At 41.2% G+C, this 55,828-nt stretch overlaps 5 protein-coding genes across 10 annotated transcripts; 4 read left to right on the forward strand and 1 right to left on the reverse strand.

Moving 5' to 3' along the window:
• Window positions 1-5,711: 5,711 nt before the first annotated feature.
• Window positions 5,712-15,467, forward strand: RB195_005262 (uncharacterized protein; the record flags this gene model as incomplete). 3 transcript variants are annotated; one of them, XM_064177647.1, is made up of 8 exons in its annotated part: window positions 5,712-5,780; window positions 6,821-6,852; window positions 7,264-7,306; window positions 9,382-9,915; window positions 10,955-11,001; window positions 11,051-11,123; window positions 11,181-11,256; window positions 15,409-15,467. In XM_064177647.1, 8 exons carry the CDS (start codon window positions 5,712-5,714, stop codon window positions 15,465-15,467), a joined length of 933 nt encoding a protein of 310 aa, XP_064034769.1. The 3 variants fall into 3 exon arrangements, with proteins under 3 accessions (XP_064034769.1, XP_064034770.1, XP_064034771.1); XM_064177646.1 differs by lacking the exons at window positions 5,712-5,780; window positions 6,821-6,852; window positions 7,264-7,306; window positions 9,382-9,915; window positions 10,955-11,001 and adding an exon at window positions 10,638-10,699 and having other exon boundaries at window positions 11,045-11,123; XM_064177645.1 differs by lacking the exons at window positions 5,712-5,780; window positions 6,821-6,852; window positions 7,264-7,306; ... (2 more) ...; window positions 11,181-11,256; window positions 15,409-15,467 and having other exon boundaries at window positions 9,382-9,927.
• Window positions 15,468-16,274: 807 nt separating this feature from the next.
• On the forward strand, window positions 16,275-21,059 carry RB195_005263 (uncharacterized protein; the record flags this gene model as incomplete). Of its 2 annotated transcripts, XM_064177648.1 has the most annotated exons (7): window positions 16,275-16,403; window positions 16,486-16,566; window positions 16,635-16,716; window positions 17,161-17,270; window positions 18,071-18,182; window positions 20,192-20,360; window positions 20,453-21,059. In XM_064177648.1, 7 exons carry the CDS (start codon window positions 16,275-16,277, stop codon window positions 21,057-21,059), a joined length of 1,290 nt encoding a protein of 429 aa, XP_064034772.1. The 2 variants fall into 2 exon arrangements, with proteins under 2 accessions (XP_064034772.1, XP_013302461.2); XM_013447007.2 differs by lacking the exons at window positions 18,071-18,182; window positions 20,192-20,360; window positions 20,453-21,059 and having other exon boundaries at window positions 17,161-17,330.
• On the forward strand, window positions 20,607-21,059 carry RB195_005264 (uncharacterized protein; the record flags this gene model as incomplete). Its single annotated transcript, XM_064177654.1, has 1 exon — window positions 20,607-21,059. The coding sequence occupies one exon, from the start codon at window positions 20,607-20,609 to the stop codon at window positions 21,057-21,059; it is 453 nt and encodes a 150-aa protein (XP_064034773.1).
• A 3,157-nt stretch (window positions 21,060-24,216) lies between these two features.
• On the reverse strand, window positions 24,217-55,070 carry RB195_005265 (uncharacterized protein; the record flags this gene model as incomplete). 3 transcript variants are annotated; one of them, XM_064177655.1, is made up of 15 exons in its annotated part: window positions 24,217-24,406; window positions 25,461-25,531; window positions 25,593-25,688; window positions 25,754-25,877; window positions 25,986-26,061; window positions 26,120-26,183; window positions 26,245-26,343; window positions 27,858-28,027; window positions 28,082-28,220; window positions 28,285-28,355; window positions 31,467-31,607; window positions 31,683-31,803; window positions 31,886-31,977; window positions 36,676-36,727; window positions 45,798-45,842. In XM_064177655.1, 15 exons carry the CDS (start codon window positions 45,840-45,842, stop codon window positions 24,217-24,219), a joined length of 1,551 nt encoding a protein of 516 aa, XP_064034775.1. The 3 variants fall into 3 exon arrangements, with proteins under 3 accessions (XP_064034775.1, XP_064034774.1, XP_064034776.1); XM_064177657.1 differs by lacking the exons at window positions 36,676-36,727; window positions 45,798-45,842 and adding an exon at window positions 55,061-55,070; XM_064177656.1 differs by lacking the exon at window positions 45,798-45,842 and having other exon boundaries at window positions 36,676-36,685.
• RB195_005266 (uncharacterized protein) lies at window positions 50,133-52,985 on the forward strand (the record flags this gene model as incomplete). The annotated part of the gene is made up of 2 exons (XM_064177658.1): window positions 50,133-50,264; window positions 52,854-52,985. The coding sequence occupies 2 exons, from the start codon at window positions 50,133-50,135 to the stop codon at window positions 52,983-52,985; spliced, it is 264 nt and encodes an 87-aa protein (XP_064034777.1).
• Window positions 55,071-55,828: the final 758 nt, after the last annotated feature.

Below are 55,828 nucleotides of genomic sequence, written 5' to 3' on the forward strand. Positions count from 1 at the left end.
TTTTCAGCGGCACTCTCGCTTCTTCCACATTTCTCTATGGCAACCTACTTCCTCGGTTATACTGTGAAAATACAGCCGTGGACAACTTTGAGTGAAAGGCACGGTACAGGGGAAGAAAAAGGTAGCATTGAAAACACTGCAGCAGGAAGTTGTGTCTGGGGAAGCATGAACTTTACTCCAGAATTTCCTATGGCCATAGTCAATTATGGATAGTTTAGAACCAATTTTCTATTCCTTCGCCTGTGAACATCAAAAGCTGAAACTCCAAAATATTCAAAATGCCTGCAGCAGAATGAAGCAAATTCAAATTGATTTTCCAACGCAATCTGCTGTAGAAAATATACTGCGAAAACGTTCCCAGAAATTTGGTGAGTATAAAATGGCCGAGACGATATCTACGTAGCTCTTTTACACTGCGAGAACTGGTCCCCTTCAAAACTTTTCCCTTGGAAAAATATTGAGCTTCCTAGTCGAAATGTTCCATTGTCCATGCGAGGAAAAACACGAAGAAAATTAGATAATCGGCAGCAGACAGCAATCACGTCCAAGCAGCTAAACACATCAGCTTTGGATTATCTAGAAAAGAAGTGATAACCGGTTCTTGTACTATGAAATCATCAAAAAAAAATCCTGCATTTTTCCGATATATTAGTAGAAACCTTTAAGAGATGTAAAAATAAGAGATTTCGAAAAGATCAGTTTCAAAAGTTTCGAAATCGTTTAGCCATAAAACAGAGCTCTAAGTTGAAAGAAAAGAAGATGAAAATTTTCAAGTTCCTCTCTTCCGTCTTCTCCCTACTTGAAGGAATCCTTCAATTCAATACATAAAACCTGCTTTATCCGCAGAAAGGAAAATCCCCGACATCCTCGTTATGATCCAACAATGTCGATGTTCAGCACCGAACTACGTTCTTTGCAGAGAAAATTGCCGCTAAATTGCCAGCTCAAGGTCAACACTACCATATCTGGTTGTCACCGATCTTGTCTATTAATCATCTATTGATCTTCAGGGATAAAAGCTGATAGTGGTGTAGTTATTTACAACGGATTATTTTAAGCATTCGATGTCATAAGTCCAGGATACTATGAGTAATGCGGTAGTCTCACCATATTCTCTAGTATCATGTAAATGAAGAATACGCTTTCAAAACACCTGAATCAAAGCTCAAGACCCCAAATCGCTTGGAAACGACAGCTGGACACGCGTAAACCAACTCGTCGATCGCAATCTCTGACTTTAAATCTCCCAAAACGAGCAGCTCTTCAGCTGGCGAATAGTGCTGTAAAGTGGCAGAAAATTCGAAAAATCATTTGGACACTTGTCGTAGTCATCGAGAAGGAGGACACAAACATTTGCGAAGCGGATCCAGGGCGACAAACAAACACAGCCCTTCATACACAAAACACCATATTGCCACATATTACTACCTCTCAAAACGCCCGTCATAGTAGACGCAGATACACAGTTCCTGGAAAGAGTGAAATGCATGTGTTGTCCTCCTGGAAAACTCCTTTTGTTGGGAAATTGCATACAGGTGGAGTAAACTGTCATAAAGGACTTTAGATAAACGAAAATAAAACCTCGCTAACAACAATAGGAAGCCAGAAGTTGGAACACATTTCAGCTAACTGATCTCAGTGTGGAGTCAGAGAGCCGCGATAAAACGTCCATATGCAAAACATTCGAGCACGGATCCAGTAAAGAAAAGACTGATGTTAAAACGTATGGCTAGGAGATGGAAAATAATCCTTGCAAATCAAATAAAAAGTTGTAACCAGTATAGAAATACAGCTTTCATTAACAACTATTTTTTATCCAAGTTTATTCCTAATCATTTGATATGATAGACTATATCACCCATTTTATTTCCTTGCGTTGCACGCAGTTACAATCACAATTCATAAACCATTTTTGTCAGGAATAACCTCTTGCATCTGAAATTCGCCGCATGCGTGAAGCTTTCTAGTTTTTGGAACAATTCCACCTACTGCAAACCCACATAAGTTATTAAAGTTCCTTGACAGAAAAATCACACAAATATTTTTGAATTAGTAAAAAGAAAACTGATTTACGAAGGTTGAAAAAGAAAACAGAAGTCAAAACTAGCGAAATGCTTGGAAACTCAGGAGAACAAAATCCAAAACGTTATGCACGAATGCCGAAACTTATCATTGAATCAACATGAATTCAAAAATATCCGTTTAGTGTCTGCCCATCTTCTCATCTCTCCTTGGGTACGTTAGAGCCTACATACCACGAAATTGACGAAGTTGGAGTCTTTCCATGAAAAGATAGCGTTAGCAGTGTAGACGATGAGAATAAACTCAAGCAATGCAGGCTCACGGTTAGAGTCTGCGAGAGAGCGAACAATCAGTGGGCTGCTGACGCTGTCTCTTCCGTTAGTTGCAGGATGCGTGCGCTCGTCTACGTGACACGTTGGTAGGTGCCTCGTAGGGAAATCCGATCGCCAAGGCCGTAACCCGCGCTTTCTTTGAGTATAGAGATCTCAACATTGTCAACCTATGTTATGCCGCTTTTAAACAAATGTGGAATTCAAGTATCATATTAATTTTATTTCTCTGGCGAGACCTTATAATCAGGGCAGAGTTGATAGTGAGGTATGTTGTCGCAAATGTTCTTGTTTTACATACTGTATCCGAAAGTACATGTCCTTTTCTTCAGCTAACTCTGGACAGGGCCGTTCCTCACATTCTTATCTAGACGTCTCTGAAAATACAATCGACTCCAAAATCTCCGATATCTGGTACATTTTAACAGTTGAACTAGCGTGTGCAGTTGCTAATATTGAAATGCCTCGGTATCGATTGAAAACGATTGCAGCTCTGGCTCTACCCAGCTATGCTAGATTAAAATTTGCTTGATTCGATTGTACTCACACTATTTCCTCTCCAACGCTTATTCGTCCCTCATTAGCACTTAAGCTTCCCATTCCTGGAATGGCTCTACTGCGCTGTTTAGTAGGCCGCCATATGTTTTTTCTTACTATAACGAATAAAGTGCACGGCGTTAACCAATTCCTATGGGGATGCGCCTACGCGTTCGAAATCAACTCAGACTTCGTTTGAGGTTTATGAACGCGCGTGCAGCCTAAAATAATTGCGGTAGCTAGCCGATGTGTCAAGTCAGTGGTTTTTATCCTCCCAGACAAGTCTGGCATCAATTTATCGACCCCAGAGGGGTGAAAAGCTTGTTGTGCACTAGTGCGGATTCGAACCTCCGATCAATTGTAGCCACAGTGGAACCCCTTACTGACTGCGCTACACCGCCCCTCCTTGTATATTAAAAAAAAGTGGGACTAAAAAAAGCCGTTTCATGCTAAATTTACCCAATGTTTCAGAAATCTAAAAAAACGCATCTACAGTAAAGTTCTGCATCTCCTTTTCCTCGAATATGCAACTTATCACGTGATGGAGTTCAAGAGCAATCGACAACCCGTATGCATTTGTGTGAGTAAGACATCTCCTTCCGTCTGAGTTATATTGGTTGCATTGCGGACGTTAAGCGTTGACGGAGTTGAACACGTTTTTGGGCGTAATAAGTTGCATAGTTTGTTCAACGAAATCACAAGGGTATACAGACACACTTTTTTTTGATTTTGTGAGAGAAATTGAACGTGATCCCTACCATAATCGTGAAATACACTTCCCGTATTTCCGGGCACAGAGATCCTCAAGACCAACTGCAAGTGTTTCAACCGACAACTTCATCCCTGATACGAGGAAGAACAAATACCTCTTATCAGTACGGTTTCAGACAGACAAAGCAGATCTGTCTAAAGCGGTACTGTCCACAGGTGCAGTCATAAGTTCCATATCTGTAGTCTTACTGCTTCCCCCTTGAGGTCAGTAGACTGGCAGCATCCCGAATGAAGCACAAAAAGCACCGATGGAATACCTCGAGCTATCTCAAGACTCATCCAACCTTCACTTATGGATGACAGTCTGTGTTGGATCATCACTCAAAAGCGGGATAAGATCCGTAAGGAGATTCATCCCATTATTCCACCTGCTGATAGTTCCCCGTAAACCTATTCTAATTTGTTCTGAACTTCTAATTGCCTTACAACAACTTATATTTTAAAGGTTTGTGTCTTATTACTGCTTTTTCTCATGGGTAGAAAGAAATAAGTTAACCAATCTTTCGCCGCAAATCAGAAGTTAACCACTCTTTCATCGCAAATCAGTACACATCCTTTGATTTCAGCGCAGGATACTTTTGCTAATGTTAGGATGTATATGAATGAACGCAACAAACCTTAATACGAGAAAACCATCAGTGAGTAATCAGGTATAGACGTCCGTTCGGAATTGAATACAGGATGTACAAATTCAATCAACCGTTGTAGGATAATATATGTTTCAGCCTTTGTCTAAACCTAGCCAACTTCTGAAAAGTTCAGACCCTAAAGTCAACGAAAAACACAGTGGATGAGGAGACTTAGAAGATGGATGCTAGATGATCTAAGAACTCCAACTCAGCTGACAATAGTGCTGGAGTTGAGGTGCGGAAATGGCCGCCGCGAGTGTGTTCACTTGCACGCACATCACACACATCGATCTTTTCCTTTGAATAAAACGACATGATAAACATTCGCAACGGACAAACGAAACCTCGACCATCGTTGGCGATTCATAGGTCGTAAACCTGCGGAGAACTGCAGAAAACGAACTGTTGGGACTTCCGCAAAATGGAAAAAAAAACTCGAGAAATGCAGCGGAATTCATACCGAAGAGCTCATTAGTGCAAGAGTTCAGGAGGTGCGGTACAAAACAATCGGCAATCTTCCTGCCTAGGAGAAAAAAGACATAGAGAACTGCAACATGAACGGGGACAATGCTTAGGTACGGATATAACAACTTGTACAAATGATGTCGATTGCTTTGTTGCAATCCGTAACCACAGAAAAAAGGGACGGAACAGCTCATAAAATCATGCTGTACTTGCGTTATTGATCATAACATGGCTAGTTTTCACCGCTAATAGACGTTAATCATACAGACATTATCATTTTAGGGTTAACAGCTGTGAAATGAGACACAACTAATCACGCTGGATTGTATGCGATTTAGTCATAGTCCATTTATTCCTTGCAACATATGAACTGAGGTCGAATACGAGAAACAAGGTCACAATTAGAAGAAAATTCACTTGAACGAGAGTCAGCTTCATTATTACAAAATTATATGCCTAATCAAACACTTAAAGAACTGGAATAGGACGAATTTGGACGGTGTGAATAGTCCTAGTGTAAACTGTATTGGGATTGTAGTGGAAATTCTGAAGATTGAGATCTTTCCCCTAGTTGATAGGTTAAAGGCATCACCCCACGAATCTAAGGTGGTGCAGATTTCAGGTGGAGTATTCGTATACGGAGACGGATGGGAGACTACGGAGAGGGAGGTGATTCCGTCCATTTCTTCCTAATTGCCATAAAAAACGGCCCGGAAGAAGCGGCGCCGCACAAGACTGGCGCGCTCCAATCGAACCTCTCGTACAAAATAGTGCGCCAAAACGAATGAAGCCGTATCTTCCGAGCCGTTTTTTACGGCAATTAGGAAGAAATGAACGGAATCACCCCCCTCTGCGTAGTCTCCCATCCCGTATACGAATACTCCACCTGAAATCTGCACCACCTCAGATTCGTGAGGTGATGCCTTTAAGGATGTAGCCTTCAGGATTGTCTCCGAAGATGTCAAGCCTCCTTCAAACCTATGTATCGAAGACATCAATTTGTCGAAAGAGAGAACTCCTCGCACAGGTGCGTGCAATGAAATTCACTTTACATGATTTGTGGTGTAAAGAATTAAGATCCGTGAGGTGGATGTTGTGTTCTTGTTGCCATTCTTGAAAATTGCGAAAATTCAAAACCCTGTTTGAGACTCAAGAGGTCTCAACACCAAAGATTCTACTGTTGTTGGTTTTTAGAAAAGTTGCTTTTAGAAGAAAAAATTCCCTACTGTACTAGGGAAGGGTGAAAGCAGTAAAATAATAAGAAGTTGTACGGAGAGATGTTCAATAAGAAGACACAAGATTTATGGAAACTGAAAACTTGAGTGACCAGAGTGAGATCGAAGTATTTGTATCACATTTTCCATCCCACAAAAAAAAAAGAAAAAAAAAACTAAATATAACGCTGTTCGCTTGACTTCTACAGCTGACAGGCGACTGGCATTTATGGTGCTGCTCAGCGGAAGTGTAAACGGTGGATTTTTATCAGCATATAATAGCCGTTTACCCTCCTTAGCAACACAGTTCCCTAGAGTGCGTCAAAAGCAAAACGCAGAAGGCAAAAAAGACAAAAAGGAAAAAAGCACAAGAAGGAAGAGAAGTAGCAGCCAGAAATAAGAGGGACTGCGATCAGCAGGTGGACATTAGCAAGAAGAATTATTAGAGGTAAATAAGCAAAGATCTCCTTAGAAATAGTGCAAATCTTCACAATGACTATCAATAAACACCATCAACAAAAAGTTCGCCCGAACATTTACGAATCCCTTGCACCTTTCTGGTCCTGCAAATCTTAGTAAGAGTAGCTATTAAATACCCAGACATAAAACAAGCAAAATGAGGGTTAAAGCAAGTCAATTACCTACAAGAGAAGCGATCACGACAAGCAGATGAATTTACGGAGAATTATATTTTTCAAACTCCTGAGACTAGCCGCGCGCCAGTGCCCGGGCGCAGGAAGTTCGCAACGGCGCGCGCTTATTGGACGCAGGATTCGCGTCACTCATTTCTCCATCGAATCGTTATCTAGGAATCTGTTAACAATAAACGTTGCCCTTTTTGAAAGTTAGTCAGCTCCTGGTTGCCGAACACAGGTTTTCTTTAAGGTGGGTTGACGCTGTTCTCTCTAGTTTTTCCATTATTTCAGGTTTTAATTAATTTCGAATGTGTTCCAACGGCATGTTGTTTTTGGCACGATTTCTGGTGATTTTTGACTTTTTACTTCTACCATATACGTGACCTTGTTTATGCTTGCTAAAGTACATGAAGTAGTTTGTCTGCCAAACAATTCTGCTCTGTTCGGGGTTTGAAAGCTAGACTGAAAAGAAGATTGCTGATGTTTTTTTAGTTGGGAATATTGGATTCTATTCACTTTTTTTCTAACAATGTTAGCAAAATTATATTTAATCCACTCCCAATTTGAAAGTAACAAGGATTTTGCTAGCATCGGCTTGGCTTTCTTTCGATTGACCCTGCAATCTTTGAAATCTACTCCATTTTCTAAGTGTGCTTTTAAGATTTCGCTTGGCACCGGAGCTACTTGGAAATCGTGGACAAGAGGTAAGTCTTGTACGTACTTTTTGCAAATGTTTTTGTTGTTGTTTGCATGCTAGTTCGTACTTTTTAACTACTTTTTGAGATTTATCTCCACCTTACCTACGTCTTAGCATTAGGGCTAAGCTGTTCTTTGATTAAGTTTACTCGTGAACATACTACGTAGCTCACTCTTAACTCAAAATATCAATCTGAGAGTACACCCACATGATTGTCTTGCTCCTATGTTAAATATGAGGGCGCTATCCATGTCCATTTATTGAAGTGATGGAATTCCTGACGGACCTGTGCAAAGAAATCAAGTGTATTTTTTCATTACTAAGTTGTTCTTTGTTATCAGAAAATGCTTACCGACTCTACTCGTTTTCTTTTCTATTAGTTTATCAACGACGCTTTCCCTCCCACTAACTTTCACTTCTTCCATCAAATTTCTCAACCAATTGTTGAGTTCATCAATTGAACATTCTCTCGGTTCTCTATTCCAACGATGAGGCGGGGATGTGTTGGCGTGGGTAAACTTCTTCCGCTCTAGAATTGTCTTATTTTTTTTTATCACGATTACTCACTTCTAAAGGCTAGGTAAGAAAGTTTTTTTCAAAGGTGGTATTGAAATAGACTTACTTGTAAGTTAATGCTAATAACAAATGTATAGGACGTTTTGCTTTGGTTAGCTATGTCAACCATTCGTGTTGCTTTCTTGAACCTCATTTCCAAGTGTAAGTTTGTATCCACGTGATTTTGGACAGAATTGGACGAGAACCTAGGAGAAGAAACTAGTGTTGCTGTGTCTAAATGTTTTCATGTGAGATCCTGACTAGAGAATCGTCGAACATCACAGCTATTCCGGTCGAACATCTGTCAATGAGAATCATTTATCACAACTCATTTATGGAGGGCGAGGAATACTCGATTCTAACGACGAAAGACTAGTTTGATGGAGTAGTTGTGGTTAAATCGTGAAACTGCCACATCTACTAGCAGCGAAAAGCCTTTGTTTGTAAAGGTGTGAACATACTTCAAAAGAGTGGCGTAATTTTCGACACACGGAATTTAACGTGATCCATCAGAAAAGTTCCTTTGAGTGACTTCTTAAAGAAAATGTTCTGTATTTTAGTGGATAAATTAAGACAATTTTCTTAAAAGAAATCTCGAGACGTGACCTGTCTTTTTTGTGGAAAGCAAACAGAAAATATATTATTCTCACACCACTGATATGTAGAAATTCTGATGGAAGAGGCATTAAAGAGCTGAAGAAGGCAATCAATACAAAGAAGAAACATTACGCGGGTGGGTAGTCGCATGTGAAGAAATTGGTAATTGCTAGAACGGTTTCCCGAGGAAGGATGGGGTCACAACTGTCACATTACAGAATTAATCATGAATTCGAGTGATAAGAATGTTAGATACTGGAATGATTATTATAAAACGAAGAACACAGGTCTGTTACAGATAGGAGCAGAACCGCGCACAGCCAAAACTTGGAGGTAGATTTATGCCTCTTTTTTTCTGGCAGAGAGAGGAAACAAAGTACTGTGAAAATAAGGTTGTACATTGAAGTACTGAGGCAGAGGAATGATCGTAGCAATAGCAGATTACTACATTTCGTTTGTAGCTCAAGAGTGATCTTGTGAATCGGCACACATGTATGGATGGTTGTTGTAGTGGGCGAGAATTACTCCTCGGACTGTTTTTCTTCTATGATTGCATCTAAACACTCACAGTGTTTTTCTAGCTCAGAAGATGCACGTACTGCCCGTGACCACCATTATTCTCCCGTGTAAAGACGTTTTGAGACCCTTGAGATCTGTTGACGTCAAATTAGTCTAAACGCAAAAAATAAATAAATAACGAAGACTAGCCACTGGCCTACTTTTATGGCTACTTGCCAGAGTAATTTAAAGTTCTAGAGAAGACAAATTTAGACTATATGAAATATCTATTTTATTCATAGTTTTGGGTTCAAAGACAGCGTTTTTCTCTGGATTGATTATCTGAAACCTTGCCTTTCAGAAACTATTCGTTTCTTTAGCCTTTTTAAAACTAATTAGCCCCCTTTTTCACATTTCTGGTTCTCATTTCAGATGACCGATGCTATGGCCTTAAAGACGCAACTGCTCAACAACTTGTCGAAATTTCTCGTCCCACCGACTACTGTGAATGCTGTGGATGTCCTCCGTGATGTGTTCAATCTCTCCACACATTGTCGCGTGTTTCACAAAAATCCCAAATCGTTGTTCGCGTCCGAGGAGCAAGAGAGATTTCGTCACGATCTTTTAAAGGCTTTGCCTCAATTCAACATAAGCTTAGTAGAACACCTTACCCTTCTGGGTCTGGAAAGTGCGACGACATTTCGAAGGACTAGGTCTGGATTGCAGTTCCTCAAGGATGACTTCATAGTTGGAGATAAGGATCTAGAGCGGGAATTCGATGTGCTTATGGATAGCGGAAGTGTGACGCGGATCGAACTGAATTTGGAGGATTGGAAGGACGACAGGGCTGAGTGGGACACAGGCGCGGACCCCGAGGATCTGAGGGGAGTCCCGGACAGCCATGATTGGTGGACCGAGGCCGAGAGGGGCGATTCATGGGGAAGATTTGGAATGCCGGCGGAGCACGTAAGCAGTTGAGCGCTACTCAAGAGCGATTACATATTATTTTGCTCGCTTGTTGCTCTGCTCATTAATGAACATTCCTGAGTTTTGCAATCGCTAGATTCTTCAATAGTACTACTAACTGAGATCATTTTTTTATCCGGGAAACCTAGATTTTATTGACTTTTATGAACTGTTTCCAGCTTTAACTGGTATTTACAGCGCAAAGATAAGTTGTCAACGTAACCTTGTACTTCTTTTGCCTTCTACAGTTGAAAAGAACTGTTTTATTGTCAATAAATTGTGGTGAAATTTCGTTTCTCCTCACATGAAAACCAGGTCGGACTCAACAGCACATAGAAACCTTTTCAAAAATTAATTCCTCTCTTTTGGTTTTTTATTCCGAAGATCACTGAAGAGATGGCTTATTGGATGTGATTTCAGGATTTGATTTCCAACGAAAATGTGGGATGATCACCCTTTTTTCTTTTTTGAGAGACTTTGAGATTCTTTTTTCCTGCTGAAATATTCCATTTCATAGAAAACTCTTCTCGTCTGCTCCATCATAGCTAAGAAGAAGTCTCTTAGGTAGCATTTATAAATGGAAAAAAGTCGAGGTAGGTGGTAGGGATGAGAACGTCCGAAATAAAAAAGAAAATTTTGTACGATACAGCCAAAAATTGGCTGTTCCGAATGTTCACAACTCATGTTAGCAGCGCGGACTTCAAGTTTCTTCTGTGTTTTGAATGCATATTGATAGTCCAGTTATAGACAAATATTGGAAAGTCTGGAATAGTATCGTACGCAAGTAAGAACTGGTAGCAAGTGGTGCTTAAGGTTACATTAAGTAATTTATTACTGTTCGATACCAGCTTGCTGTCGCTTATTAGGAACAGACTGCGGCTCCTAGAAGTGGTGCCATATGTCAAACTAAGATGATGTGAGGTAACTAGCTGCTAGTGAAAGTTCCGCTTCTTCAAGGCTACAGCGTAAGTTTTTACTATTTTGCCGTGTCTTGAAGGTGGTGGGCTGCGTTGCATGTGGGTTGGTTTCTTTTTTAAAGGGATCAACACTTTTTGAGATTTTGAAGCTGGCGAAATTTCTGTTCTCGTAAGTTTCTGAGGGTCCTTTTGAATTTGTGGGTAGAATTCAGGTGTAGGTGTTTTCCACAAGAGTCTAACAATTGGCTCACGAGAACGATCTTACGACTTGATAGCCGCTTCCTGAACGAAGTAAGTGATGACAGCCGTTCTACCTGTGAAGCGCTCAAAATCCTTTTTTTTTTTCAGAGTGAGTTGAAGAAATTTAGGATGACCATAGAAAAGGCCCTGAATGAACATTCCCTGATCCACGAACAAGAGAAAGGTAAGCTTTTGATTTCGCAAGAGAAGATCGAAGGATGAAATAGGAAAGAAGTTGAAGGAAGGTTTTACTCTGAAGCTTTTACCGATTATAGTAGTTTTGTACGAGATTTTAAGCTCTGAAAATTGATTGGGTGACCTCATCAAAGCAAGTATTGCTAGATCTGTTTTTAAAGAGCAATGTTTTACGCACCTGTGGCTTCTTCGCTTTCATCTTGTTGTTCTGAATCCTTGGTCCTACATGAGTTATCCAACACCGTCATCGAGTAGACATTATGAAGTGTACTACAGCAGACGGACGATAAATTAGAGAATCAGCCCGATCGTCCACCAACTGCCGAAGAATCCTCGAGCGTGCAGTAGAGCTCTACATCTGTCGCCTCTGATTCCATTTTACGACTAGCCGGTCGCGACGAACTTGTCCTCGTTGAGCTTTTTCAACTAGGTAAAACAGATCGGTCGGTATGAGCGAAGCGTGGAGGTAGTCTGATCTTGGCTTATCGAACGAGTGTTACTGATCCTGAGAGGCTGATGACGTCAGCAACCAGGTCGGGGAAGTCCATCCGGAGAAGTGTTGTCTTAGCTGGAGCGGGTGGAGAATGCCTTGAAATTGGCACACACATACACACGCACCCGAGGTGATGTCGATCAATAGACTGGCGCTTTGCTTTGCGGTGGAATTACAGGGGACACACACATTGACGGTTGCAGACCTTTTCCGCCGTCACTTATATGGATAGCCCGCATTGAGCGCCTCATCTGACTGTTACAAATCCGGGAAAATTCTGAGTTTCCTATTACTTCATTTGGTATGATGTATCTCATTCGAAAGGTCCTGAGTCCCTCATTCGCGCTGTTCGACTCATTTCTTATATGGGAGCAGAAGCAACAAGTCCTGCTAGATTGCTACATATTTCTTAACTGTCGATCAGTCAAAAGTGACCTACAGAGGTGCTTACCGAGACGTCCTAACCCATAACCGCCCGAACGTCTACACTCTCTTACCTCAGACGATCTGTCTGACATCCATATTAAGTACATTCCGTCCAACATCCACTTCCAAGCAACCTTCAAGGAAGGCAGTGCTCACACAGCCGTTGATGACGAGCCTATATGTGTTTGTGTATGTATACCGACGAGAACTTGCGCAGGATGTCTGCGCATCCACCACACCCGTTCTCTCTATTTGCGTCGACTCAACTAACGACACTCCATGTTTCGGTGTGGTTTTTCATGTTCTCTCCGCACGAACGTCTCCACCTACACCTCAACTAGCCCCGCTCGAAGTAGCATTTCTGGAATGCGGTGATGGTGATCGATTTTTGGTATACGATGAATGTCAGCCTGTTCGGTCATGGTCAACTTGAACTGCAGTGCAAATCACTGCAAAAGGGGTTAACAGTAACGAGGGTTTCGATTTGGTGATTTTGACTAAGGGACTCCACTATGTCATATGAATTCAACCTGAAAATTGTTTCTTTTGTCTGGGTAAGCAAATAACGAAGAGACACGGGTAACATGTAGTTAAAGGGGAAGGCGCACTCAGTGGGGCCGTTACTTCTGAAAGTAAATAACTGAACCAGTCGGGGCACTAAGGAGATCCATGACGTGTAAGCTAATGTTACTATGAGAAAAAAGTAAGATAGAGTGTCCAGTAATTAGGGCACTACTGAGCCCCCTCCTCCCCGCAACATCACTTTCACTGAGACCTCCGTATTGGTTAGTGGAATTAAATGAAGTTGTGGTGGATTTTTTTTTCTAAGACAATTTCATCAGACTCCTTAACAGAGCAACTTCAATCATTTGTTTTTTGTCTTCCAATATGGAAGTATGACTAGTGCTGGTTGGTCGAGAACAGATTTGGAATTGCTGAATAGTCGGGCTGAATTCCTTGTGGCTGAAGCTTCCTAACCACCTTATTCTGTATGTGATTAACCTACAAAAATCTGATCGATAATTTATTTGGGTGAGAGGATCTTCTGAAACTTTTTTCCAGAACCGCAACAGTAACACAGCACATTAAGTGGAATATCTCTATCATTGATAGGAATGATGGGGTATGGTAAAGGATTCTCTAGGCTAAGTTAAGAGAAAAATAGATATTTTATCATATTATAATTCTTCCCTATCAGAGAACGTGATTACAGACCGGTCTTTTGTAATTGATCAACATACACTAGAACTGTTTGAGCACTTTCTAGCTGTAGCTGTACGATCAATCTCAGCAGAACATAAAAGTTTGTGGTTATGAGGCCACAAATGAGGTTAGATACAATATTCCAAATTTTTGGTTACACAACCATAATTTATGTGCAAATACTCCGGTGTTAGATAACGCAGACGGTTTTTTCTAAATTATAGAAGTTTGTAATTAAGTAAAATGAAAGCTTACTTGAAAGTCCATTAAAAAATTCTGTCGAAATTGCACTCAGGGGCCTTTCCATTTTCTTTAAGACTCAAGATCATTTAACAACTGAAGCTACCGGTATTAATGTAAGCTGATAGAGCTTTGAGAATTTCCAATCCCCTACTAAAAGTAAAAATGCTCCTGTTGTTTTCTGCGCTTTAGTATTATGTCCTTTGGATGGTATGCATTACAGAACATGTGGAGATAAGCAAACTGCATGTACTTCGTATATCTCACTGATTTTTTTTTGTGTATGTAGTGCAGAGCGTTAAGGTTCGCACCATTGATCGATGCTCGTCAAGTTTTCGTGGAATCTCCTTTTTCATTGCTGTGTGATGCAAGGAAGCTTGTGTGCGCGTTTGCGCAAATATAATGTGTCCTTTATGTTTTCGTTAAGAAAAGCGGGATTGAATTGAGTGAGAAAATAGCAGTAATAAAGGATAGCTATAGGCTTCTGTATGTGATTGCTTAATATGAGGGATCTACTGCGACTTGAATAGCTACTGGAATTCTTGGTAATTTTATTTAGTCAAAAACTGTACATCTTAAGTGACACCAGCTAAATCTGCTGTGGATGATTTTCGAGGGTTCTTGTTTACGGAGGGAATAGTGTGGTTTGCTTTTGTACATTGTTCCATCGTTGTAATAAAACTTCACTGAAGTCTTTCATGGCGACTTCTCAACAGTTATTTTTCATGATCTTCTAATTTTTTAAAAGTTTTTTAATGGGTTTATTGTTATATATTTATTCTTTCTTTGTTCAAATATGGCTAGCAAAACTCGGTTGGCGCCAGATACTCTTTAAAAAAAAGCGCCTGTAGTCAATGGGTTAAAAATCTAGGGTTGTTCAATGGAAAGTGGAATCGACCATCAGAATGCATCAAAATAAGTGTGGTTGAGCTACAGTGTTTATGGTTTATCATTCTAATTCCTACTGTTCTAGAAAACATACTGAACGTAAAAGCCGTAACGTGAAATGGGAACGTAAACCGCAGCTGCACTTCAGTTCACGGTCTGTATAATCACTGTGACGAATGAATGCGACGAACACAGTGTTAGCGTTCATCTACAAGTATCGGTCCAGCCGTTGCCCTATGGTCCATAGCAACTATACAAAGCATCTGTTCCAGAAATGTCTGCCGCTAAGATGTGCGTAATTAGGCGTTGAGCGACAATGTTTTGCGGCAGCAAAAGTGGTGAAAGGGGAGGAGTGAGGCGGATGACTTTGTTCGACTTGAGCGACGAGGCGTCCGCTGGCAACAGCAGCTTCGCAGATTATTTGTCGTCCACCTGGTCGATAATGCGGAATATAAAGTAGGGGGACGACTTTGAGGCTGTTTTTAGGTTCAGAGATGGGGTTGGCACACGATATGAGGGTAGCTAAAACGAAATGTGCAAGGAATGGATTCCCACACATTTGAATGAAATTGTATTGGCACAGAGATTAAAGGAAAGTCTGGAGAAGTTTAGCTGACCCATTTAGCACCAGCACAGTAGTTATTAGATAGATTGGATATCTGTCAGTTTTTCAGACATGTGTAGCATAGTGGCAATTATATTCATAACATTGGGAGAAGAGGAGAAGTTATGAGAAAAGTAATAGAACCGTAGAAATCTTCGGATTCTCAGTGAACTCCTCACCTATTTAGTGTTTGTTCCATCGAATCTGAACTGCTTGTCTGTAACCTTGCCTAAAGACAGATAATAATGATTTGTTCAAAATTTTCGTAAAAGGGTTTTCCATTTCAGGTCCGCAGAACTGGAAAGCGAACTCCTTCAGGGGACTATTTGCAAATACTAATACGTAGTCTTCCATATCGATTCGGTTTTTTTTCGGAAGTCTTTTAAAATACATTCGTTATCTCAATGAAGTATTTCTTGTTAATCTGGTTTTTTTCGTGAGCAACGGTTGTCAAGGACGCGGTTGTAAATCCTACTTCGAGTACTTATAATTGTTTCTTTATAAATCCTTGAAGTTATTATTTTATTCTTCACGCTCTTTTTTTTATTTCGTTCCACTTTTTCTGCATCTTTTGATAATCGATAGGATTGCTGCTGTTTCACCATCATATTGACGCAATGATGGTGGCGAGGTATAGCGCGTGATTTGTGTGCTTCTTAAAGAGACAAGAAGGCCAATCCACGACTCATTACGTAAAGTGCGTCGAAATTACTGATTTTGGATTGAGGCGAGGGATTGAAGGGGCCAGGATCAATCCTTTCTCTTCTTTTGTTAATGCAGTAGTTGGTGGGCAACTATTTCTGAGTACTTCCAGCCTAACTTTTCTGGCTCAATCTTCTGTTTGAGTGTATCTAACTAGTGATAAGATGACTATGTGAATAGCTTGTCTGCATTGAGTAGACTGAAAGTAGAATCGTGCTGGTTTTCGACCATATGAATTCTCCCAATCTTTGACTTGTTGCACCGTTTTACTTTGCTTTTTGAGGTTTATGAAAATCTAGTACTTATCTAGCAGTGTCTGTAATTAATAATTAATAAGTAATTATAGTGGGGCACTATCTGTACTCCAAAACTTTTTGTTCTGGATTTCTTTCTTCTCTCGACGTTCTCAATCACGATGCATTAATTGCTTTTAGTGACCTTTTGCCTTCAGATGTCTCAGAAACCGTTAACCTACAAGCAAAAAGCCAGTATATCATTTGTGTCGCAGGATGATCCGCCATTTATCAAAGAGATGAAGAAGAAAATGGGCTACAAGGAGGGCCCTAAGCTTGAGGATAAAGTGAATTTCTGTTTTCGTGCATGTTCTTTTGAGTTATACACTTTGATCTCCAATAGGAATACTGTACAAAAGTTTTTTGCAGTTCCAAGATGAAGAGGGGCCAGCTGACATTGACGATGCGCAGTCAGAACTTCTACGGGTTAGAGAAGAGGAACGACCTCAGGTAAGATCATCAAATAATCGAGCTCTCTATGCTAGTTTTAACCGTCCGAAATGATAGCTGCTCTTCAGATAGTGGTTTTGAACCCAGAAACAGACATATCACCTGAAGAAATGAACAAGGAACTGGCAGCAAGAATAAAGCAAGAAGACGGTGGGTTCTACTAGATATTTTCGGACCTTTGAGCCACTAGAAGCTAATTTTCGACATCTTTCCTAATCCTTCTCTTTTTTTTACTTCGGAAACGCGATGCACGTCGCTATAAATAGAACATGCAGAGGATACCCAATTCCTGTATGTGCCTCTTCAAATGTTTTCCATAAAAAATTGGAGTAACCCTTTTTTGACCACTCATTTTGATCCTTAAGAAGAGTTCCCAAGAGATTTCTTATGCTGTATTCACTACCATACTTGCTTTTTTTCTCTTTACTTCTCAAGAAAATGGGATTTCTCGAAAATATGCTTTACGTTGCTCATTTCCTTCGTTGTGGAAATGCATTTCCTACTACTTTTCCTTTCACGTTTTAAAAAAAAATCTTTTACTTCATTGATGACAAGGATAAAAGAAGCTTGTTTCTGCACAGAAGTTGTTCTCAGAGCGAAAAATTGCCGAAGGAAAAATCACTTTCAAAAAACCAGTGAAGAGAACGTCCGTGGCAACCGAGGAAGAAAAAGGAGAGACAAAGGAGAAGAGGAAAAAAGTCGAGGTAAAAGAACCTGAGAGCCGACTATTATCTTTTGGTGATGATGAGGAAGAATATGAATGATGATTCTATCTGTTGTTTGAACACTCGCTGGTCTCTGTAATATATGATGATATGATTTCATGGCATCTACCTCTATTTGTGTATAAAGCTGTGATTGCTTTTGGCGGATGCATGGAATATACAAAAGGCAAGGAGGAAAAACTGGACATAAAGACACTTCAAATGAAAATTTCCTTCTTTGGAATGCTCCTTCAGTCCACAACTCACAACTGACTGCAAACAATTTATGAGTAACAATCTGCAAAACCTTTAACGACTAGGTATTTGCGATTGTACACAATTGAAAACAGAAGAGACAAGACAAAACTTTTTAAAGGCAGAGTAGGAGGAAACTGAAGATGTTGGGTTCACAGTGCAGAAATAAAGTTCAGAATGTAGATTGCGAGTATAAGCGTGGCTCCGCTCAATTCTCCCTAAACATAAAAAAATCGACTGGAAATCCTCGTGATAAAATAACGCCATAAACTAGTGACTTCAACAACTAAAACAACTGAATATCTTAGTTAAGTCTGGTCAGTAATGAAATCGCTCTGATAATACCGGTGTACTTGTAAGAAAAGCAGTCTGAACGTCCGGCTAGAGCCTGACTTCAGACTTTCTGTGGCGTTCGTCCCGCTCGGCATCACTGACTAATGAAAATAAATGAACAATAGTGATATTTTCTGCAAAGTTAGAATTGTGTCTTTTTTAAACAACGTTTTCTTCTTTTTCTTAAAGGAAATTTAGGCTAAAGATTTCAGAGTGTCCTATGTAGAAGCGTCAGTTCTACATTTGGAGAACATTCGAACTTCATCTCTAAGCACTCCTTCGATACCAATGTAATATGGACACGACTTGGATTCATTCCTCAAAGTATAGGTTTCCCTCTTTTTTCCCCCAACAGTTATCACAGAATGATGTTTCACATAAAATGAAGTGAACGACATCATCATACTGATAAAGATAGCGTTCTACATCAGATCATGTAAACAGTTGGCTACTATATAAGTAGCAAATAGCATTCGCGTTTCCACTTTCTGAAGAACGCAGTGGTCGTAGAGGTGAAAAGCAAAGTGGAAAGTACATACGACTATGAAACGTTTGCAACGTCCCATTTACCTTTTACGACATGCACACGAAGGTCCTACGCGATAATACTGCATTATGGCACTACAATTCGACGCCGGTGGCCCCGTTGCACCCCCTTTTTCGGATTTCGTGTGTGTGTGTGTGTGTGTGTGTGTGTGTGTGTGTGTGTGTGTGTGTGTGTGTGTGTGTGTGTGTGTGTGTGTGTGTGTGTGTGTGTGTGTGTGTGTGTGTGTGTGTGTGTGTGTGTGTGTGTGTGTGTGTGTGTGTGTGTGTGTGTGTGTGTGTGTGTGTGTGTGTGTGTGTGTGTGTGTGTGTGTGTGTGTGTGTGTGTGTGTGTGTGTGTGTGTGTGTGTGTGTGTGTGTGTGTGTGTGTGTGTGTGTGTGTGTGTGTGTGTGTGTGTGTGTGTGTGTGTGTGTGTGTGTGTGTGTGTGTGTGTGTGTGTGTGTGTGTGTGTGTGTGTGTGTGTGTGTGTGTGTGTGTGTGTGTGTGTGTGTGTGTGTGTGTGTGTGTGTGTGTGTGTGTGTGTGTGTGTGTGTGTGTGTGTGTGTGTGTGTGTGTGTGTGTGTGTGTGTGTGTGTGTGTGTGTGTGTGTGTGTGTGTGTGTGTGTGTGTGTGTGTGTGTGTGTGTGTGTGTGTGTGTGTGTGTGTGTGTGTGTGTGTGTGTGTGTGTGTGTGTGTGTGTGTGTGTGTGTGTGTGTGTGTGTGTGTGTGTGTGTGTGTGTGTGTGTGTGTGTGTGTGTGTGTGTGTGTGTGTGTGTGTGTGTGTGTGTGTGTGTGTGTGTGTGTGTGTGTGTGTGTGTGTGTGTGTGTGTGTGTGTGTGTGTGTGTGTGTGTGTGTGTGTGTGTGTGTGTGTTCAACTCCTTTGTCTGCAGAGTTACGCGTTGGATTAGTTTACTTCCAGCTGAAACTCGACTTTTTCTGTTGTCCATTATGACACTAGCTAGCTGGGATTCTGCCCTGAGATGCTCTTTTTCAAATTCACCCCTACAATTGCTCCTTATTCTCTCCTAGTGGTGTTTAACTGTTCAAGGGTAACAAAGTTTGTGAGCCCTTGCGACCTGAGGTCCCCCAACCCGTTCGCTGAGGGTCCTTCACGGATTCCTCCATTCGGGGTTAAGTTGGGCACACAAACCCTGGTATCCGTTCATCTACCATATCTACGTTCTGGGTCTGGGAAAAGGACCTCGCGTGAGGATTTCTCACCTTCTGTAGCTGGGGAACCCACTAATGCAGTGTTACAAGTTGCTGTCCAGGAATTTCATTTATTCCTTAATATTCCTGTTTTTTTTTCTTAATTAAACCAATCATTTCCACAAACAGAAAATCTACATGTCAGTCTGTCCACTGAAGTCGTGATTATGAATGAATATGTGGTAGAGTCAAAACGACGTGAAGCATGTACGGAACTGTGTACGTGAAGCATGTACGGGACCGCGGCTTCATGTCGTACGTGCGTAGCTGCTAGGAGTGTGGTGGAACCCTTGCCGGCACCCATCGCTGCAGTGTGCGACGGTCCCACCCCGGTTCCAACTGCTGCCTCCACTACGCCATTTCGAGCGCGTACGCAAATGCACCGCAACTACACCCGTGATTCATGTCGTTTTGACCCAACTACTCTTCCCCCCACCCCTTTGATGTGGACAGTTTCCACTTTTCCACGGATCTCCCTCACTAGAGGGATCGCAGCCGGTTAGTCGCGAGGCTACGTGACGCGTCGCCAAGTGGCGGATAGGGGGCTAATCGCTGACCAAAAGCGACCTTGTGCTTACCCAGAGACGCGCGTGGATTCAGGGGATGGACTCCCTGTTTCTGCTGAGCCAAGACTGACTCATGACATCCTCGTATCCCGCACGTCGGTCGTGCCAAAAGCCTGCAATCAAGTGGCTGGGAGGTGCAAGCTAGGCGGTTTGGAGTCGCCTCCAACAAATAAGCTCAACATGTCCACACCGGGAGAACGGAAGTTCTCCCAAAAACACATGGGACTAGAGGCTTGCAGCTTTTAAAATTTTTAAAATTTGGGTTTTAAAATTTTTTTGCATGTCACGGTAATAGAAAAGAGTCTCCTGATTCCGGAGGAAAGGCTGGTACGGTAGTGCCAGGAAGGACGGGGTTGCAGGAGTCATATAGGCTACCGAAACAGAAAAGGACTAGCACGACGATCTGTACTTATAACGCGCCTGCATCGGAAGCGGCCATCGAAGATCTGATGATGCAAGCCAAGAAGATCAAGTACGACGTCATCGGACTGACCGAGACGAGACGACGTCACCCTCTCAACGCCGTATATGAAACTGGAGGAAAACTGTTCTTAGGAACATGCGACAGCAGAGGTGTTGGTGGAGTTGGCGTCCTCGTGAACACGAGTATGGCAAAGAACATCGCCTCTTTTGAACAACTAACGACCCGAATCGGACGTCTGCGGATGAGAAGATGTGGTCCAACACTAGCTTTGACTATCTTCGTCGCTTACGCTCCAACATCAAGCTACGAGGAAGAAGCTTTCTATATGGACCTGGAGAAGTTCTGCCAAAGAGATCATGCATTCTACAAGGTCATAATTGGCGATTTCAACACCAAAGTTGGCCCAAGAAGAACGCCTGAGGAACCTCACATCGGGACCCACGGCCTACAATGTTTGGAAATTTTTTTAACCATTTGAGTTCATTTTGATAGACTACTATACTATTTATATTTTTAAGCAAGAATCTATTTATCGCAGTAGAGTTCACAGGCACGTTGCTTGTGTGGCCTTGTACCAATTGGTGATTATCGACCGATTGTCGTCATGTCGTAGGGCTGGATCGGTGATGAGGTACTGGTTGTAATACGCACAGGTTAGGCGACTCTACCTCTGCGAACTTGTTTAGAAGCATTTAAAGCTACATTTACATTCTGAAACGGACTGCAAGCTTATGGAGAACTGCGGATCTTAGAGATATTTTAGAGCTACGATTCTTCCAAAATACTGTCATGATCTAACACTTCTTTCTACAAATCCGTACAATGTTATATTCTGAGAGCAATCTGTGTTTCACTGGTTACAAAGAATGATCTGCCTGATCGCATTCAGCGATAAATTAGTAGTTCTTCGCAAATGTTTGAAATGTCTTTTAGAGTACATCGCCTATATATAAAGGATAACACATAGACTGAAGGTAAAGTGTCGTTGGGGGGAGGGGGGCACTCAGTGGCGCCCTTATTTCTCGAAGTAAATAATCAAATCAGTCAGGGCCCTAAGGCCTAAGCATTAGTCTTAGAGGACCTATGACATGTAAACTTAAGTTACTAAGAGAAAAAAGTAAGTTACAGCTTCGGGAAGTAAGGGCGCCTCCCCCACCCCAACGAAACTTTACCCTAGACTGACATGTTTCATGTTTTCACTTACTTCAGTGTGAGATGAGAGTAACGCCACTGAAATGGGATTGGAGGAATCACTCTTAATCGAACTGCTAATTAGAGCACAAAAATCGTTCTCAACTGTCAAATGGGGATTGTGGAGTAGCATTCTCTTAGAGCATTAACAAAAATGAGTGCTTATCAATTACCATGACTTCTTGCCGTTCGTAACACTCTGTGAGCTATAAGATTGCCCCACATGCAGTTCCTTAACGTTATCCAGACACCAGTACTTAAGGGTACTGTACAGTGCGTAGATATCATTCACCTTGGTGACAATATTTAAGAACGCGGTGGTTTACCAACCCCGCTATTCGGTGAAACTGGTCAGTTGTTTTCCTTTAAAGGTCTTGCGTGGTGTACTTGGAACAATATCGGGGGTTGGCGAGGAGAGGAGGAGTTCGATGGGATATGCATGGTATCAAAGACCTCGAACCATTTTCAGGCCTTTGAAAAAGACGAGTTTGTCGAAACGTCAGGCCAATAAAAAAGTTTCACCCAAACCTCGTTGGCATAACAAGAAAACATAGATACACTATCTTAGATCATTGCTTATTCTTTTTTTAAAGTAGTACATGATATGACTCGACTATTCACTTCCAGGAAGGGCTGTTTAGAGAGTTTAGTAAAGTTAAAGCATTATTAGTTTCTGCTCATTTGGCAATTGAGAATGATTCTTGTGCTCTATGAACGATTTTTGCGCTCAAATCGTTTAGCAATTAGAGCAGATTTGGAGTGCGCGTGCAACTCCCTTTTCGCCGGAATCCCAACCAGACAAAGGCAAAACACTGAGAAGAGACATTTTTAAACTGGAAAGCATAGTACTCACCGTTTTTAATATGATGTTACATTTTTAGATCTCACATTTGATTGCGAGAAAGTAAATAATTGAACGAAACAAAGAAAGCGTAGATGAGGCGATGATAAAGATCCAAAACTTGACATGCCTGTTGAGCAAAGAGGCAACTTTAGAACAATTTGAGAGTTTGGTTCGCGGGAAAAGTTTACGTTTGAATAAACAGAACATACGTATGTATGTTTTAACCTGTATGCAGAAGATGTTTTCCGACTGAGCCAGTACGTTCCCTGCTCATTTGCTCGTTTTAGGCCCTGACAAAGTTTACAAATCCCTTGCTCTCTGCGCACCACGGTGGTACTGGACCGTGATTTGTCGACAAGCGGATCATCGTACGGACGAGTTCTGTCTGTTGGAAGGCAGACATTCAGTATCTTTTGAAGCACGTCTACCTATGGATGTTCTCTCTTTTGTAAGTACATATGTTAAGGAGTATAATCACATGTCTAATGATTTATTCGCTTTTGTTAAGCTACTGTTGCAGGTTTCATAATTTCATTATGAAATTAGTAGAGTGCAAAGTCAAGAAATTCAAAGAAATTTCCGCTAATTGTTCAGAATCTCGAGGACATTAGTTAGGCATTTTTGAAAGGATCTCCTGAAGGAAGCATCTCCATCATTCCCGCGATGAGTTATGTATCTGAGACGTAAATTGCCCTCGTTCTTCTTAAGTTTTCCTCTAGGTGGCGGCACTTTTCAGTTGTTCAGTTCCCATTCATCGTTTTATGTAATTACAACTATCTGTTTTTGTGTCTGACAAGTGGCAGCTCCTCTAGGACATACATTTTGCTGAATCACCTGTAACTCCTTCCTCTACTTCAGGCTTGCGCGGCTATAGAGGTAATGTTAGATGAATTGTACTTCGAGTTCTTCCGATTTCGATGCTTATCATCAGTTATTTCGATACCTCTTGGTAAATGCACGACACGGCATCGCAATTATCACTACTCGCCCAATCACAAACCGAGAACATAGAGCGTCCATGTTCCTTTTAACCTGGCGTGGCTCCCGCTATTCCCGCTTGCAGTGCATAACTGAGCAAAGTTACCACCTTGCCACTTCGAGCACACCACAGGTCAGCTGTTTGACCTAATTGTACCCTCTCTCATCACAAGAATCGCTTAGTTATTTTCTGCTCGTTATTCCATCTACTTCCTCACAATTAAGTAAAAGCAAGATATAGCTAATCAAATGTGCCAAAAAGGAGGAGACAAATCAATGTTGAGAGTGAGACCTCTTGCGATGCGGTTTTCAACATAATTCATTCACCTGTCGTCAGTAAATGAACGGATATAAAATAAAACGACACATGTCTAGGAAAAGCGGTTATTTTATTATACATCTCTATATTTCTCACTAGAAGAATGAGCACATGGAAATCTCTCAGAAAATCAAAAACAAAAAAAAAGTAAGTCGAATGTAGCCTTAATGTACTACAGACTATTGAAATAGAGTTAATAGAAAAGGGAGAGGTATAAAATCTAGCGAAAGCCTAAAATCAACGTCAATGAGCCATAAAAACGTTGGCAATATAGGTTTAGTGAATGCTTCAGTGTTTGCCTGCTTAGTGTGACGGTGGTGTCCTCACCGCTACGTTGACACCATCTCGCGCCGCCATTTCCTCACCGTCAGCTTTCTCATCTGCGACGCAAGTCCATGGAGCTGGCTTCGCGTCGGCCCATATACAGAAGATGACGTTACAAAGGAGCAGAATTCCTGCGTGAATGAGGAAGCAATTTCGCCAGTCTTCGAAACTGAAATTTGAGAGAAATTGAAGGGATCTCGATCTTTTTATCCCTGTGAAGAATGGTAAAAAAAAGTTTGTACGGCCGTCTTAAATTAAAAACGTTGAGATTTGCGGACTGGTTATTCTTGCCAAGGGCACAGGAATATACTTCAACCTTAATTTGTACTTGCTGGCTACATTTTACTGAACCAACTACCATGCAATAACATCCGCCGGAACCGCGTAGTTTAAAAAGCATACAACTGTAAGATCCTCCGCCGTATCTTTTAGCAATGAGAGATCGCGTAACCTGCCCGGTTAACCTCTTTCTCTTGTCTTTCGCGTCCCCTCACTTTTGACCTGGTAATAAGATTTTATTCTCATCATCTGGTTGTAACAGTTCCGCTGGCACTACTCTCATGTTGATGCCATCTTCGACGACTCTTATCGGAGTCTTGTATGAAAAAGCGGAGCATGATTAATATGGAAAACAACTCCAGTGATACAGCGAAACAGAAAACGATCATGTGAACTTTACAGCGGATTTTGAGTGGACGATAAGACTCTTAGCAAGGAAAAACAAGGAAGAAGTGCAGGACCAAGAAGAAACACCTCCCAAAAACTCAACAAAGGAGCTTAGTGGAGCTGTCAACATTATCAGCGTGTAACACTTTTATGGATTAGTGGTTCACGGCAAAAGAAAAAGGAAGGTCGTCGTACACGAACGAAAGAGGTTTAGTTTGATCAGCCAACTTGACGCTTTAATCGGATAATTAGCTCGAAGGTCCCAGTGCAGCTGAGCAGCCTAGCTTGGCTAAACGAACTGTTCATCAGCGAACGGTTTCTCCTCTTTCTCCAATCCCCCGGACCATGGCCCTATGTTCCCGTTATCGGAAGGTGTAAACAATGGGAATCCCTGCAAACCAGCGCGGATCCAATCGTACAGCGCGAGATTTCAATGATGGAGCCACGCAAGAGTTTCAGTGTAACATTATTTATGGAAGGACATCCTATATGTACTTTTCAACAGCTGAGAAAGAAAGAAGTGCAAAATAAAAATCACGAATTCTCGGCAGACTCACGTATTTTCAGAGATGATAGCGTTGACAACAAACGGCTCAAGCAGAATTGTAACTGCCCAAATGTTCATAATCTAAAGTTCTCGATTCTTGCTGATAAAAGAAGAACTGTTGCAGAATTATTACAACACCTACCTGTGTCATGCCGAAATGTCCGAACTGCCTAGAGTGTAAAGTTATACATTTGTTGAAACCAGCAGTATTTAAGCCGAGCAAACTCTCGGCAAAAACCTGTGAACGTATTGAGTTCCGAATTACTGTAAGTTGGATCTAAATCCAATTTCTGTGCCACTCACCAGAATAACTATAGCGGTGACGTTGCTCTCTCTTCTGATAAATGCCAAAATGATGAAGAAAAATGCTGACGCTCCCAATGCCAACGAGTTGTAAATGCGTAGTTTCAACGTTTCATCGAGGCACCTAAGATGTATCGGATAATTGGGTTTCGAACGCACCACTTCTGCTGTTTCCGTCGAGAACCAAAACTAATTGAAGTTTTGAGAAAACCGTCGTACAAAACAAGCTCACGTCAACATATCACTTGAAACGCCACCAAGTAGTTTCAAACAGAACTGAACTGCAACCGGAAGTGCAGCAAGAAAACCTGACGAACTCGACAATTATTTGTGTGGAACCGTACTGAAGTCAATTAACACACGTACCCGTTTTAAATACGTTGTACCTGAGATAGTCGTTGACATACTGAGGATTAAACATAGTAACAAGCTGTAAATAGTTCATTCAATTTGTTAATATGTTTCGAGGACTAGATCATCTCGTTTCCAACCTGTACAGCTAAGAGATCACCAAATGCAGCGATCCATGCACCCAAAAGTGTCTTATCGGTTAGCATCTGCTTATAAGGTAATTTTTCGTTTGTGTTCTTCTGAAAAGAAAACAAAAATCCGGATTAAATGCAGAGTCAAACGGCACGAATATGTGTGGAGCAGAGCCGGAGCACTATGCGCTAGAGCCGAAAACATCTGACCTGCATGCTACATTCTGTTACCGAACGTCTATGGCATCGGTGTCTTCGCTGTAGGGCACTCACTTGACGCTTCAACACTGCCGAGTGAAGCGATCGTCCGCAACGAAGACATCGCGAACGCTCGATAGAGGAAAGAGGCGAGCGGATCAGGTGTTTCGGCCCGACTGTGAAAATTTCAGAGAGAACACAAATAAGGATCAACAGAGCCCATATGCTTATGAATATGAGTATGAAAACCAAACATTTCGCCTTTTCCTGAACTGTTATGAAGTCTTTTCTTTCTTGCTCTTAAAGCCATCACCTCACGAATCTGGGGTAGTGCGGGTTTCAGGTGGGTTATGCCCATACAGAGTCGTAGATTATTGAGAGAAGGGTGATTCCGTCCATTTCTTCCTAATTGCTGTAAAAAACGACCAGGAAGATACGGCTTTGAGCGTTCCGACGCGCTATTTTCTACGATTGGAGCGCGCCAGCCCTGTGCACGCGCCGCATCTTCCGGGCCGTTTTTACAGCAATTAGGACGAAATGGACGAAATCATCCTGCTCTCCATAATCTACGACCCCGTATAGGCATAACTACCTAAAACCCGGGCCACCCCAGATTCGTGGGGTGGTCCCTTTAAGTCAAACTCCCTTGAGTCTACGTTGAGAACGTGTTATTTGACATTGACACTTCTAGCCAGAATGTAAAATATTAAATTATGAGTTATGAATCACAGATATGGTGAACTCCGCCTATCGCCCGGTGAGTTTCACAGGATACATCCCAGTTTATTTCCAGTCACAACTTTTGTTATTTTTCCAAAAGTCAGTTAAGCGCAGTGTATCATGATGTTTATCACAGCAAACCACAGTAGAAGCTTTTGGCTTGTGGATTACGGAAGGCAGCGTGGTTCCGCTCATCCTTCCCTAATCGTAGCATGGAAGACGGTGTTTATTTCTACGAAATCAGTCGCGACGCGCCACCCTTGCGCACGCGTAGCATCCACGAGCGAGCGGTCAAAGACTAATGAGTTCTTCTCACCAGCCTATTCAAGTAAAACCAATGGATAGACTGCTTGGAGGACCGGAGCTTGTACAAGCGGGCGCGTTCTAAGCGGCGATTCTCACCCTGTTTTTCAGAACACGGCGTGGGAACTGTTTTAGTTTCTGCAAGGTACGTCAGAACACGTCCTCCTGTAAAAGCTCCGTTCCTCCCAGCAGCCTGTTTATTCGTGTTACTTGAATATGCTGATGAGAAGGTTCATACATCTTTTACCGCCCGCTAGTGGACAAGGGTGGCGCATCGCAACTGAAATCGTAAGAAAGAACGAAGTCTTCCACGCCGTTTTTTTTTAACGACAAAGTATTTTTCTGGAAGCTACGAAGACATATACTACTTCTCTGCCCATCCAGACGAATCTATAAGTGACCTTTTTCGTTTTGCCGGTTTGAAGACGTTTTAGCTCAGCTCCGCCCACAAATTTATGCTCTTCTGGTGTGTCTTTATAGAGAAGAATCCAGAAACAGAATGAGATAATCGTGAAAAATGCATGCGCATAATAAACTGACGGCCATCCCCATCGTGACGTGCATAAAGTACCTGAACACTTGTATTCTGGCTACGTTCCCAGTCAATGAGTTGTGTTCCACGTACCTGACACTGGCATCGTGAATATTTGACTAAGTTGTGTGCAGCCGGTCAGTAGGCCACAGAACAGTCCGTGTTCCGTCAATGTGGCCCAGTCGGCCGTTATAGCACCGATGACGGGGAAAGTGGCCGAAAAAGCGATACCCTAAAATGATCCGAAGTTACTGAAGAGCTGAAGTGCTCGCTTAGACCAGAGATCAATTACTGACTTGGAACGTTCTGGCCACCAAGAAGTACTTGAAACCGTACTCATTCGCGGTCGGAATGAGGATGGTGGAAACTGAAAAAAATTGATGTCGATTTTATGAATGATTGATAATGGTTTGATGTTTAAGGTGTTTCTTTTCTGTAGAACTAAGGAAGTTATTTGGAACGAGTTGATCAGGGATTTAGAAAGGAACGATTGTGGCTTTCATTTTAAGCCCTGATTTGCTTACCTTGCATTTGCATTAATAAAAAGAGCTATGCGGAATCAATTATTCGAAAGATTCAATTTTCAAAACTCAGAATAAGAAAGTTCGGAAGTTTATATGTTTCACCCACGAAATCAAAATAAGGGGAGACAGTACATTGCGACGTTGTTGGATTAGTGCACAGGACGGATGTAGCTTTGTCCTTTATCCTTTAGATTGGTGCAAACGCATTCGTTTATGCCTTTGTGTAAACGTAATACCAATAATTCTAATGGAAACAGGAATCCATGCATCTTTACTCAAACACCAGTGCTTTCGTCACGGCTTAATCGGTTTTTTTTCGGTTTCATACATCACGAAACCGATCGCCAACTGTTTTCGGATGGCATTTGTCTTTAAAGTTATTGTATTCCAGATACACCTAATTACCCATTTTGAAATCACAGTCGGAGCAAAATCGCTGAGCTGAAACTCAGTACAATTTCGTAAGCGGATGTGCTGAAGGTGTCACGGTAGCCCTCTGCTCATCTCTGGATCTGAGTTCGTTCCCTACCGCTAGCCGCAATTGCCCCAGACTTTAGGTCCTTTCGACTCGATCTGTAGGACCCGAAATTCTCAGCAGTTGCCACAAAGTAGGATTCGAAATCCTCTCTTCCTCTCACATGAAACGAAATACACGAAATCCATAGCATCCTTTCCATAGCGCGTTCGATTACAGTGACGAGATTTTTATGCTGTTTTTTCTTAAACGTAATAAGTCAAAACATGGAAAATGAGAGTGGTAAAGGCAGCCTTTCACGAAACTGAGGTAGTGCGGAAGTTCCAGAGAAACCATACAGGTAAATACACTCGACTTTAAACTGAACTGCATGGCTGCGCGTGGCTTGGGCGTCATATACATTATCTGTGGAGAAGAGCTCCTTCGAAGGTGGCGTACCACGAAACTGACGCGAATCCACACGAAAACCGTAGTGTTCGGGTTGTAGATTAATATTAAGATTAATCGTAGCGAGGAAGACGGTGTTTATTCCTAAGAAATCAGTCGCGGCGAGCTTTTCGTGGATGCTTGCGCACGCGTAACATCCACGAGCGCAAGTGGTCGAAGACGGTGAGTTCTTCTCACCAGCGTATTCAAATGAAACCAATGGATAGACTGCTCAGAGGACCGTAGCTTGCACAAGCGGGCGCATTCTGAGCGGCAGTTCCCACCCTCTTTTTCAGAATAGGGGGAATTGAGTGGAGCCACGGTAGCGCCACAGGTGGCGTATATGACGTCCAAGCCACACATAGCTCATCAGTTCAGTTTTAAAAGTCAGGTCCTTTTGTTGTGCCTGCATCCTGACCTAGATACATTTAGCTGGTCATTCGGATGCATTCGCTTCATAGACCGTGAATGGTGCATTAGGGGCCCATATGCATTTCCCGTCCGCCCGCCGCAGCTCGGTTAGCGTCACGCTTCGCCTGCCTGATGTTTGGTGCTATAAGATTATCCCATCAGTGATGTCAGAAAGGTTATATTTGCTAGTCATCAATTTCCGCTTCCATATTCCATTATCAGATTCCGATCCCAATTTACGTATAGAGTTCTAGAAAACGTGAGGGATAGTTTTAGTGTCGACCATTTCTCTTCACATTGATGATGACATCATCTGAGGATTTTCTGGCCAGATACACCATGGAATGTAACAACCTCGTGTCCGGCTCAATTAAAGAAAACAATTATTCAACCCCAACATGCAGAGGTTTATCGAAAGTCGCACTTGGAGGTACGGCATGGTCCGAGCTATAATTGGATATCTTTTTTTTCGTACAGAATGCAAACTATTCAGAGGCAATGGAGAAAATATAACAAACATTTGCTATCAGTAGAATACTAGCGGGAAAAGTACTATCTCAAGAAATATACCTTTATGAAGAGGCGGAGAACAATTTTCTTCCGTAACAACGACGACGACAGTACGGATTACATAAAAATGGAACAGGTGGTGAGTCAGTAGATTAAGGACTGACAACTGCTTTTTTAACACAACAAAGTAGCAAATAATGCACGAATATCTCACTTTTACACAATTTTTGGTTCACGTTTGAAATTATGGAGCGATCCAGAGTTAGTGGTAGAAAAAGAATTCCCCGTCTTCATTTTCTTATTATTTAATTAATGCCAGTCTTGCTACGTCCTTATGATGTGCACTAGTCGATGACATATTAGCTTCTGAGACAATGTATGCTTTGAACACAGTATGGAGAACATGCCCTTTCAAAAGTCATTTCAAAAGTTTTTGAACGTCTAGGATTAGATGAAGTCTCTCCGATTATTTCTGATCAACAACACGTTCTCGGCTGAGTTATGGATGATGCGTTGTCCGCACAGATGAAAATGCGAAGAGACAAAATCATTTCATTTTTTCTTTTTCTCTGACCGAACGCGATCTTGTTTACTGTAGAATCTGCGCTCTGAAACCGTCACCAAGGTCGACCACCTTGCGTGAATTCCCCGTAAATCTTTTTTTTTCACAAAAATTTCTTCAAAGACAGTCCTTATCGTCACTTCTGTACAACTAGTTGTGATAAGAAATCAGAATTATCTGATGACGAGATTAAACGAGAAAAGATTTCTTGCTTAGGCTTCTTCTACTTCAAAAAGAAATCTGTGGAAAGATTCTTCATGCAGACCAGAAAAAATCGAGAATTTCCTAGTATTGCAGCGTATGATCAGAAATAAACACTTTTGTACAGAGTAATGTGCAGAGGCTGATACTTATGTCTGGACAAGAGACCGCGACGCGTCCGCAGCAACTCCCATAGTCGCAAGGTTCTCTAACCAACCAGTTGAACGCGTACCACGATGGCTTGGATAAACATAAGTACCAGTGCTTGTGTTACTACTTATCTGTATTTTTGGAAAGATTGACTGAGTGTTTGCCCAGTTCCTGCACAGAATGCCGTGTAATAAATATCAGATAAAATTACAGCCTTACTTGCTGAAATGATGCCAGCTGATAGGAAAACCCATTTCTTTGTGTAATGCTGGAACATGTAAGTATACGGTACTGAAGCTGCTAGTGCGCCGATCGCAACACATGCTTGCAACCAACTTTGTTCTAGTTTATTGTATTGTCCTGCAACAAACCGACGTATGAGACAAATCAATAGTGCAACTTGTTCTAATCGATATGATCGATGAGAAGGCTTACTTTTAGCGTCCAATTCCGAAGTGGTAGAGCCATTTTTTGGGTTCATACAAATCTTTGTAAAATTATACGTGTTCATATTCGATAGTAATGACGTTAAGCATAGGGCTGCGGTAATGAGTATCTGGAAGATCAGTTGATAACTCTCGTTTTACGCTGTATCGTGTCGGATTTGTTCAATTCTGAGAGGGACACAGAGAACCTACCACATATCGAAATCTTGCACATATCGGTGCCTTTCCAGGCGCTTCTCGTCCTGTCATCAATGCGGTGGTCTGCTCGCCACCAGGTTTGTTTGCTGTAAGGACAAAATAAGATAGATTTTCAACGTCAGCTCTACAACGAACAATCAGTTTCATGGACCAATTTGCTGGTTTCTTTTTGCCGTTCAGAAGACCTCTTACATGAATCTTTTGCCGAAACTGCTGGTTAGAACCGTACCCAAAGTACCCAACAAATGTCAGCATGAAATTTTCTATTTCTTAGGTACCTTCTTGTGGGGTAATGCTTTTTCCCCTACCTACTCTTTGCATATAAACGCTAAATGCGAAATATGTTGTAAAAAGATAAATAAATGACACTGAATTGAACACTAATTTCAAGGCAACCACCTTTTTCAAATGTCGAAGTATTCGTTTGTTCTCAAAAGCGCGGAAGGATAGCAGCAGTTTTTGCTACGACAGCCGTAATCAAGAGCGCAATGTAGAGCCAAGCCATAATTCAATGTGATTACAGTGTCTCATTCATCTCGTATTAACCGTAATTGGTTGTATTAATTGCACTATAACCTTTTTTTTTCAAAGAAAGAAAGCAGTAATTCACTTTTAGTGAATTCTAGCAGTAATTCACTTTTGGTAGATTAGATGTGGTTTGTGCGGTCTTTGCGATTGCTGCATGCGACAGCTAGTTGGTTAGAATCTGAGAATTCCACAGATTCGTCAACCATGCCAAAAATTTGAAAATTCGCGCTTTGATTATACGTAATTTTACCCTGGTATTATCCAGACATTGAAACTCATACATTTACGCACTCCTTTATTCACTTACCTACTCATTCATTCATTCATCCATTAATTTCTCCTTTTCTATAAAAAAACCCTTTTATTCCAGATTTTTTCGAGATCACTAGAACATGAGTCCTAAGTCGGATTTTGCAGTTATACAAATCTGCTTCCGTTCTAGGAAAAAAATTAGTCAAGGCACAAGAAAAATTTGAATATAATTTACTGCTTATGTGCAGTGTATCCATAATATGTGTAAAATGTCTCTCAGGAGAAATATTCACAATGCAAAGTTTCCCCCGCTTTTTTTTACGATACAGAATAACCTATGCGTTAATTGATGCAATCACGTCTAAAATTATTCGCTAACGTACACAGATTCGCACATTTTTGAAGCAGTAACGTGCAAACGCTGGTAACAGTGGTAGAAACTTCCCCATGCACTAGTTCTCCATAGTCGAAAATCTGTCTGCTTTCAAAGCTCCTCTCAAATCCACTGCAAAGGTCTGCAGAAATGATGTGACGTGAGAAAGCTCTCATTCGTCACAAAAGACCGCCTAGGGGAAATTCTTGAAATTCTTTACTCAGCTGAGGTTGTCCGATGTGTTGTGTATTTAACCTCAAATTGCACTCCCGGCGCCGAACATTCTAGAGCACATCTCTGATCTGCGCCTCTTGTCACTGCGCTGTGAGAGGTGAACTGAGTCCGCTCTTCTTCGTTTTACATATTATGATCGTAAACTATTGTAACCGATCGATATTTTTGGTATTTTTGTATCTCCTCATTCAGGGCATGGGATTAGTCACTGCGTTCGCTAAAACTCCTTGATTTTCGATGAGAACGTCATTTGTCGACTCCATTTGTAGGAAAAAAAGCAAATTGTTCGAAAATTACATTTTATACAACATCGACGGAGCAGTATACATTTCAGATGAAGGTAATGAACATAAAAATGGTGATAGCGGCATAATAGGGGACCTTTATGCATGTGAAAAATAGCACTTCACGTCAAGCAGCGGGTATTTAACGCTCCGCCTTGCTCGGAGACCGGTCGTAAAGATTTGAAATGCGAAAAAAACATTTGTTGACGGATATGCGTTCAGAAAATCGACTACTTAAAGATATATCATTTCTTTCTGCGCTGACTCTCTAGACATGGGTCACTGTAAGAACAGACCCCCATCGATCATTACCCAAACTGTGGACGTGAAACCTCAGCTCATCTTCTTCTAGCGAATCGGTTAAAATTTTGGCGAAAAAAGCTTTCTTCTAAGTATTTTTTGCTCATCCTTATCTGAACTCAAAATCCACGAGCTGTGTGGTATATTCTAACGATATGATCTACAAAATGCAATGCTCAGAACTTAATGAATTTTCTCTGTGATCCCAGATATTATGCAGTGGGCAATGTATAACAAATGTAAAATGCAAAGATACAGAGTATTCCTCCTTTTGCAGTGTAGTCAGGAGCGACAATCTTCTCTATAATCTTCTCCCATCTACAGGCACTTTCTTCACGCCTTTTGCTAAAAATCTGGCATCAGCGAACCAAAAAAATATTATAAAAGACCATTTTCAAGTTCCCACATTTTTCAGTTCAATTCAATCAAAGTCAATTTTTTTTCGCATTCAGAGACAAGTCCAGTTCATTAGACGAACGACAATGCGATATCGTTAGGTAAGGGAAACGCAGCGGGTTGGGGCAGCGCGTCCATCTTCAGTTCAGAGTCGTAGGTGTTAATGAACGGGGAGGATCCGACCCAGTTCAAAGCGTAGCAAACCGTCTTTGCGTCATTCCTTCCTGTTAGACAAGATGATCTTAAGTGACAAGATGTCTAGCTGAGGTTGTTTTGATCCACTTCATCTCTTTTTGATAGGATCGGATGGGCCAAAGAACGGCAACGCTCTCGCCGCTCCGCTTACAGTAAGAATGACACCGACTCAAATCTGGGACATATTATATACTCGATATCAAATCATGTGAACTCCATTGTGAAAAGACTTTACAGCTGAGGTGGTGGATGTGGCGAATTATAGCGAATTATACCTAGATCCGAGAAAAGGCTTGAAGATCCGAGTTCAGGACCAGTAAGTGCCGCCTGCATTTGATTTTGTTAGAACTTGACCACCACTTCAGCCGCTCTTCAACACGAAAGTTCGGTTCATTCGAAATGAGCGGTGCAAGGGTGAGCTTTCATTCGCGACTGAGTTCCTTATCACAAGGGATCGAGTAATAAATAAATGTTCGATTACTGAGGTGTTCGATTACTAGTCGGAACTGCTTTGCCATACAGCGTGACACTTGAATTATCCGATACTAATATTACAGTACATGATTAAATGCGCAGAAATATCCCGTTGGGACAAAAAGAAGTAGTCTGGGCAGCTTTCTGCATGTTTGCCAGATAAACTGAACTCCTTAGTTTTTGACTTCCGAACACTTTTTCTATTCGGTAGCCAGAACCGCTCACAGGTTTTCTGCATATAAATCTGCGATTTTCGGGTTTCGGAATATTTACAGCTTTTAAATAAAATATTTTGGAAAAGCTAGCAGAATATGACGCGCTCTAAGGAAAGCATACCAGAACCATTCTCCTTTAAAAATAGCGAAAGATCATTTTTGAAAATTGGGGAAAATTTCTGTTGTTTTTTTTTTCCTCCCTGAAATTTTCTGGAAGATTTGGCCAGTTCTGAAGAGAATTTCGACTTAGTTGGAGATAGATTTCCTGGGTGCTCGCTTCACAACTAATCTTCTCCCTCCCTAATTAACATTTTAATCACTTATATCAATGTAAGTCAAGTCCCTTGCACTGGGTCCTAGATTTTCACAGCAATTCATGCACATCTATCTGTAATCTGCTCAAAACTGCAAGTCACTCTTGAATGGAAAACTTAGAAAAACTCTGGTACCACTCGGTTTAATGAAACACATCAATACCTCTGAATATCCATCTCTTTTAATCGTTTAAAATCCTGTCAAACCTAGCACTAAAACACATCAAAATCCACGGAACGAGCACCATATCAACGCTGACCCCCGAACACACAGAAAGGAAGCTCGACGCGATACAATTTTCCACAATAACAAAATGTTTTTATCGCGCATAAAATACAAAATACCAAAATGCAAAATACCTAGCTTTGACGTCAGCTAACAATCCGAAAGGTGGCTCTTTTTTCACCAAAATTCTATCAAGTCGTGAAAAAATATTGACCGGTTTCGAAATGTATAGCTGGATAGCATGGTTAACAAGTCTTTTGCCGTCTCATATCATTTATTTCTAATGATGCACTTCCCCATTTCCCTTCATTTTTAACTCTTAAATTAATGTTAGAAAATTTTGCAATGCGTAGAACAACACAGAAAAAAGGGAACCTTGACCTTTAATTTTTCATATAAAAAACTCTAGATGCCACAGCGAAGACTATAGATAAATAGGACGAGTCCGGATATCAAGGAAATAGCAAAAGACGCAGCAGCTACATATTCCATCCAATTATTATCAATAATGAGTGGTCATTGCAATCCATGTATGAGCTTCTCTTAAGAAAGAAAGAAAAAAATAATGAATGAATGAATGAAAGGAAAGGAACGTTTCATTTTCTTCTGCCAGGCAAAGATGATAGAGTGAAAAGACTGGTTCAAACGTCTTAATATGTTATGACGTTCTGGATTGCTTATTCAATAGGACATCATTATACAGTGATCAATCGTTTTGTTTGTGTTTTCTTTTGCCTGGCGGTAGGTAAAGAAATCAAATGATTTGAGGACAAAGAAGAAACATCGAAATATTTTAACAATTGCAGTAGCCGGATTGAGTATCAAGTTCTGAGTTTCATGGCGGCACAAATTACGTGGAAAGAAAACAACGTCTTAAAAATCTATCAAAAATTAAAGAAAAATATTCAAATATATATATATATATTTAACGCCTAAAAATACTCAATCTCCATAAGATGAAAATCGTTTCCAAGAAGAAAAAAGACAACCAACCCCGTGACATCTTCACTTCGGCACTTGAAATTCTGCAGTTGTATTTATTATACTGAAAAAGAAAAAGTGCTATGATGTCGACTTAGATATGTACGCCACAAAGTTCGGAAAACAACACGAGTAGAGCACGATTAAGCAGCTGTTAGATCGTTAGTAGCTGAGAAAACACATTCATGAGAACTTGCAAATTTGTTGTTATGTCAAAAAACACAACGGCTCGAACGCTAGCATTTCGGATGACTATATATTTGAAATCCATTTGCACTTTTACATTTTTTTTTACCACGTTTTCGATCGTCCTATTAAGTCGAACAAAATCTATTCGTTTACACTGAAAAATTAAATGGAGTAGAGCGAAGTGAGCGTGCGTAAACTTGCGGGAAGTGCAAGCAAACAAAAATCAAAGGAACGTAAAATTCCAGAAAAGATGGTGCCGACTTTGACAGGAGTGTAATAAAAGAAAAACCGTGGATACGAGAACATTGTACGTTTTAGCGAACGATTTTTCTTCTCGAAAAAAAGACGTTTGAAGGAGCAATGGTGAAATTACAGTCGGATTCTGAAAAAAGATTTAACTGAATTCCAAAAATTCGTCTATTCACGCGGAACTAACAGTTGTCCAGCTTTTTCAGCCGTATCACTTTTCATGGAATACCGTGAGCTTTTTAGAGGGTTACTTGTGAAGAAAGCATAGCACAGCAGCTGCAAACCACCTCTCCACTTTCGACTCGAATCTCTCCTTCTTCGATCTGTCGGCTTAAATTGAATACTGAATTCTGCTAGCTGGAGAAAATACAGGACAAAAGAAGATCTCGCGTTCTAAGACCGAAATAAGAGTTGTAGATCTCACTGTCGATACGGTATTGTGAATGTACAGGAAGCTACACCCACTACACTTAAAAGGAGGCAACGAGATCTCACTTGGTCATGTCATTCCCTCGGGCTGTACTCAGTCACAAGGCGGAATCTTTTGCCCAAGTTGTAATCTACACAATTATATTTCTACGACCTCATATCTCCCAGATGTCAACATTCGCCTCGATGTGCTCCGCTCATGTGCCTTAGCAGATCGCACAAACGCATTTTTTTTTGCTGGCATTGTACTTCAGAAGTTCTCAGGCTGTTACTTTGCGTATGAGCCTTAGCTTTCAGCAGCAGAAAAAATTAACAAGCATTTCCCCCTCGTACTGCAATTCCAACAGGAAGCAATACCCTTTGATTTGTGATCGGTTAGTGATGTGAAAGCTTTGCACGGTAAAGTGAGAATTATATGTGTATTACAGTGCACTCTGTAACATTCTGTAACAAGGATCTACTGCGCAAGTCACTTCCCCAGAGAAAGTCGTCTGTAAAAATGTAGAAAAAGAGCACAAAAGCGAGTACGAAGAAAACGGATGCTAAGCAAACACATTAAAGTAAGTGCCTGCAGTGTTTGTTACTCAAAAAACTGTGTCCTTTCCTGGACCGCTTGCTCACCGACTGTACAAGGAGAAAATCAAGAAACTCGTCCATTAGGACCACGGCAAAGGTAGCCAAAAAATTAGTCAATAAAAAAAGCAAATAGCAAGTGAAAATCAGCCTTTGTAATATCTAATTGCTTCGAATACATACATATGCGTATTTGTTCTCACCCCCATTCTCTAAAAGACTTACTAGTGATGTTGAAAAGAAGTCAAACTTACGAAAATACCAAATTCTTAAAGAAAATAGCTTGCCTTATGCAATGACTTCGTGTTTCGCTGGTTTTTTTAAATCTATTTTCTTCTAAAATATTATACAATGGGACATAAAATGCTGATCTTTGCAAACATTCTAGAGCAGATCAGAAAAATAAATTCCCCCCGTATCCACATAGTATTTCTACAGATTCGCAAACGAAGTCAGCCGAAATACAATCTACAGTTGGTGCGCAGGCAACAGTTTTGCATCTACGATGAATGCGTAAGCATCTTTGTATGTCAAATGTTTATGATATGTCTGTGAATCATTGTAATGGCTTCTAAATAATTCAATAAAGCTAATGCATTCTCATCATACAAAATTTGTGGACGAGTTCAATGCATTACGGCACGAATATAACCATAATTTTCAGTCCATTCCAATTCTGTAGGAAGCGCCTACAGGCTGTTGGCTTGCCCGAACGACCGCTACGCACTTCCAATTGAGAGTATGTATGAGTCCGTCAGGCAGAAAAAAATGCATGGGTTGTTTGCTACGTAAGGTAGCGTCAGGTCCATGTAAACATAAGTACCGAAGATATAGTCGAGTCAAAATGACGTGAAGTCCGGTGCAGTTGCGTAAGCAGCTCAAGATTCCAGGTACAATCTCGGGAGGTGAAGAGTCTCGACTATAGCAAATCTTCGGTTGAGTTTCGAACTTGATTGTATTGACTCTGTCATTTTTATTTCACGAGTGCTTTACCGTTTCTTGTGCAACGGTTGACGGTAGATAGCGTTTGCTGGAAAGTAAAAGCAAAGGGTCTCACTGAAATTAACCTCAGCTTACATGCGATGGTTGGTTTCGGTGCTCCGACATTCTTCACTTTTCAGCTGCACCCATGAGCCAGACCCCTCCAGCAGAGGAGGGTCCGCGCATCGCACCTATGAAGCATCAGTATGGCACGTGCATAATTTGTGGGTTTAAGAAGAAATTACGACATTTGTTTGCACTCTAACAAAATATGTGAATATTACATTACACACGTTATATATCATTTACAACTTATTATTATTGTATTGTTATATATTGTATTGCATAGTAATCAGGACTTAATGTTTGTACTCTTTTTTTGTGACCTTTTACGTTCTTCAAGTGTTGTTACTGCTCAGCTCAAGTATTATGTTGAATCAGTATTCAAAGAGACCTTTCAAGGGAAGTTTATGCAAACAGGGGGCAAATTTTGCCCGGTACCGTAATTATACAAAAATCGGACATGATGAAAATGAATGTTACACAATTTTGATCAGTTCGATATATTACTGCAGAACAATGTTTGAGAAGAATACGATAGAAAAATGAAGAAACGATGCGATCTGTCCGTAGATTGTAGGATATTCCATCTACGAAAGATCGAGAAGTAACCGCAGAAACACCCAGAGACAGGAGGTGTGGCATATGCGAGAAAGAGTTCGAATTTATATCCGATTCCGACGATCTTTTATTGTCGGGATCAGAGGGCGCTTGGTAGAAAGCCAATGTGCTGCATTATTTATTTTCATGCGAAAAAATTATCTTTATCAACAAAAATGACAGTGCAACCATCGTCACCAGTACGGTATATCGTCAGGGCAGTTCTGTAGGTAAAGAAAGCGGTAACGAGAGAAGAATATCACATTACTAGTCAGGAAAATCCCCACGAAACACTAAACAAGGAAAGAAGGAGGTTTGACATCGCCTCTCAGGCGACGTCAAACCTCCTTCTTTCCTTGTTTAGTTTATTTCAATTTCACATGTACTGAGTCCAGTTGCTCTATTAGCGTGGTGTGCGCCTACGAAAACCTATCTACCTTGTGCGGAAGTGATTGAATGATTATAGTAGTTCAAAACAATCTTAACTACTGAAAAAAGCGGAACACTACTTCTAGATAGAGGCTACGTATTTGCATAGATGCTACCAATTGGATGGCAGTAAACAACGTACGGAGAGAGAATATAGAACATTTTAAGCAGACAGAAATAGCTGATCATGCTGTGCCGCACTGCCTTCGTACGAGCGTGACGGTCCCATTAATCTCTTATCATATGGCAAAGTGCTTTAAATTTAGTTTCATGCAATTTCAGGAGTCATTACATCTTCTTAAATATAAACACATCTTATTTGACAGTAAATTCTGGAGACGAATCCACGCAACGAAGAGAAGCAAAGCGAGGGCTTCCACCCTGCCGGTCCGGAAACACCATTGAAGAATATTCAGTGAATCATTCAAATAGAATTACTATGCGATCAATGGCATCAATGAAGGGTATATTTGGTTTATTTGTAGATGAATGGGTGCGGCTATCCTAGATATGGATTAGTTTACTGCGTTCACAAAGACCGGTGGATGAGAAGGCTCTATAAAAAAAGAGAAGAGGAGAGAAGCAACGGAAGAGAACTGAGTTGTTCCTAAGAGCCATCATTTCTCATGACGAAGCCAGCGTGCCAGTATTTTGTTCAATTTGCATATAAACTGCGCCAGAAGTCTCATTGACAAACAAAACGAAAATGAATTAGAAAAAAAAAGAATTGAACGAAAGTAGTAAAGTAATGAAAAGAATAAAGCTTATAGAGATAAAGAGATGTGTAGAGTAAGGAGAAATAAGAGATGAATAGGTGCAGGAGGAAAATAGAACGGAGGAAAGTGCAACGATGATGCAATTGCTAGAGAGCCTCATATGCAGCAGCCACTCGAAGCGTCGTGCATTAGGTCTCCGGACAACGTACACGTTTGTGCACAATGTCTGAGGTGCCCTAGGACCCAGCCCTCAAGTTAGCCACGCCTATTCTCATGTTCAGATCAGCCATCAGTTGTGATTGGAGGATGTAGTACTGAACAAATAAATAGTTCATTTGTAATCTGAACAGAATAATTTGCACTGAAAAGGCAGGGCGGCTGAACAGAAAAAAACGTCCCCCGTATTTGGACGTGCGGTCTCATCGAAGTTAGAAGAAATCCAAATCTGATGCAGGAAAGCGAACTTCGAAGGGAAGGCGGCGCAAGACGTCAACATTTTGTTTCGCTTCCGCTAACCAGCGACGCAAAAGTGGTCGTTTAGTTGTGATCGCGACGATAAAATCTGAACGGCAGTCAACTGCCTCGGAGCAGCTGAACTGAACAGCTATCAGAGATGGATGACGCAATGAGAAGTGCGCAGGTTGATGCCTCACGTGGATCGTGAGAAAAAAAGGACAAGGGGCCTTGGAGGCATTCATCACTCCCACGTACATTGTTGATATAGTATCGCAGTCCATGCCAGCTGACCGCTGAGCTGCGCCCTGAAATTGTGTTGACCTTCCCCAACAAACTAATTTCTCCACATTCCTTTTTTCGTTTTCGTCGAGTGATCGAACGCCGAACAGAAAGGAAACCATCCCAACCCCTTCCATCCTCAAAAAAAAAGGAGTCGAGCGCAAAGTACATATGGAAACAATTTGAAACACTGAACGAGGACGTTTCAGGACTAAAGATGAAACACCCCTGGAAAAAAAATTCGAAGAAACTTGCCATTTGTACCTTTTCTTCACGTCTGTAACTTCACATATGATCAACCTAATATCTTTCTATGTCGGGTCCAAAATAATCCCTCTACTTAGCTGCATAAGCACCGCAACAAAAAGTATTTTGTATGTCGTTTCGTTGCGGTGCTGGCAGCGCGGATGTAAACCGGAAAAAAATCAGTGAGGAGTTTGACGGGTAAACAAGTTGTTCATAGTACATCATGGAAATTCTCGCTACTTGATCAACAAAATTTGACATCAAGATTTGACTACCTATCCAGATATCGAGAAAAGGGGACTTCAAAATGTAGATGATCTCAATTTTCGCTGTGATAGCAAATCGTGATTAGTTGAAGAGGCTCGGAAAATCTGAGCAACAACAATTTTTGGGATATTCTGGAGAGAATTAGATATGTAGTGTTTATCGCACAATTTTACGCCACATTAAAGTCAAAACGACCTGAAGTGATGGTGCAGCTGCGTAAGGTGGGACCACTGATGAATCCACCCGGGCGACGGAGATGAATGAAGCAGGTGAAGGTCCCGCCACGATCGCCACCGTGAGCTCCATGATGCAGCTTTGAACACAGTCGCTTACGCAGTTGCACCAGATTTTAGATCGTTTTCACCCAACTAGGCAACAATAGGAACATAGTAAGATGAATAGGAAGATTTGTTTGTGTGGCGTGCCCAGCACACATCAAAAGGTACACTACGCTGCCGTGATAAATCGTCAACAACGGAATGTTATCCTGGACTATGATCACTCCAATGCAGTGTTTCGTCAACGAAGGTTGCGAAAACGGAAAAATTCCAAAATGTGGTAAGTGCACACAGATTTTCAAAAAATAAAAGAATGCTGCATACATCAGTGGCGAAAAATTCCTCTGTTAAGAAGTAGTTCAGAATTGTGCTCTTCCTCGCGGAACGGGTGGACGCTAATGTAGTCGCAAAACTGATGCGGAAATCACTGGAGATGCGCTGTCGTTCTCCGATAACGGAAAACAACCACTTCAAAGAAACAAAATACGAGCTTTGGTAACGAGAAATCATAGATAATGGAAGATAGTGATCGAATAAGAAAGGAAACTGCTACGATGTGCAAGTAAAACCGTTGTAAAGTGTTTTTTCACACCGTACACCGTACCTGCAGGGAAAAAAAGCAATCAACTGTCGACATCTGTTCGTCACTTATTTGACGAGAGAGTATAGAAGTAGAAAAAGCGCTGCTGCAGCTCAGAGATGAAGTCTTGACGCGACTACGACACTGCAAAAATCTTGACACTGCATGAAAAAATCGGAGGCGATTATCACTTTTTATTCTCTGTTTGTGCAGCATGTCATGGAAAACTTTTTCATTATTTTCTCTGGAATGTAATCAACAGAGATAACGTGACTGCTGACCAAATGAAGGAAAGGACGCAATTGCACAACGGGCCAGAACAGGGCCTAGGATTGACTGCAATTGAGTTCCACTGTGAGACGGCAGCACAGGTCTGTATTGCCGATGTAGCGTGCCAGAAAAACAGCTGATTTCGATCTACGCTTGCAGTGAATAGAAAATCAATCGATCTGCCTTGCAGTCAATCTTGCAGCAATTCTGGGTAATGACCTTCGGCGCAGAAACGATTTCTTAGAAGGAATCGCACGAAGCTCATTAAGACACGGAAATTTCAGATGTGATGAGAATGGTGCTGGTTCTTTTTCCAAACTGAAAATAAGCATAGGGATGAGCGCACTTGAACTTCCCATTAGAAATGCAATTTACGACCCTGGACATTCTAATAAACATAAGAGCACCTGACGGACTGGTTAAGAAGTGCTACTTTCCGTCAATATCTAATGGACTTCTCCGTAATTGCAGAATTGAATGAGTGAAGAATGAACAGTGCGGGCAATCGTGATCTCCCTTGCCGTGCTTCGAGGTGGGATTTTTGCGAATTGCCGAATTCATAGCAGTTATCTCCATGAGAAAAAAACGTGGGTAACACGGATGGAGAGTTTCGTGACGGCCAAAATATGTCCACTCCATTTTCTGGTCAATTAGAACCACCGCTAGCAAGTTCAGAAGTAGTTGATGGACGTTTTTGAGAGGATTTCAGTGTCACATGAAAAAGTCTTGTCTGAATGAGTGGCACTTTAGAGACGCACAGAATCGACTGGAGTGCTATGATCCCTGAATCCCGTCTCGCAGGGAGTAAAAACGTAGCAAAACAAAGAGATGAAATATCAGAAGCATCGTGGATAAATAACAGAATATAAAGGAGAAAGGAGAAAAGGAACGAAAATGGACAGTCGAACGAGAATGGGAGCCGATGGAGTTGATGGAGCTTAAAAAGCGAAGCACATCATCGTTGTGCGGCGTGTAAGAGTTTATTTTGCGCATTATGCTAGGCTGGCCCCGCAATGAATTGAAAAACACTAACCAACATAAAACTCTGAGCCATTTGTAACTCACAGATAACGACAAAGCGCACAAACAGCGCAGCCTGATCGTATTAGAAGCAATTTGCGGAAAAATATTTGTACTTTTTTCTCGTTGAGAAAAAAAGTGAAATTCAGCTAAGAAAAGGACCCTTGGCATCGAAGAGGGGTGATTTAGCAAGATTAGCATGAATAAGGCAGCTGCAGCCTTTATAAGTCGACTTGATCTCTGTTAGATGTAAACAACCGTATAGAGAGGTTGACGCTTGCAACAACATAGAACTAATGTTCGAATAAGGTTGGTCTATTGAGCACAGTCGGGGAGAGAGAATCATATTCAAAGCTCCTGTGCACAGGCTGAGATTCCCACGGACCAATCTGAGCCCGAAAATAAATCCCCCGAAATACGTACGTAGCTGCCCAAGAGTCTCCCAATAAGAAACCAAAAATTAAAAGACTCTGTGCTTCTAATCTTGATGCATTTGAACGTCCAGACGTGAATGTTCTTTAGCATTCGCTCTTATCTAGATAAGACTGCTACAATATGAAAAGATCTTTGTTTTTCTATCCTGGATTACTAAGCCTTTTAGATAGCCGTTGTCCCCATGAATTTTTTCATGTCTTTCATCTGAAAGGAAAAGAAAGCTATCGTATCGGGACTAATATAAGATGTGTGCTTAACCAAGAAAAGAGCAAAGAAATAACGATAATATCTAAAAATGGAACGAATAAAATGAGGAACAGAGAATCGCAGACAAGTCTTGCGATTAAGAAAAAAGCTGGATGCGAATAACACCCAGGAGTCCACAGAAAGCAGGAATTCGTCATTTTTAAGAAGTCTTCAACTTCTGATACAGAAAGGTTCTCCTAAGCAAGGAAATGCAATAAAAGACCTCGTATATAAATTGTATCCTGTTTAATTAGAGGTCGTATTGATTTTCTTTTCACTCATTGGTTATTTCTTAGTTTCTAAGCGCCCAAAAGAATGAACACAGCAGGCTTTTTTTTTGTTTTAGCAGCAGCTAGCGGTTGCTCATCGATTCATCCTTTTAGGAAGATAACTGATGCAATTACGAATATCTATGGAAAATAAATGGACGAGAACTGCGTGATCTTTGGATGGAGACACAGTCGACAGCTAAGGCGAATATCTTCCGTAGTGAATGTGCAAGCCACGCCCTCTTCTGTTTCCGTTCCTTCGTGGATTTTAGGCACTGCTGCCCATGTCTGAGCTGCTTAGACGCGTCTGGATGGTAAACACACTCTCAGAGGAATCAGATTATTGGGTGAGATGCTTGAGAGCTCGAATAATTATTCGAGTGCATTAGAACTGAGTACCTTACGTAACGAACTCATTTATTAAATTATTTTTCTTCTCTCGTCTTCCTTTTCGAGTCCAAAGATTCTCGTCGTGGCTAAACTTTTCTGTTTCTCCTCTACTTATTTTTTCCGTGTCTCTTTTGACTGAGTGGTTTTCTTAGCGTTCCATTGATGGCCTCACCCCTTGAGCTCGTAAGTAAACATCCAAAGCTCCCAATAGAACCATTCTACTGCTGAAATAGGAACTCAGAAGGCCAAAAACAGCAGAGGGGCCGACAACTGTGAATTCACACGTGATACGTGACTGAATTCACAAAAGGAGAACAATTTTCAAGGAACAACTGTCGGTTGAGAAGGATTTCTTTCAGCAAAATCGCACACCTTACTTTTTTTTCTTGGCGTCACAAAACAACACTGAAGAAAGCAACGAGCAACGAGCAACGCAACGAGCGGGAACTAAGAAAAGGGAAGGAGAAGATTCTAAGAATGCTAAGGAAGATGAAAGATTATCCTGAAGATATTCCGCATGAGAAAAGAATTGCAGGTGCAAACGACAGGTTCCACAGAAATTTCTCTCAAATAGTCAATCGGTTTGTCCTGCTGATGTTACCGTGATTAAAATAACTCAGAGATGGAAGGCGACGTAAACTGACTACGTAAACGTGAATACAAGACATTTTTGGATAAACTAGGACAATTTGCCAACTTTAGGACCCGTTCCATTGAAAACAATTCTGCAAACTCTACAATACTACTTTGGCAACAAAAAACGACTTAAAGGCATCACCCCACGAATCTGAGGTGGTGCAGATTTCAGGTGGAGTATTCGTATACGGGATGGGAGACTATGAAGAAGAGGGTGATTTCGTCCATTTCTTCCTAATTGCCGTAAAAAACGGCCCGGAAGATGCGGCGCCGCACAAGGCTGGCGCGCTCTAGTCGAACTCATTGTAGAAAGTAGTGCGCCAGAACGCCCGAAGCCGTATCTTCCGGGCCGTTTTTACGGCAATTAGGAAGAAATGGACGGAATCCCTCCTCCATAATCTACTTTCCCGTATACGAATACTCCACCTGAAATCCGTACCAGCTCATATTCGTGGGGTGATGCCTTTAAACCCACAATGCACACACGTGCCACACAGAGGTTCATAGATGCAAAAGGCGGAGCCGGACCCTCCTCTGCTGGAGGGGTCTGGCTCATGGGTGCAGCTGAAAAGTGAAGAATGTCGGAGCACCGGAACCAACCATCGCATGTAAGCTGAGGTTAATTTCAGTTAGAACCCTTCGCTTTTACTTTCCACCAAAGGCTATCTACCGTCAACCGCTGCACAAGAAACGGTAAAGCACTCGTGAAATAAAAATGGCAGAGTCAATACAATTAAGTTCGAAACTCAACCGAAGATTTGGCCGGCTGCTTGCAGTGATTTAGGAAAAAATGGACGGAATCGCCCCCTCTCCATAATCTGCGGTCCCGTATACGAATACTCCACCTGAAATCCGTACCTTCTCAGATTCGTGGAGTGATGCCTTTAAGTAAAACTTTCCGTTCATCAATCCCCAGTTTCTTTGCTACTAAAATGTTGCCTTGTTTATGAGAGACCTTCGTGAAGTAAACTAACAAGATCCTCAGAAACGAAAACAATAATACTCTGTATATGGAAGAGTTTCTGCACTAATCAAAGCTTTGATTATATTCCTATAAATGAATTTATTTTGCTCATAGAAAATGGATCTACGACCTTAAAGAAACAAGAAAATGTAGAAAAATGATTAAAAAGAAGTACTTGTACCTAAAAAAAAATCCAGTGTTTGTCGAGAGCAGGAAACTAATAAGTTTTGAAGGCTATAAGCATCGCCTTGCTGCTTAAAATACCTGTACCCTATGGAATGGACACCGACTGATTTTATCCAAGCGTAAGGAATGTTTTCGAATCGAGAGAAATCTGCATTTCCGACCGTGCGATCACTTCTTCAACGCTTGGAGATTTGCCTAATGAGTTCAAAATAGGAAAACTTCTCGCATAGCGTGTGACAAGAGAACTAATTTATAAATTCAAAGAACGATCAACACCTTTACGACTTCATTGAAATCATTGCAAAATGTGCGCGATTACCTAAAAGGGGACGGAAATTTCTTCGACACTTCTTTCTTTTTCAGTGTTTACACTATTCAGCAGATTCGTTATCTCCCTGCTTACATTTGAAGATTACCAAGAAAAACATGGGGAATTGTAAAGATAATAAATGCTGAAAAAAGTCACCTCAAATGATAATAAAAGATGGCGACGACAAGATATAATTTCACGCAAAGGGAAGAGATAAATTAAAAATTTGATACCCCGATAAAAATGCGGCATGATAAAAAGTAGTCGCTCGTTTGGAATCGGTAAAAATCGTTTGGAATTTTTGAAGGAAAACCTTCTCCGTTCTCTCAAAAAAAATATTTCAACACAGAAAATAAGTCATCTGATTCAATGTAAATTGTAATAACATATTTGATGAAAGGCTAATAAATAATGGATGTTTAATTGCTTGTTTCATTGTTATTGTTATATTTCTTTATTATTGTACTTGTTGTTATTTATTTTGTACAAAACGAACGAATCCTGTGCTCATGTCATGGCGTCCCGCCACGATGTTGACAATTTCGTAAACACGTCAGACATGTCAATAAGGTTGGTTTCCGCAAGTTCTTGACAGGTTTCAACACAGCTGAAGCTGGAAACAGCTGTTCCAGAAAATTCCTACAAAAAATCACGAGATCCATCATAAATTTTGTCATATGGTATGTGACCGTGTATACGCACGTCAGAGTGATCTACCGTAGCCATTTTCGAGGACGGCGTACTTCCCTAAGCACACAGTTCGGGGAAATTACGGGCGCGCTGCTTCCTTTACTTCAGTTCCAGATAGTAAAGTTTGATACGGTCGGACCAAATTGGCCTGAATTTCCGTGCACTTCCGCTGGAGACTGGCGATTACGACTGCGAAAAGGCGGAAATCCAGGCTGTCCACTTTACCTGGCGAAACATCTCTTCACATTCGCTTTCGCGTGAGGTTGATTTCCTGCAAGTGTAGAGAAGCTGCTTCACAAATAGTTCCGTCAGTGATCTAAGTTCTGCACTGAGTGGATACTGTGGCTACTGCAACTATCTCTATGTCTACTGATCCCTATTTTCATTCAGATCAAAAAAGCTGTGAAGTGGAGCGATTACGGTGCAAATGGTTGCTCTCGCAATGGGACCCACGCTGCCCCTGCATCTGCGCATGCGCCGCCGAACGCTCGCTCCCATCATAGTGCTTCGAGTGCAATCGCTTGCAGCACAAGTGTAACCGTTTTGAAACGACCGCATTATCGGAATGAATCCAACAAGTCAAGCTATCGCAAATTTCTCTATTTCCCGAACACTTCGGCCTTTAGCTCGAAGTTCGTCCGTAGCCGAGCGATTCGAGAACGACTTAAAGTCCTCAAAGAACCCCTTAAAAAGTCCTCACACCTGTGCTATCGTACGAAAATCGCATAGTCGAGAGGAAAAATTGCCAAGGACGGCACCAGTTTGTGCGGAACTGCTCACGCGATATTGCACAACAGCTCAAAATCCTTCGATTTGTGGCACACCTGTCAAGAGAACAACTCGACTTACAAATTACGAACGAGATCTATTGGATAAAGCATAACGTCTTCATTTAAAAAAAAGAACCGAAGCTAACCGCACGATTCTGCCGCAGCACAACAGCCGAAGGTACAAAATATCTCATCTGAACATTTTGAACGGACAGAAATATTTCAAAAAAAAACATGCTAAGAGAAGGCAAAGAGCAGTGATATGCCCTACCAACACTGATGAACGAACTGAGTGGACAGAGGACAACAACTTGTGACCGATAAGAAAGGTCGTTTGGAAAATGGCACAGAACACAGTGGAAGAAAATCCCTCAAAAACCTAATAAAACCGGTTCGAGAAAAATAATTCGGATTCACCCAATCTAGAAACAGAACGGACAATCGTAAAATTCGATTATGGGAGAGACAGGTGCTTTGACGAAACGACAGAAAACACGCATGTGAATATGAAGAGCTTTCGGAGAAAATTGTGAGAACACTTCGAAAAGTGGTAATTAGTATTGGTTTGTGCTTTACGTTCACTAAAGTTAGGTGCACGGAAATTGCTTCATTAGAAGTCTCGAAAAAATTCCGTAACAACTGAAATTACCCTCACTTCATCATATATTATAGATGGTTTTTCCATCTTCTTAAAAATGTTCATAGAAATTTTTAACTCTTTGACAGCGGTGAGCATTTCAAGTATTTCAAAGAAATTTTAACGCTCTTGACTATGTATAATATTAGCTAATATTATGTCAACATACCTTAAAAATAATAAGTGTATTTTGTTGGTCGTATCTACTAAATAATTCCAATGAAATATTTTGGAAGATTTTTCAAAAATCCTCGATGCACTGCATATGCACTTGAAAAAAAAACTTCTGAGAGCAAAATCCAGCGAAGGGTCACATGGTTTTTTTTTTAAATATCGTATTCCAGCCAAAAACGCGTGTGGCACGATGGCTCAATCAGCATTCGCAACCTGTTCGAGTTGGACGTTTGCCATTAAACCGTAGAGCCAAAAGCAACCAAAGTGTACAGGTCCGTAAGGGTTTCGAAAGTTTTTAGAGAGTACAAAATTATGTCATTTTTGTTGAAAACAGGGAATAATGAGTCGATCTGACATTCCTAATGGTTCCTAAAGTGGCCTACCAAACGTAAAGACTCGTTGACTTGCAAATGACAGTTCCTATTCACAGTTCCTATTCATTCATGCAGTTTTCCATTGAACGAAAACTCTTATTCCTTTTTAGTCTCTTTCGTACACAATAAAGCAGCGATCACGTGGCTTCCACGTAAAGTACCTATCGATCGAGTCAAGTATTCTTCAAGTATTCAGCCGAAGATGCGAATACATCTATAATTGAAACACTCGAACACTCGAAGAAAACCATTCTATCTACACATTAATCAGAAGGTTCGAATATTCTGTGCGAGAATTTGAATATTTGAATATTTGCGTAGTTCAAAGGAAATTCTCGACCCTCCACTCCAACTTCCCACGAAAGGAGCTGAACCACGTAAACAAAAAAGAGAAGTAAACAAGAAGTGTTGAGAGCTGACAGAAAAGAAAACGTGCTACACCATAATAATAGGCACAGGACAGTTGAAAAAACACATTGAATACTATTAAAGGCCACGATTAATTCTGCCACAAGGGAAAAGAAAATGAGGGACAAAGGGAAGCTTGAATCAGCGCCCAATATAATTATATGGGATGTTTTCATTTTTTTATTTGAAAAAATTAAAGTTTTTCTTTGATAATTTAGGATATTTCTGAAGTAACCACGGAGAATCGATTTGATTCTTGAGTTCAGTAACGCGCGTTGAGACCGTAGGTCATAGTTCTGCGGTGGAGAACTTAAGAGGTCCTGTTAGAAGCCATAAAACCTCCCACTCAGCTGACGTAATCACAGAAGCGATGAATGGGGCGGTCAGATCTTGCTTGTAGGGCTAACGCCTGCACGCCCCGCTGCGTAAAAAAACGAAATGAAATCTGGACAGGCGAAGCCAGCTCCGGATATCCGTTGTGCTGCGTATCGAGAGACGTCCAGTCAGGAACATTATGGTTTTTGCCCGAATCTAACACTTTGACTCCTCTGATGATGATTCTAATCCCTATAATTAGCGCTAACATCAAAGACCAGAATATCTTTTTTCTCGAGGGCAAAACAGCAACCGTTAAATATCCGCAGCGACAAGTTGAATGAAACAAATTGTGCCCGTTTCCTACAGAATGTTGCTCTTGAGTGTTTTATTTTTAGTACTAGAAAACGTCATAACGTTTTCTAGTACTAAAAATAAAACACTCAAGAGACTTTTCAGTTCGTTTAAGTCATAACGTCATATCTTTTATGCAATCTCTTTCTAAACAACAGCATATTCTGCGATGATTTGCGCATGATTCCAATTTTTTGTAACAGAGAAAAACTAAAGATGTTTCAAACAAATACTAACCCAGTAAAATCTGTTTAGATGTAGTGCGACATCGTAACGAAAGCTTTAGAAAATTGAGGTAAACATTTGTTACGAATGTTCGCAGTAGAAATAGTTTATTAGGGAAAGTTATGAACTTCAAAATTTATGCGTATATGTAGGTGTTTGAAGAAAATCGAACAACGTGACCAATAGTATTGAACTGTTAGAGAAAATCAAAAGACGTAGTGTGGAGTAGGAGAGGAGTAACTTTGCTTAGCCAGAGATGAGAGCTTCCACGAACCGCAATAGGAACGATGCAGCAAATGTACTGGAATGTGGCGCAGCTGTTCGATCTTCATTATCTGAGAGGTTCAAGAAGTCCGAGAGGTCAAGGACCGTGAAGGGTCTCCACCCATTTCAGAACTTTGCAAATTCTGTTTCGGTACCTGTGGCACTTGTCTTTATCTTGCTATAAAACTCAAAGTAAAACAGCAGTGGTGGTCTGTTATCAAAAAAAAGAGAAAAGTCATGGAGGATACAGTGCAGCAAGAAACAGTGAGCACACAACCGCGCAGTGCTGCATCTCATTGTAAAAACAATTAAAAACAATCCAACTCGAGCAGGATGGTAGTCAAAAGAGCGAAAGAGAAACACCAATAGGTATTCTTGTCTGATGGAAATAACCAAACGAGATCTGAATGTGTATCACCACTTTTCTATCTATCTATCTATTGTCTAGCTATTGCAAATTTCTCATTTTGTCCATGACTTTCGTTTTTTAGCCTTTTTGCGCTAATGCATTCGTGATAATGGGGCACACACGGTTTGCATCACATTGCCATGAGAAAAAATAGTAATTTGCCACGTGTGCTTGCCGAAAAAAAGTATCCGATCGGAATGCATTGACGAAAGAGGATTCGTATTGTCTGGAGAGCATGCATGGAATAGGGGGGAGGAAAAGAGGATGAATTGGCTGCCGCTGTTGACCTTATCGAGAGACGATGAGAGGCTGAATGCGAACGAGAAAAAGCTGACAGCTAAAAATGATCACCCTTCCGGTGTATATACTGCTAGGAAGGGCCATCTCTATCAAAAAAGAACAAAAGACAGCTATAATCACATAAATCTCCGGTACGGTGAACATTTCAGGTATTGTCACTGATCCGTCTTGTGACGTGCTATTCACATGTCAAGAAAATTGTTTATTTTCAGTGGTCGAATTCCGCCAATCACCCCAAAACTTCGAGCCTCACGTTGACGGCGTCTAAGAAAGAAAGAGAGAGAGTCTACGTATCCGATGCGGACGATTGTACGGAGATTGTAACCTACATGTGTTGCCCCTAACACCCTCCATCCAAAGGTCAAATATCCTCAGCCGGAAGATCGCGATCCCTCTGCCGCAGCGCTAATTCTTCTTCTATTTGATACCCGCCGTTCCTCTGCCCTGCCCCCGACTGAATGAATACTCTGACCAGATTGGCCGAAAGCTGTATGTTAAATATTGCCATTTGCAATGTAAATAAAAAACTCTGTTTTGTTTATCTATTTTTTTATTCACGTCTACCTTGTGCAAATAGAAAATAACAATCACCGGTGGTCCACAGCCGCATTTTTGATTTTTTTTTGGATCAGAGTCCAGCAAAACTCAGAAGCAACTAGTCAGCTGCATTACAGTTACTCCCACCTCATGTCTAGCAATTTGATGGGGAACCCCGCTGATTGTCACGCTCACAACACGGTCATACAAACATTAATGTCTTCTTGCTCTCTAACGTAAAGGCGGCAAAACACAAAATCTCTTCGGGACAATATGGAGCTTCGGTTGTCGATTACGGGCATGTGCGTGGCGCTGCTCAATTCCCTAATCGCCCAGAAAAGCGGCATGGGGACCGCCTTAGTTCTGCCTTAGTTCTAGTATGTATGTGCTACCCTTTTACACACACCGGTTCCCTCAGCAGCATATTCATTGGTTCTACTTCAACAGGCTATTGAGGAGGCCTCATTGATTGTGGTCCGCTCGCTCCTGGATGCTCCTGGATGCCGAAGTCTGTTGTCCCATAGAGGTCCCACAAAGGTCCCATATAGACTCCTCGTCTATTTCGTGATTTGTTGCCTTTATTGACAACATTCGATGGCATTCCATCATCTTTTCCCTCTTCCTTTCTTGACAAATGTTTTTGTCTTTTTTGACGAACACGAAAAAAAAACCAAGAGAACAGTTCTGAAATTCACTGTAATCCACAAGAAAGACGGAAAATGTGGATAAATTCGCTAACAATAGTTAGGTAAATGATGTATGTTGAACTGTACTAATAACGTTTGTAATGTTTGCCGTAAACAAAAACTACATTCTTTCAATGTAGAAGTTCGTAAATTTTGTTCTGGTATGAAAGCTGAAACAAGTGGAGGACGAGCGAACAAGAAAGGTGAGGGAAAGCCAGAATATGAAAAAAAAACCTAAACACGCTTTATATTGTTGTTGCTGCCAGGTTTGAAAGGCACGATAACGACTGTTATCTACAGAACAACCGCTGAACAGCTAAAAAAGCAAATTTTCTAGATTTGTTTCCACATTCTTTCACAGCATGACCCCATGCCAAAATAACATGACATTATTTTCTTTTTCAAGACATTTCCAGGAATAGTTCGATGAATCCCTCACTTTTCTAGGTAGGAACTACCACAGCATGAATGTATGAATTCAATCACATGGAAGATGTGAGTAGACGCGATTTGTCCCTGGATCGGATCTGTCATTTCCTCGAAGGACTCGAGGAAACCACTAAATTATGGGACTAGGATTAAAGAAGCGCAGCCAGGTACTCTGCCTCTCTGAGTCGGTGCTCAGTGTAGAAAACGGAAAAGAGAAGGTCCGCTGCTCCCAAGTGGTGACAGTCGCAGAAATTCCCTTTAGAGGTGCAACGAACAACAGAGCGTGGTCATTAAAAGACCTACAGAGACAATGTTGAGAGTCAAATCAAATAAGTAAAAGTGGATGCGAAAATATGTTAATCAGATTATAAGATAAAAACAGGCCAGGAAATTCTTTTTAGTAGGTTCAAAAGAATTTTCAAATTCAGGCTTACAATTCAAAATTGAGGAACAATCGGATTTAAATGATTTTCAAGCAAACAGTCAATCCTTCGTCGAAGACCTCTAATCTATTGAGACTTAGATCCAGCGCTACTAAACCACATTGAAGAGAATAATGTAAGGCTGGAGCATTACAACGACGGCATTCAATCACTTCAGAATGTGGCACATATGTCAAGCGCATGAAATAGCCGTCAGCAACCAGTCGACTTTTATCCAGACCCAAAAAATACAGATAATCAGCACCTTGGTCATACTACGCTAATTCTTCACCGTTCTACACCGTGCCTACTGAAAAAGGAGATGAAAAAACGGCCCTAAAATACCTGTACTCATTGTGTTCCTTTCGTGGTGGGATCGTCAGCAGCAGGACAGATGCGCTTTAGCAACGAGGTGCAGGAGCAGACAGCGCGAACGACGGCGATGAGATGGTGAACTGACAGCGAGTCGTCCCAGTTTGCCGCGCTGTGGAGAATTGCTAGCACAGCGAACTGATGTCCACCGTGACTGCTATGTGGGGCGAAGAATAAAAGAATTCGATGGTATCGATAAGGAACACTCTGATGGGACAACACTTTCAAACAAGCGTCAGGAGAATACGGTTTTTTTTTTCTCGCAAGTTTCTGAAGCTCTGAAATCGCTACGACTCGATTGTTGATCTCTTGATCTGCCGAATCGAAGAAGTGACGCTCGATAGTTGGTGGCTGTTGTTCAACCTTCTTAGGTAATAATCTTCGAATGAGTGTTGTTCCCCAAAATAACTAAGGGGAAATGAGTGTGGAGAGATACACAAGCAGCATCACGTTGTGCATCACTGCCAGCGATTCGACGCGGAAAAACCGCAGCACATCTTACTAATCTCCCTATGCATGTTGCGGTAGCCGATCCAACATTGTTCCAGCTCAGATTCGAGCAATGATGCAACCATGCACGCTGTTAGTTGTTGAATGCCTTGTCGACTAAGCACTTAGCCGGTCCTGAAGGTCCTACAGCACTCTGACGCTGTGATAAATATATATTTTTCTAGATTAAATTTATTGACGTTTTTTCTTCACTGATATCACCACTACTTGGTCTGATTGCTTCCTCTCGCA

The sequence above is a fragment of the Necator americanus genome, chromosome I, assembly GCF_031761385.1.
Source record: "Necator americanus strain Aroian chromosome I, whole genome shotgun sequence".
NCBI classification, from domain to species: domain Eukaryota; kingdom Metazoa; phylum Nematoda; class Chromadorea; order Rhabditida; family Ancylostomatidae; genus Necator; species Necator americanus.